The 72,089-nt window shown below is 36.8% G+C and overlaps 2 protein-coding genes across 2 annotated transcripts; both read right to left on the bottom strand.

The window, feature by feature from the left end:
- Nucleotides 1–48,443: 48,443 nt before the first annotated feature.
- LOC147481901 (uncharacterized) lies at nt 48,444–48,932 on the bottom strand. Its single transcript, XM_086579115.1, has one exon. The coding sequence runs from the start codon at nt 48,930–48,932 to the stop codon at nt 48,444–48,446; it is 489 nt and encodes a 162-aa protein (XP_086435241.1).
- Nucleotides 48,933–51,636: 2,704 nt separating this feature from the next.
- On the bottom strand, nt 51,637–52,609 carry LOC147481900 (histone H2A-like). The gene is made up of 2 exons (XM_086577011.1): nt 52,190–52,609; nt 51,637–52,110 (listed from the first exon to the last, which is right to left on the bottom strand). The coding sequence occupies exons 1-2, from the start codon at nt 52,397–52,399 to the stop codon at nt 51,856–51,858; spliced, it is 465 nt and encodes a 154-aa protein (XP_086433137.1). The 5' UTR covers nt 52,400–52,609; the 3' UTR covers nt 51,637–51,855.
- Between the last annotated feature and the right edge of the window lie 19,480 nt (nt 52,610–72,089).

The raw sequence follows: 72,089 nt of genomic DNA, 5'->3' as shown, positions 1-72,089 counted from the left end.
GAGCATCTTCAATGGAGTGTGTAAATCTACACCTCCACATAGGCTCCATGTAGGCGCCACTTGGATTTTACACCCTTATTTCTAGAGTAATAAAAATACACCTCATGGCTCTTCTAATGGCGGTGTGGAAATAAAGAGTAAAACGACAAACGTTAACCGTGGCAAGTTTGCAAAAGAAAATTTTAAGTGGAGAACGCACTTCAATTTAACTCTCGTCCGTATTCTAAAAATATGGAAACAAGAGTAGCGACGGTCATGGGCTGTCGCAAATGAAATATTTTAAGTCCCACGTCTGTTGAAGTGACGTCCAAACTTTAAAAACCCACCAACGACATTTAAAGCTACGTCTGTGTTTCTTATTAACTAATAACCTGGGAGGGGAATTTCCACCAAATTTTAACAACTAATAGCTATTGTATACGGTTTACACCCTCCATTGGAAAGGGTTTTTTCAAAGTGGGGGTGTAAATTTCACACATTATACGCTTTACACCCTCCACTGGAGATGCCCTAAGAGGATGTCCCCGGTGTGGTTCAGCATGTTTCTTCAGTATCTGTCTTAAACCAGTGGTACCGGGTTACCCCATGTAAAACTATATCGGTAGTGAAATATTGACTAAAAGTGATCAGCCTTTATATCGACCATGTGATATTTTTTGTCTTCAAGTGATGAGTTAAACTTTATTCTGAAACTGATGCCCACTTATCTTTCTTATACCCATTTCTGAAATCTGACTTCTGAAATCGATGCCCCTCTCCATTGCCAATATTATCCATCCATCAGCCGAAATGCCGAAGTTTAAAACAAAATCTAAACAAAACTTTAAGAAACTAACATCTTTGAGTTCCTCTTCACCAATATCGGCTACTTTCAACTGTAATTTTTGGATTAGGATCATAGGTATTGAATGTCGCCCCAAAGTGATAAGTCTCATCTGAAGCTCTGTTTTCGAAACTATGGAATGTCGCCTCCAGGTGAGTGGTATTGGCTACCACCCATACTGATAGGGTTATATACTAAAATCATTAATTTTGTATTAACTTTAATTCTTTATATTTTGAATGAGAATCATATGGGCAAATGTTATGCATATTATATATGTTATTAGTTATATGCATGTGTCTAATACTTTATGTTGTAGATGATATGGTGTGAACACACAGAAGATCATATCATCAGTATCTTGTAATGTATAAGTAATCGTTCACAACCTAGATAGATTTGGACAAACCATTAGTACGGTTGTAGTATAATCTGGTATTAGTCTATCTTGACTATAGGATTACACTAGTACACTTTGTGTGTATTGAACAGGACCAAGTAAGGTTGTTTCTCCTTATACTGACTATATAAGAGAACAAACGCCTCTGTTATTATGGATGTTTGTCCTCCTAATCCGGATATAATAACGGGCACTTACATGCATTGTACATTGCTTTAAATCATCAATGAGTGAGATTCATTTGTGAATCAACAAACTCGATGGATTGGGTAATGAGATTGTATGTAAGGTGTCTTTGTTGATTATAGAAGGAATTCGCGGTAATCCGCAAGAAGTCGGGTTGATGATGTCCCTTGAGGAGCTCAAAAGATTGTCATGTAAACCCCGCGGTGGATTTATTCCGACATGACAATGAGGTTGAGTGGTACTACTCAAGAACATAAAAAGTTGATTAATGTAGTTGTCAGTAACTTGACTTAATCAACGGACATTCGATATCTTAAACATGGGGAGATCAACGAGCATATAATATGGAGCCCATAAACGCTGACATGTAATTAGGGATTAGGGCGGTAGTGCAACAATGACCTTTAGTAGAATAAGCCATTTGTTGACGGACTTGGGCCGTGTGTTCGGGGCGAACATGGGAAGCCCATGCCCGTCAGGAGTCCTAACCCTAATTTCTCCTCATGGTCCCTATTGTAGCCTATAAATAGAATACTCTTTCTCTCTGGCCAAAATTCACTATTCACTGGTTCTGAAAAAGAGGCAAGAAAAATAGATCTGAATTCGTTTCTGATCTTGAGAGAAAGAAGGGGATTGGTATATCGTTGTCCACACAACGTCCAATCTATTCTAAAGGAATACAACTGAAGATCAAGGGGTTGATTGTTGATTTCGGATTTGATAAAGCTTGGATTCTCAGAGTTATCTAAATCGGATTCAAAGGTATGTTTTCCAATCACAAATCGTGGACACCCATTAATTCCGCTACGCGTGGTGTTCACAATTTATAGAAATAGTCATTCTGAAATAATGGTTCCTACACATACCACGCTTTTTGAGATCGATATCCAGGCCACTTTTTTATTTCTTGGATTTTGATTAAGATGTTTGAATGGGTACCTTCAGGCTGTTGGCCTTTTATTTGTATCAAAATTTGGTTATTGGGGTTTGATTCGGTATCGAAATTGAATTATTAGTATCGAAGCTGAAGTTGGGTATGTGTATCAGAATTAAAGTGTAGTGTTGGGTATCGATTTTTCTGTTTGAAGTATTGAGATGATTAGTTATGAATGTCGACCCAAGTGTTTGGCTCTGTCATCTGTATTTAATCTATATCGGCTCATCCTATAAGCTTCTTCCTGAATTGAAATGGCAATTTTTTCACTTATCTTTCTTAACCGATGCTCCACTTCTGAAATCGATGCTAATCTGATGAATTCTTCTGAAACACCGAGGCCCACTTCTAAAGTTGATGCTAAACTTCTGAAACCGATGCCCATATACCGGTATCGAAACTGGATTGATATTTGACTCGGTATTGGTATCGAACTTAGGTTGGTAAAACGCATGACGCCCCCAAGTGCTGACTTGATATCGGGTGGTATCGATATAGATTTTTCTTCTTCATTCACCAACACAGTACGTACTAAAAAACCAAATACTCAATCTGAATGGCGCATGACTAAGTAAAGCAAATCCAATTTCAGTCGCAACTAATGGCAGATCTTCATGACCAAATAAACCATTATCAAATTTATAATCAAAACCACAAAATCCAAAACGAAAAATAATTCTCATAATTTCTTCATAACCCATCTTCTAATGATTTTTAAACCTAAGAATAGAAATCACAACTAAATTTAATGTAAGAGTGATCAATTTATATAATGGAATTGAAAAGTATACAAATCAATTTGAGGTTGTTTTAAAGAAACAAAATATAAAGAGTTCAAGAAACTTATCTCGACAGTTTTGTTGTTTTGAAAGTCGAACACATCTTCATCACTTCTTCTACTATTTTTTTCTCTTTGAACTTCATGTTTGAAGCTTTTTCATGAAGCTTTAATGGCGGAGAATAAGAATATCTCAATTGACAAATCAGTCTCCTCTTCATCAGTTTCGCTCAACCAAGAAAATTTGAATGTGTTTCTCGAAGAACGGACGGCGCCAATGTAAGATACAAGAAAAGATTGTCCTCTTCAACTAATCTTTTCATTCTTGTGTTTTACAAATATGCTCTCATTCCTCTCTGGTTTACATGTGAGAAAAAATAGAAAATGAAGTGTGGAAAATGAATCTCGTCCCTTCTCTTTTGCATCCAATCCTTTTATAGTTGTTCCACATGGCAATCCTTTTATAGTTGCTCCACATGGCTTCATCTAGTAGCTTTGTGACATGTGTCCATTCCTTAATACCTGCACTTTATAATGAATATATCGGCTCTCATGTCGATATTATATAATGTCGAATATCGGTATGTACGATATTTGGCCACCACAAATACTGCTTGAGAATTATACATGTAGCAAGCTTATCCAAAATAAGTGCATCTTCCAATCTTCCTACATATGAATTGTGATTTAGTGAACCTACTGATTTCTGTGGTTCTTGGTCACTCAACTGTAAGTCTGTTGTAATCCGGTGAAACTAAAGCAAATTTCTATCTACATGTATATGTTCTTGGTTGCCATGAAATTGGTGTGATCTGTGTGCTTTGTATTTGATATTATTAACATATCGTGGGTGGTAGACTGATATTTGTGGAATTCGCAAGACTACAACTCCAAAAGTCTGATGTTGTCTCCTGAACTGTGGGCTCTTTACTGATTTTGTTTTCTTCACCTCTCTGTCTCCTTGAGGTTGGCTTCTTTGACCACACTATAACAGGGTTACTAATCCTTACCTTTGCACTATCAACTTAGGTTGAGTTCTAAAATGCGGTCACAAGGATGCAAATCATGTCTTGTATGTCTACTTAAAACGCGGAAAGAACTGCTCAGTCTTGTAAAATGTTAAGTTATTTGGATTTTGAGATTGTCAATAGACGCATTTGCTTTGGTAAACAAAAATCAGAATATCAGATGATTTATTTTTTGGATATTTATATCTCCAAGATTTCCCCATGTATCACGATATTTTCTACCATGTTCACAAAACAAGCAATTTCAATTCTCCTCACTTACTAGCAGGGATGTGTAAAAAATATGACTTTTCCCTATGAGATTGACCTATTTCTTCATGTGGAAGTAGACAATTTAACACCTTCTCAACCTTGTAAATATGACTTTTTTTTTTTTTCGATAATCAAAGACAATGAATACTGAGTAGTTGAGAATATAATGCTCCCAGGAAGCCACCTCAGCCCCTTTTTTTCTCTGAGATGGACACCTCAGCTTTTATAATAATTCGGCACCAAAAAAACCAAACTCACGCCCAGTTTTAAGAACTATTCACGTAAGAACATAAGAAAAAAGAGGATAAAAAAACCTTTCCTCAAAACTCAAAACCCCACCCGCCTAGCCCGACCTTTACCAAAACCAATTCCAAAAAAAAAAGTAAAACAGACAAAACCCAAACTTCTTCTTCTCACCAAACCTTATAACCAAAAAAAAAAAAAAAAAAAAAAAATAAAAACTCTTCCGTCAAAACCCCAGTAAGGCATCCAACGAGATGTTTTGACGCATCACCATGTTCCCCTTGCCCATTCCTTTCACTAGCTTAGTCTGCTGTTGAGGTCGTGGATTGTTTGTATTTGTTGTGGATGGTGCCTCCCAGGATGTTGTTGTTGTTGCTGATGTTGCCGCTGCTTCAAGATTTGATTTGGCAAGTTACCACTGACGGCTTGGGGGTTTCGAACAAGCCTATGAGCTGCCTTCTGAAGTTGTTTCTGTTGGGATTGCGAAGATACTGGATTCATTGGAGAAGAAGAAGATGTTAACGGGTGGTGAACATTTGGAGGGAGCACCAATACTGGCTGAGATGATGCCTGCTAGATTTGGGAACTATTTTGCAACGAAGAGGATACAAGATGCTGTGGGTGTGGTTGCACATGTGTCATTGTAGTATTGGAAGAAGCAAACAGAGAAATTGAGCTATACAGAGAAATCTCAATATGTGATGAATTCTTCCTGACCATTTATTCTTGAGAGGGCATGGGTAAGTTACTTTGGTAGCCTATCACAAAGCTTGATGCATAGGTACCATGAGCATGGCATTCCAACTAAAGCAAAGATGTTGTTAGTAGTATTAATTACCTTTTAATTGGTAGCTTGGAGGCCTAGCGCAAAAGAATTCAGACTTGGTATTTTATGAAATCAAACAATCTTAAGCAAAAGCAAAGAGGATCTGGGTAGCCTACATGATATTGTTGCTTGACAAGTACAAGTCGAATGGGCATTGGCATTTATTGTGAATTTCCTTTCAAGTTTGTTTTCTTTGCACTATCTATACATGGTTTAAAAATTTGGACACTTACATTTGTACACTGTCTTTAAATGTAAAATCTAAATGCAATTTTCTTCTTATGCTTTTCAGGATCTCTAATCAAGTTGGTCTATTTCTCGAGACATGAGGATCGAGCCACTGATGATAGGAAGAAGAGTTGTTTCAAAGAAAGAGTGGAAGTTTTTAATGGTGGTAGGAGTTATCCAATTCTTGGTGGGAGGCTCCACTTTGTGAAGTTTGAGACTATGGAAATTAATGAATGCTTAGATTATATTTACTCTAAGCAACTGCACCGTGGTGGGTTCGATCCACTAGGCTGGAGCTCTGAAGGGCAAGTGAATGAAAATGCAATTGTTAAGGCCACAGGAGGTGGAGCACATAAGTTCGCAGAATTGTTTAAGGAGAGGCTCGGTGTTAGTATTGAAAAAAGAAGATGAAATGAATTGCTTAGTTTCTGGGGTAAATTTTTTGCTCAAGACGATCAGCCATGAAGTTTTCACACATGTGAAGGGTCAGAAAAGATTTGTTCAGATTGATCAGAATGATTTGTTCCCTTAAAGTCGTTCGGGAGGGAAGGACTCACGAATTTACCACATCGACAAATCCCATTGTTAGACAATTTACTTCTAGAAGCCTAGATGGACCTATTAGATATTAATGCTTAATAATGGGTGTGGGAACTTGGAGTAAGATTATCGCTGGCTATAGTAGAGCACTAAGGTTTGAAGTTAGTCACACCCTCAAATGAGCATAACTGTGAAATTTGGAACATAAAAGATAATTTACCTGGCGTGTTAACGACGGAAGCATGGTGGAACTAGACGTATGTCTGCATCAATTGCTGCATTTCTTCTCTCATGGACGTGATGGAGAGTGCATGTCCAGTTTCAAAATGTGATACGTGCAAGCAGTAAAGACTACCGTTTAAACGTTTACCAAAACTATATGCTTCTCTATTATAATATTATTTAATTTTTCAATTTTGGTTGACATTTCTGTTGAATTAATTCCTATGTCATTTTGGGGCGAAAAAATGTTCAAGTATCAATTGCAGAGACATCAAACAGAATTGAACCTTAGCGTTGGTTCTGATGGATGAATTAAATAAACTTTTAAAATACATAATGCAATGACAGTGCAAAATTGTTGCCTAAAATGGCAATGCAAAAAATCAGAGCTGTAAAAAACAAGATTGTTTACTTGATCCTTGCTTGCAGACCTAAGTGCATCAAGAAATGTTTAGTATAACTCTATCTAAATACTCTTCGTTGGTTAGTCTGTTTCAATTTAGAAATGTTTAGTGTAACTCTATCTAAACACAAATTCTTCAGTGAGAGCTCCTGATGCTTGATACACACAAAAGTTTATTTTCATGAAGATTCCTCCTAGGATACACACTACTGATAGTAGTACAAAAATTAGGGAATAATATGATTGAACTAAGATTAGAGAATGTTTATCCTCCTTTGTACATTTCCCTTATTAATCAATCTTTAATAGTTTAATCTATTTGTTGTGCCTCACTCTGTACTTACCATTCTCCATTTCTATCCTTGCAAAACTTTCCACCAAACCTTTGTGCATAAGCGGTGATAGTGGAAGTGCCATATGTGTATGGAGTATTAGCATAGTTCTTGGACAAGAGCCACTAAAGAAGTGGTATGAGCAAAAATATTGGCGCTATAGTAGGATTCATGCATTGGCTGTCTCTGGAATTGAACATCTCTATACAGGGAGTGGTGATAAGTCAATTAAGGCATGGTCACTGAGGGTAATGGTAATTGATTGAGTGTCAATTCACACTGTTTCAATACCTATGATTTATAATTTTCACAGAGCACTGATTTATTACTTTAGTCTATGACAGTATCCTAAAACATAGCCAAAAGACTTAATAACTGGAGCTATTATAGAATAACATAAACAAATAGTGCTTATCAGCATGTCATTTGGACTTTCTACAAACAGGAAACTGAAAATAGCTATATATAAAGAAATAACCATTAACCATGGATACAGACTCTGACAGGTCTAATAGAGTTTAAATGCATAATTTACTCAGAAATCTAGTGCCAAATGACACAGTCTTTATCATAATGTACGCAAAGAGATAAAACTAACAGTAAACATTACAATGTGATCAACATAAGCTAGAAAATAATTTATCTGACTGAAACACACAAACTTGCAAAGTATCAAGACATATTACAATTCAAAACAAAAAAGACGACCATCCAAACACCAAAAAACTAACACCAACTTTCTAAAACTAACAAAACATCAGTTGGTCTTTCTTAAAAATATTCACAGTTAGCCCTTCAGCCTTGGACTTTCCTATCCATTTCTGTGTTCACAATAGCGACACATTTGTCTTCCCAATCCATACTCTAACATTTTACTCCTAATGCAGGTTAACTACTTAACCTGTCAAATCAAACATAAAATATTCAATTCAGCCAAAACACAAATTAGGAGAAAAACAAAAAAAACGGCAAGTAGGTGATATAAAGGGAATAACCTAAGAACATAGTATGATAAAAAAAAAATTACCTATCAATAGCTTTTACTGCTAAATTCTTCTTTGTGTTTCTTTAGCATCCACATTCCGACCACTTGAACTTCCTTCATCATAAACTTCTTGAATGTTTTTCATTTTAAGAGGAGGACAAACAACCTCTTCATCAGATTCATCCAAATTACTATACTTCGTAAGAACTTCAACCAAAAATTTCATACAGTTCAAGAAACTTAATCCTTCAAAGTTTTCCCTAAAATACTCGCATAAATTATCCACCTCATTATTTACCCAGAATATCTTTATAGCATACGAACGAACACCAACACTTCATAAAACAGAAAAAAAAAATAAAATAATAATAATAATAATAATAATAATAATAATAATAATAATAAATCAAATTAATAACATTATAAGTAATTAAATTCCAAATAAATAAATAAATAAATAAATAAATAAAACTTACTCATCTAATATGTTCCCCATCCTTAGAATCGACTGTTGAGTTTCACTATTCGAATAAACATTAGATTCACCACGGTGTATACAACACCTCTTTTGCTTGATTTTTTTAATGAGATATTCAAAAAAACCAAAAACAGTAATGCACTCATAATTATATTGAGCATATGTTTCTGCTGACCATTTGTCTTTTGGAGAACAAAAAAAATTACTAATTTTACAAGAACAATCTATACAAAACATAAAAAATAAAAAATTTAAAAATTTAAAAAAAAAATTTAAAAATTAAAAAAAAAAAAAAAAAGACAAAAAAGACAAAGAAATTAGTAATCATAACAAAAATAAACATTTAAACATAAAACAAAAATAACTCAACTTACACTTCCATTTTGATAAAATTGCAAGATAATCTGGAAAAAAAAATAGTACATTCAATATATCATGTAGCAACATACACACATACAATTAGTTTATGATTCGTGAAAATGTTTTATGATGTTCATACATAAATATTCTGACACAGACACAACATACCTTCAAATATACAAGTATTGGCATGTAGTAACAACTTACATATTGTTTTTTGAGAAATAAAACAAAAAAATAAAAAAATTACCTTTACCAATAAAATAAAAGAAAAACCTAGCTCCATTCTCTATTTTCAATTGTTCGGCTACAAAGAAGAACAGTACCTGAAAGAGATCGAGATAGTGACTAACTAAACCTTCTTTGTTCAAGGATATCTACTGACGAGAAAAGAGAGACTCCCAACAATGATATTTGCATCAAACGACTCAAGCCATAATAAAGTCTTCAAAGAGTCAACCTATTAAAACAGTTTGAAAACATTATTACTCACTATAGTTAGTGTTATTTTCTTTGTAAGTGTTTGACCACCATTTAGTTGTATTTCAAGATACTCATTGATCTTTGTAAACCTCAATTGTGTTCATATTTGACTTTCTGTATCTTGATTTGGATTCGTCCAATTTCAAGGGAATGGTTGTAGTGGAAACTTAGTTACCACATTGTAGGTGTACCAAGGTCATATGACCATTTATGTGTAATGCATCGATCACTGTGTTAGTAGGATTAGAAAATAATTGGGGTCTTAATTGTCAAAATCCTTTGAACAATAAAATATAAATCACTATTTAACGGATAGAACTCAAAGGTTTAGCATTGAAACTTGCCTCTCCCATAGTTAAAGAGCAAGTATCAATTTCTTCTCTCTCCCATAGAAGACAAAGTTTAGTCACACATATTTTTTGCAATTCATCTCAATCCATGCATCACTGGAAGGTATGTACTCACAAATAAGTAATCTCCTCTTATGTATTTTGTTTTCACTTGAAAGTCCAAACACAATCAAATGTATACTGATTGAGCTATTCTTCATCGAACTCATGATTAAAAATCTTTTGTTGTAAGAATTCTTGAATAAAGTGAAAAGGTCTAGGTATAAAATGTCAAATGCTTTATTACAAATATAATTCGTGCTCTCACCTCTTTTTTGCTGGAAAACAAATAGTTCATTGTGTGAAGGTGTTCAAAAGGGCCTAGAATCACCGGCATACTGCACTGGCAGGTATGCTCCCACTGTTGAGAAAATAATGCTTCATTGCATGTTGTTTGAGTTAAATACTAATTTGTGTAGTCATTTGATGTTTCATTAAGTACATATTGTATGCAAATCACACGTATTATTATAGGGTATATGATTAATTCGTTGTAGAAACACCTAATTTTCGTAATTTTAGCGTAACCCCCCATACCAAAAGTCTACAAAGCTTTTGATACTTGGTTAAAGAATACTTGGTTAAGTTAAGGATTTTGGATACTCGAAACTTTTATAGACTTGAGTTATATTTAATTGTTATTGGGGTTGAATTCTTCACACTAACTTTAATTTCTTTAACTTAAATGTTTAAGTACTTTGCTCTTCGCTTGAAAGTTACCTTTCTAAATATTTTTCTGTGATAATTTTCCTTCACCATTTTCATCTGCTATTTCGATCATTTACATTTATTTTGGTTCAAATTTGAAATTACATACATGTAGATGGCTATGATTTTGATCTTATGACCTTAAGTATATAGGCTTCTTCAGATTGACAAGGATTCATGAAATTCATGCTTTCACTTGGAAAACTATAAGCAAGGGAAGCAGGCACTAATGGTTGTTTGAAGGTGATTTGCACTAATGTGGAGGTTAGTTCAGAATCAATATAAATATGCTTTGTAGGATGGTAAGTATACTAACCTTTTTGTATGGATGGATTACCATATAAAGATTTTTGGACAAGGTAAATCTATTTTATTTGTTGAATAACTTTGATAAAAGGACGCCTCACAATGTATAGAGGAACTAACGGTCATGATGTAAATTATACAATGTTTTTAGTACATTTTAGACGCGCTAGAGAAACTAATGCCTTCTTAGGGAAGGAACTAAATTGTCTCGAGGCGTAAGGGTTATTTAACTATTCTGGCATTCGTCGAGACGGTTAAGTAACTGGATTAAACAATGAGATATCTATATTGTTATGATTTTCAGATTATGACAGGATTTAAGTTTATGAAATGTTGAGAATACAGAGGAGACTCTACCAAAAATTTTGTAAGATTATTCTGCCTTTGTTTAGTTTGGGTTTTGCTTAGTTGGTCCGATCACGTCCTGAGTTTCATAATGACTGTAGATGCCATGTGTCTTTGGTAATCAGTCATTATAAAATTTGGGGCGTGACATATTTGATGGCAGATGACATGCACCTTGGTATTGTCTTAATATGGTAAAATATATAAGTAGGAAGCTAGCAGTTACATGATTCATCATGGGTTAGGGGGTAACGAATCAAGTAGTAACTAGACTTGCTAGCAATGTTTTTGAGTGTGGCTAATGATGCTATTTTGAACTTTGCCCCTCCACTGAATGTATAGTGGAAAAAACTCTCTGGGGTATTTATGATACAAGTCATTAAATGCAGCTGACAAGGTATTCCTCTCTACCTATATTTTGGCACATTTAACGTCCAAAGTTCCTATCTGTTTTGGTGATGAGGGTATGCTAGCTAAACTTTTTGAGTGATTATATTGCAAATTGGTTCACGGTGGATTCTATAAATTGCTTATTCCATTTCTACTCTTTTTTTTATTGTTAAACTTCTATTTACTCACTTTACCGAGTGACTTTATATATATAATGAAGAACTTTTAGGGATTGACACCTTTTCTGCGAAGGTCTATCTGAATACGTTTCTTTGTTTCGATGGTCATGTGTCCTCAGGTCTATCTGAATACATTTATTTGTTTCGATGGTCCTGTGTCCTCAGGTCTGTTCAAAATAGCTCAATGCATGTTCTTTTTTCCCTAATAACGCAAGCGACACCGTACAATGGAAAAGAACATGCATGGTTCTCACCAAAAGATATCTCATGGGAAGTGCTTCAGCGGTCACACAAGAATATGCTTTTGTTTTAACCATCACAACTCCATTATGCAAAAGAACGTCATCACATTAAGAATTTCAGATACTATCTTGAAAAACAACACATTAAAATCAAACAAGAGGATAAAGAACCAAATGCCAAGAAATAATGTCTAAGATTTCAGGTAATTTACTCATTCAATAATAGTCATAAATAAAATATTGAAATAATAAATAACTGAAGCTTAAAATTATTCTTATTGCAGGACAGATTGCGATTGACTCATTAATGGACTCCTGACATATACAACGAAGTGTGCCAAAATATTTACGTTGCAGACATACAAAAAAATGCTCAAGTTATATGTTGAAAGTTACTTTTATTAGATATTTTTGTTATTCCAAAGGATAATATACCTACATTAAACTCACTCTTCGGTCATTGTCTTTCATTTAAACTATTTGTGATGAAGCTTACTGCAACAAACATACTTGTCAATTGTCTTTCCAATATGCAACATATGTTGGTAGTCAATTTCACTAGAGTTTTTTAGTCGGATGTTCAACAAACATATCATATTCTATGTTGGCTATATTTCCATAGTGGTTATAGAAATATTCTTACAGTGGTGTTGTTTTACCTATATTCTTTGAATTGATTGTGTTCAGCTCATTGTCTCATATTATGCTACAGGCTTTCTTTCAGTATGATTTATTGATTACTGAGTAGCTTGCTTTACTTGGTTGTTGAAGCTCAACCTTTTATCCAATGTTGCACATTGTTTGATGGTCATTTGATTTTGAGCTTAATGCTTTAAAACTTGGTGAATCTGTAGACTTGGTAAATGTATCTATCGTTGAATCCTCTGGAATAGGCTCTGGCCAGAATATCATGTTGCTAGAACCAACAATATTTGAACAATAATTGATGGGATCAGTGCAACTCCCAATCTTTAGGTCTAGAGAAAACCCGCGATGCAAGCATTCGCCAGAAGATGCCACTAGGTCCCATACTCTTTCATCGGAAACCTGACAACTTATTGTAACATGAATAATAATAACCCAAAACTAGAAATAAAACCCCTTAAAAAAATTAGAAAAATATAAACCCTTCAAACAAAGTATACATATATTATAAGCAATGAATCATTAGCTATCAATATACATATATTATTTATTCAAGTAGACTTTAGGCTTTTGAGTCATTAGCTATCTATGTAGCAAGTCCAACCATAGGCCGAGCCAAATGGCTAGTACTGTAAATATGACTAGAGTACTATAGAATAATTCCCATCTATTTTCGATAATACTGTAAATATTCTCAACCTTTTAATCCGTATAATTCCCATCTATATTCTTATCTTTCACCAGACTCCGGATTTTTCCCTATTTTACAGTAGTTAGGTAAATAGGTAATGCATTTTTTTAGGCAATTGTCCTTTAACAGCGATTGTCCTTTTTCAGGCAAACTACCTATATGGTTAGAGATTGTGCTTGGTAATAACAGCAATTTTAGCCAAACTACGGTTATGCTACTTTACCCTGTCAATCTATATCTTAATATTAAAGCTCCCACAAAGGGTATTTTTCGAGTTCTATTAAAATTTCACGTCATCTCTTATTAAAACATGAATTTCTCTCCTATTTGAAAAACGAGAATCTTTTTTTACAATAGGAATTCATCTCCTATTATAACGGGAATTCTTCTCCTATTAAAACAAATTCTAGCACTTCTAATTAAAACGGGAATCCTTCTCCTATTAAAATGGGAATTCCTCCCTATTGAAAATTAAAGAAAAATCTAGCATATCTAATTAAAACGGGAATCATTCTCCTATTAAAATAGAATCTCTCTCTCCCAATTGAAAAAATGGATTTTTAAAACTTAATTTAAAACAATTTGTTAGAAAATTAAAATAGGTTAGCGACTAAAACGGTAGTCCCAATTTTCAAAAAAAAATCTAAATGTTTTCAAAATAGCTAGTGCGTATGCACGGGCCTACAAGCTAGTATTGTAATATATTTCATCCCTTCAAAAATAAAATTCGCATTAGGCTGAGTCCAATGGTCTGCCACTCTCTATCTCTATCCCTCAAAATAATAGTGTTATACGGATAAAAAGTAGGTTTGGCTGAACCAATGGTTTGGGCAATCTTACGCCACTTGAACTGGCGCGGTTTGAAACCCACTTTTTTTTACGCCACTTCGACCAGCACAGAATGAAAACCAAAAAAAAAAAAAACCATTCGACGCCTCTTCAAATTGCGTAGAATATAAACCCAAATTTTACAAAAGATGAAACTGCCCATGCGCCCTCTTAAACATAACCACTTTCTTCCTCAATTAATTTCGCCAATTTCGCTCCAAAAATCTTTTAGCGCCATTTCCCCTCCACTCAACAATTGGTGAACACCACCACCGAATGAGGAGTACCCCGGCCCAACACTTCCAATACAAACGACCAACAATTCTTCGGTGGTTTTGCTAGATTTCGATTCTTATGCTTTGATTGGAGCCCAACACTCTCTTATGCTTGGTAAGAATTATTATGCTTAGTCTATTTCTATTTCATTGATAATTATTATGTGGATTGAAGGGTGTTGAAATTTGTGTGTTGCTGGGAGTTGGTATCCATTTCCTCAATAGTAAAATGTTTCTGCACGTCTTCCAATTCATTCAAAGTGGAACTAGGGCGTTTATTATCTTTATTACCTGTTTATATGAAGCAGAAAGTGTGTGACTCGAACAACTATTTGAAGCAGAAAGCAAACTTAATATGTTTTATTTTCTTGAAAATTTTTAGTGTTAGACACAAGAGTGTTAAAAGGCATGGAATTAGATTGTGTTTTTTTTTTGCCACTCTTACGTGTCCAACAGAGCTGGGTTCTAGAAACCTCATTTGTTTTTTCTTATAGATATCTTGCATGGAACCTATTAGTATTAGTAATTTTTATCATCCCCTTGTTTCTGTCCATTATTTTCTCGACAACAGGCATATAAATTTTTTCTAAGTACTCAGAATCTAGATTTTCCCTATTGATTTTGATTTGCTTATGGTTATAATAGCATTTTGTTTTAACTATTTATTTATTATTTCCCATTTTACCAAAGGAGTGCGTGAATAAGATATATTTGCTTATGTATGCTTGTATTCTGCTAGCTTTCTGGTTTTCCTTATACACATACACGGAAGCTATAGTTTAAGGAGTCCACTGTTTTCACAGATTTGTTACCAATTTATCAAGGTTAATTCGAGTTGATCTCCAGTAAAATGTCTGGATTTGGGCGTGTACTTTGGAGTTCAAAAAGTAGAAAAAAGGCCATGAAACAAATATCTTCTCGTTCAGAGGATACAAATATTACTATTACATCTATGATCCCACCTCGTATGAACGTGTTGTGATAAGTATAAAATGAATAGTCTACCTACGAAATGAGTGATGAATTCACAACGTAAGTAAACTAGAACTAACTTTTACGAGTATCAATTATCAAAGCTTCTACTCTCTGTTGTGAATTGCACTAAATGGAGTACGAAGTTTGTTCCACTCCTAGTTCCCTAGCATGGATTGTTTTCTAAGTCTAACTAGTCGCTTTTAAGTCAATGAGAGCTTTTACTTAAATATTATACTCACGATACTTAATTAAGATGATTACTAGAAATTAACTACAAATGCTATGGAAATACTATTGTTTGACTCTAGATAAAGGAATTAGAGGGGAATTGAATCCACCTCGAATCCAACTTAATGACCTAGTACAGATTGTGGTATCTCGATTCTTACGTTTTCCACGGCAAGAATTCGAGTCTAATCCCCTAGTGTTCATGGCATTTCTACCAAGTACTAACTAGCATGTGAGGTAAGCCCACCCATTCTCATGGCTTAAACACGACCTTCTAGAGTGAAATAGATGCTAAAACGCGTTTCTATACTAAACAACTAAGTTTTCATCAAGGCTTCATCAACCCTCTAATGGAGGTTTAGCCTTGAATCATCAATCTAACATTTCCCATTGAATCTAAACTAAACATAATGTAAGAAATTTATATTTACTTAATTTGAACAATAATGAATCTAACTTAATGGCTGGAATGTAATAGGAACAAGAATTGAAATTAGATCTAGACTGGAAATGACAAAATTCAAACTTGATAAAAATACTACTTTATTTATCTAATCAATCAAGAACAATGATTCAGAGATTTAGTTTAAAACAAGAATTTAAATGGAACTAAAACTTAATTTAATTAATAAAACTAGATCTAGAATTCTATATCTTAATTTAGGTCTAACTAGCTACCATTAACAAAGAGCTAAGCTTTTGTTTTTATACATCCAGATCCAAAATTCGTGCATGGGCTTGGAGCCATGGTTTGGGCCAGAGAATCAGGCCCAAAACCCAATTCTTTCAGTCCAAAAAGGCCTCTTCAGCTGCAGTTGGCTTCCACAGATTTTTCGTCCACTTCTTCTCCTCTGATTGGGTCAAGGCTTGGACCATTGCAAAGCTCTTTCCGAGCCGGTCGATTTGACATAAGGTAGGCCCAATTCCGAGGTCTGAGTCCAAAGATATGGCATTCGGAAGTTTCTGGCTTTTTCCTTTTATCTCGCTAAAGTGGCACATTTCTGCACATAATGGACTTTGAAGCCTGAAATGCATAAAAACACGTAATCAGTATTAACTCTTACTTATTATTCACATAATTGGTCTAACAGTATGATTATTAAGGGGTTAAAACTACAGTTTTGGGCTCTTATCAAACCACCCCCAAACAGCATTTTGCTTGTCCTCAAGCAAAGATGAGAAATTAGAATAAGTGACCAAAAATGGAGTTCTAACTACTCGTTTTATTGAGTGCGATTGCATTGACCATATGCAACAAGGCCTTAAACCACTAGGAATTCCCTAGTGGACGAGTTATAGCCTCGTGAGAGTTTTCCAGTGAAGGTACTCACAAACTTCATCTATACTACAACGACTAAGAAATAAAACTATTGTTTTCTCATTCATGTCTCAACTATCTATCGTCTCACTAGCAAATACATAAGAATACCCCAGTCGAGAACCCTAAGCTAATATATGCATAATAATCAATCATCTAAAATAAACATATAACAATGAGTAATACTATGAAATGTAATAGCAGTCCGTTTAAAACTTCGGAATAAGCGTCCTTAAGTAGGTCCTCACATAAATGTCAAGACAAAAACCACTCTGATTTTTCCACTCAAGTTTCGCTACTCCAGTGTGCAGTGGGCACACTCCTTACAATCTCAATGACAACAAGGAAGCCGGGGTCGATCAAACACATCTGCCACTTACTATCCCACTAACCTATTCCTAATTGAGCTAGAGGTCTTTATTAGGTGTTGCGGGGATTAGGAGATGGTTTAAGAAGGAAGGAAATGGATATTCAACAAGGACAAGTCTGAGATAATAGAGTCTTCATATTATGTAACTAGAGAAAACCTTGTTATTTACTTTTGCTTCTACACTTTGTTTCCATCCTTAGCCATATTTTTTTTTTTTTTTCTTTTTCTTTGGCTTTTGACTCCTTTTATTCTATTTTTTTTTTTTTTTTTTTTTTTTTTTTTTTATTTTTTTTTTCTTTGGATGGAAACTTCTTTTCTTTATTTTCTGAAGCAATTAACTAACTTTTGTTTACACAGGTTTTCTCTTCTTCTTTTTCTTCACTCATTCTATTCTCGGACTTATTCTAGATTGGGTAGGTTGATTTTTTTTTTTTTATTTTGTTTTGTTTTTGTAAATGAGGGTAAAGGAATTGTGGTTTATGGAAGGCTAAAGAAAGGCTCAGAGGGGCGACTAGCGGACAATAATTCATAGGTTTGAATTTCTGGCTATATCGATCCAAAGAGGGCCTAAATTCTCGCTTAGGATATGGTTTAGTGATCAAGCAAGTGGACGTGTGATTTCTCTATCCGGATTTTACTTCTCCCTTTGTGTCATTTCTCAAATGTTTCACTCATATAAGGCTTTAGGCTATATTCTCACAGGATTTGTAGAATAAGTACTCTAGCCTAGATTTGAAACTTTCTTGCCAAACAATCATAGATACTCATGTAATATATTTATAGATAGATGCAAAGATTATTACCTACATATTAACCTAAGTTCCTAACTATTAATCGATGCAAAAGCTACGTGAGACTTCTAGATTGTTAAGAGCATAGAGAAAGAAAACAATACCAATATTCCTAAGTGTATAGCATACTTTTTATTTTTATTTTTGAGTTTTTGAAATTTTAACTAGAAAACAAGTGCATATTATACCTATCTATATCCTAACAGATGTCTTAATTACACGTGTTTCTATGCCCCCCAAACAAGAAGCATGCTTTGTCCTCAAAGCATTTAAATAAAGAGGGTAGGAAAAATACCATTGAAACGCGTGAAATTCAGGAACATCTGCAAAACAAAGTTAAAACATACAAATATAGTAATAAAAATACTGACGCAACTCTATAAGAGTTCCACCCATTATGGGGTTAACAGAATTAAATTGCTTGGGACATAAGCAGACACTAACTTAACTAAAACTTACCTGCACCCCAGCATCTACTCGTCATCCTCCTCTTCTATATGAGGTTCTTTCGCGATCCCTGCCATGCCATAACAACTTGCCACGCCTTACGGGTGTATCATCAACTAGTGCTAACCTCTCTAGTGTTATTTGGTCGATGGGGTGTAAGGGGCAACCAAATGTGGTTGCACCTGCCATCCCGCCAAGTCATGGCTCGGAATGATCGACCACCACGATTGGTGGGTCTCATGATTTCGACCCTTTCCCAATCTGTGTAATCGCGGTAATGCGAGAATACGGGTAGGCAAAGCGCATAATCGCGCAAACCAAGGCAGGCATAAGAAGGTACTTATGCCTCAAGGTATGGGCTCGCCCAGAGTAGCAACTAAAACTTCGGGGAATGTCATATCTACGACGTCCCTCGGCTAAAGCAAGGAAAACGTCACCGGCGGTATTATTGGCGTATAAACTGCCGTTTCCTAGAATGTTCATCATGATGAACAACATGGTTGTGCCTACATTCAGTGATAGGCTACTTTCGAGGCGATGTTATATTGGTCTTGGTCCATGATACGAAATACCCCTCCCCATAATACTCATGGAAATAGGCATATTCATATAGGTATGAGTTATCGTCATATATCCCCGCGTGCATAGGGTCGTAATGGCAATCCCGAAACCAAAGCTATCAAGTGCTTATTGAATTCCATAGTCATTACCATCAATAGTAAGGGAAAATTTTTGTTCTCCTTCTTGGGTACAAAAAAGTAATATTATTATAGAAGAATTCGGTTAGCTTAGGTGAAAAGAATCGTCATCACTCACCGAGGAAGATGCCGCCATCCTAATTGCACGATCCGCTCGCGGAACGATGCTCCATAGGTATAGGTTCCCATCAAGTCTTCAAAAAAGACTGTTCGGGGAATCACTATAGGTGGTGTCATCTCAACACTACTTGTAGAATAGCTGCGAAAACACGGAAGAACCTCGAAAATTGAAAATTTCGTGATTCTTGGAGAGAGCTGGCTGGCGCTTCGTATAAGCGAGTCGCGCTTTTAGGTTTTGAAATTACAGTGTTTTAAGCTGGTCGCGCTCTACTTGAAGCGTAGGGCTTCGGTGATTTTTTCGATTTCCGGTGTTTTGAGGGGTCGCTTACTTGAAGCTGTATTTTCGATTTTTTCGATTTCCGGTGTTTGGCTGGTCTCTACTTTAAGCGCTTGCTGGCTTCGCCGGTGATTTTTCGATTTCTGATGTAATAGGGCGAAGTCTCTGCTTGAAGCGAAGCGCTGGCCTTCGTAGGGTGCAGAAAGTGAGTTTCTAAGAAAAACACGAAAAAAGGTTGGAGTGAAAAGTGAAAGATGATTGTGGTGTGTAGTGTGGGTTGTGAGTGTAGTATGATGGAAGTTTAAATAGGTTCTGGGTTTCCAAAACGAATCGGCAAATTGCCAATTTGTTTTAAGGCAATTTCGAGGAAATAGAAAACTGCCAAAACCAAAACGAAACTAACCATAGTTTTGATTTCCTAACAACCCTGGTATCTAAACTCTCCTACATATCATGCTACCACTATTTTCAACTTTTACTCCAAGACAACCTTCCGAAAGATGATCAAAATAAATTATATTAAAATAATATGAAATCCAAGCAATCTAAAACAAACAACTTAATATTTAAATCTAACTACTGAAATAAAATTCCACTAACAAAACAATAAAAACGATGAAATAACAGGACACAACTGATTGTGAACACCTAGGCGTGTGAAGAAAATGGTCCCTGAGATGGAGACTGGCTCTGTGGTGACGAATGGCTTGAGCCATCTGGCCTGCGGCGACGACGCTCATGCCTCTCGGACTTCGGTGAGACAGACTCATCCACGAAAGTGGCATGCGTCGTAGCATCTCTATCTGAACAAGACGTGCTTCCATCGGTGTTGAGTCACGGCATCTTCGGGCTTGGTGATTCTTGTGGATAACCTCCAAGTCGGACAAGATATCTTCGACCCCTTTCGAGCATTTCAACTCGTCTCGAAGGTTCGTTTGCTTATTTGAAGTACAATTTGTCTATGTCTAATATCTTCACAGATACGATAACCGCGATCGCAAACCGGTTTTTGGCATTATCATTCGTTCTAAATTAGAAGTATGACTATCAAAATTATCCTCAACCAACCATGTCATATCTTCCCTACATTATCCGACTCAACTTCCTTCTCTGCGGACAACGGCCAAGTCTTTTGGATGCATTCCTTATAAATACTTGCATTAGAATGCAATTTGATCTTAATAGGAGCAGATCTAGCGGCGGCTCTAAATGAGAGCATAATCTTAGTGATCAATCACGGGAAGAGGCCGGGCTCTTTCCCACTCCTCTAATCACATTCAAAATTAAATCAAGGATGCAGAAATTATACTCCTTCGTTTGCAAAATCCGAGAACGCGCGGATTAATCGAAGTCCGATGTCGCTGACTTTGTCTTTCCCGAGGGCGTTCTTACCAATCCACCGAGCTCTGACCCGGTTGATTGGTTCTCGTGGTCGTCCGCTTAACGAATGAGATATCGTATTGTATTCAGCCTCTATGACCGTATCTTTCATCAAACAGGAACTGCAGTATATGGGGTTCCTGAATGGTAAATATCTAGGTTGGTTCAGGCGTGATTCCTAATAGCTCAGCCAACAACCGCCTCGTAACTTCCCTCCGCGTTCTGCTATCCTAATGAAAATCCTATTTCCCTCCACTTCGTTTCTTATAAAACTGTTCTACCAAATCATAGTGATAGAAATCCTCTGTCGAATACCACAGTCCGTTCAATTTCTCTTAAACATCTCCGTGTCATAAAATGGGCTGAATCGTCGGGCGCAAAACGCGTTTTCGGCGAATTTCTACGTCGTAAGCGCCATTGAAGTTTGAACCGATTTGGGGTTTGTAGATGGTGGTGGATTCGAGTTTGATGAAAACTAACTAAACCAACAGTGGTGGTGGTTATGGTAGGTTCGGGCGCAGGTTCGAAAACTTGAATTGGTGGGTGGTTTCTTGGTGGAAACGGTTGGATTGTGTGGAAGATTGGTGTTTCACAAATGGGGGTGGTCTTCTTATTGTGATGTATTCTATTTTTTTATATATATATATATTTTTTTATTTTGGTTGATAGGGTTTTGATTTAAATTTGTGTCAAGCGGCTGGAGAAGATGAAGGTCGCGATTTGTTTTTGGAAAGGTGGTGTTTTATTTGTGGTGAGTTGGCCCAAGCCCAATTCGTATTTTTCGACTTTAAATGCGATTTTTTTAAGCATAATTTCAAACTAGATTTCCCGCTTCGTTATCGGTCCGATTCTTTCGAATGAGATATGGAAATGATCAGGAGAGAATTTCCAATCCAATGCTCCATAAACTACTCTATTCCGACCGGGGGTGACTAATAAGATAGTGGAAAACGCCTCGTAGTGCGTGCATGACGTAAGTTATGCAAACTAATGAACACTAAATTAGATGACGTCAACCCCAATGAACTATACTAATGGACCTAAACAACACAACTAGAAAGTTCGAGCAATCCGGATGGAAAGACTGATTTCCCACCCCCAAACAAATTTTTAAACACAAAATTTGTTTACAACGTGGGTCGTTTAAAGTCAGATTCCCAAGACTTGTTGGATTGCTATGTCTATGATTTTTAAGAATTTTAATTTATTTTATTTGTGTATTATGAGAAACACGAAAAACAATAAATACATAATTCACTCCATAGAGGAACATGACTCAAAAATCGAGAAAACATGCGAAAGTGGAAAACGTGAATTATGTGAACTGTGAACTTAGGATCCGGACTTCTGACCCGGTCGACCCACACTCCATAGGGAGGGCCCGGTTACCTGAATGGTGCACTTACCATTAAATGGAAGTGAAAGGAAGTACACCAATGACAAGGGTCATTCCTCATATATAGGGTCCTGTAAAAGGACTTCCTCTATATCAGGGGACAGAAGTTCGTGAAAATGTTTTAACCGTTGACCGTTAACTTGAAAGGTACTTGTTGTCCTGGGATTTACCAAGGTAATTGCCCGTAAGGGGTGACTTCAAGATAACGAGAAAAGGACCGGACCAACGGGTTTTAGTTTCCCGGGAAAATATGTAGGCGGGAGTTGTAAAGCAAAACCTTTTGTCCGACCACAAACTCTTTTCGCAAGATATGCTTATCATGAACATGTTTCATGTTGGCTTTATAATCCTTGGCGAGATCGTAAGAATCGCCACGGATTTCTTCAAGCTCATTTAATTGTAACTGCGTTTGACACCGCCTCATCAATATTGTAGTTAAGGCTTTTATAGCCCACGAGCACGGTGCTCTAATTCAACCTAACAAATGACATGGTTTCCCAAATACAAGTCTAAAGGGAGACATACCTATAGGAGTTTTGAAAGCAGTTCTATATGCCCATAAGGCATCCGATAGGACGCTTCGACCGATCTTTCCTATCGGGGTTTTCTTGTTGTTTCTAAAATCTTTTTGATTTCCCTATTAGAAACTTCTACTTGTCCGCTAGTTTGTGGATGATAAGGAGTTGCTATTTTGTGTGTAAACTCCGTACTTTTTAACTAGGGATGCAACAACTCTGTTGCAAAAATGTGTTCCACCATCACTAATGATGGCTTTAGGAATGCCAAACCGACAGAAAATATATTCTTTAATAAAAAATACAACGGTCTTATGGTCATTGCTACGGCAAGCTAGGGCCTCTATCCATTTAGACACATAGTCCACGGCAACTAGAATATAAATATAACCGTGGGAAACAGGGAAAGGGCCCATGAAATCAATACCCCAAACATCAAAAATTTCTACTATTAAGATTGGATTTAATGGCATCATATTACGCTTCGTGATTCGCCCAAGTTGTTGGCAACGAATACACGTCTTGCAATGCACTTGGGCATCCTTAAAAAGGGTAGGCCAATAAAATCCACATTGAAGAACTTTAGCGGCTGTTTTCATTCCACTAAAGTGGCCACCACACTCTTTGTCATGGCAGAACGATAGAACTTCATTATATTCCCACTGGGGAATGCAACGACGAATAATCTGATCCGCACAATACTTAAAAAGGTAGGGCTCATCCCAAAGAGTATAACTTGACTCACGGCCAAGAACTTCTTACGTTCATTTCTTGACCAATTATAAGGCATAACATCAGCCGCTAAATAATTTCACGATGTCCGTGATACCATGGTGATGAAAAATAGCATACGATGCTCATCGGGAAAAGAGTCCCGGTATGGACTCGGAATCACTACTATCGTCATTTGTAAGTCTAGATAAGTGGTCGGCAACTTCGTTTTCGACCCTCTTTTTGTCCTTTATTTCTAATGTGAATTCTTGCGGGAGAAGAATCCATCGGATTAATCTCTGCTTAGCATCCTTCTTTGCAAGAAGGTACCTATGGCTGCATGGTCCGTGTAAACTAAAGTTTTAGAACCAACCAAATAAGGACGAAACTTATCTAAAGCATATAAATGACACTAAGAATTCTTTTCAAGTAGTTGTATAATTCCGTTGGCGTCGTTTAATGTTTTACTAGCATAATAAATAACCGTGGACTTATTATCTATTTTTCGTCCCAAGACAAAGCACCAACCTGCATAGTCACTAGCATCACACATGAGTTCAAAAGGTTTAGACCAATCGGGGAGGTGTATAATAGGTGCGATGGTTAGGGCTTTTTAAGGTTTCAAAAGCCTGTTTACAGTTAAAATTAAAATCAAAGATTGCATCCTTCAAAAGCAAGTTAGTTAAAGGCCTAGCTATTTTGAAAAATCTTTAATGAACCGCCTATAAAACCTGCATGGCCTAGAAAGGGCTCTAATCTCACCCGGACAGTCCGTGGTTTAGGTGGTCGCTATCTTATCTAGTTTGGCTTTATCTACTTCGATGCCATCACTAGATACAATATGACCTAGTACTATGCCCTTTTGACCATGAAATGACACTTTTCCCAATTTAAAAGCGAGGCTCTTTTCTTCACACCGTGTCAAAACCTTAGACGGGTTAGACAAAGCGATCGTGAAGGAGTCTCCATAGATAGAAAAATCATCCATGAAAACTTCCATAAAGCTCTACCATGTCACTAAATATATGAAGCATACATTTGGAAGGTACGGGGAGCATTACAAAGGCCAAAAGGCATTCGTTTATAGGCATATGTTAGAAGGGACATGTGAAGGTTGTCTTTTCTTGGTCATCAATATCAATAATAATCTGAAAATAGCGGAGTAGCCATCCAGGAAACAATAAAAGGCATGACCAGCTAGGCGTTCTAGCATCCGATCTATAAATGGTAAGGGAAAGTGATCCTTTTCGTGTCATAGCATTTAAACGTCGTAATCAATACTGATTCTCCATTTCATAGGACCTTGAGTGACAACATAGTCACCCTTCCCGTTACGATACCATGGTAATTCCGATTTCTTAGGAACTACATGAATGGGACTTACCCATTCGCTATCGGAGATTGGGTATATAATACCGCGAAAGTAATCATAAAGACTTCTTCCCTAACCACCTCTTTCATGGCGGGGTTCGGCCCGAGGTTCGCGAGAAGTCTTGGCGTTATCCTCCAAATGGATACGATGAGTGCAGATATTAGGGTCAATGCCCTTAATGTCACTAAGGACCAACCAATCGCGAGACCGATGTTCCCTAATCACCCTTATTAAAGATGTCTCTTCATCTTTAGTTAACAGAGAAGATATAATTATCGGGTGACTACCATCCGGATCAAGTTGAATATATTTTAACTCGGGGAAGAAGTTTAATCGGTGTGGATGAGAATGTCCGTTGATGTTTCATAAGTGTCCTTATCTTGCGTAATGAAAACTTGCTTAGGTAGCAAGTCTTCATACTCGATTATATGGAGCAACCGACGGGTCTACAATTGGTGTGGATTCGGGATGGTGTTGACCTCCTCTAAGTAGGAGTCATTCACAAAATCGAAGTTCCAAAAGAAAGGAATTTGTACATATTGTTTTCGGAAGCGTGTTGTTAAAATAATCTTGAGCTAAACTCGATCATGCTAACCTCCCCATCTATAGGCGAATCGGTAACTGTTTCATCATTTTAAAACATTTACCTCGACGAAAAGATGGCCAAAAGATAAGGACATCTTTCCATCGCGACAATTTATAAAAGCGCATTGGCGGTTGCCAAGAAGGGCGCCCTAAGATGATCGGTACAGAGTCATTAGCGACTTCGTATCGAGGATAACAAAATCAGCGGGGATAGTAGAAATCCACGAACCTTAACAAACGCGTTTTCCACTACACCTTTAGGATACTTAATTGACCGTCCGCTAATTGCAACAGCGTTATTTTTGTAGGTTGCATTTTCTGTAGACCTATTTGTTTATACAAGTAATACGGGGAGTAAATTAACACTTTCGCCCCGTGTCTAATAAAGCGGTGCCGTCGTGTAGGAATCTCCTAAGGTGCATTTGTGATGGGGCGACCGGGGGTCCTTGTACTTAACAATTCCATTATTTTCGGATAAAGTTGGGAACTGTTCAGTTAAAAAGGCATCTTTGGGTATGTTCGTCTTACGCCTAGTAGTGCACAACTCTTTAAGAAACTTAGCGTGGTTAGGAAGCTTTTTAATAGCTTCGAGAAAGGGAGGTTTATCGTTAGATTCTTGAAAACGCGTTCCTAATTTCCTCAAAGTTTGTATCCCTAGTTAGCATGGCTAATTTTTGAGGAACGGTGGTTTCGCTCTATATTTCGCGATATGGCTTTACTTATTTGTGTAACCTTGGCTTTCGGTTTTCTTTGGTTGTGATTTAACTGGTACCTCTACCGTGGTAGGCTCCTCAGTTTCTATTGCGGTATCTAGTTCGATATCTGGTGTAGGGAGTACTGATGGGGTAACTATAGGCGTAGTTACTTTGTTATCAACCACTCTTCCAGAACGGAGAGTGGTGATGGCATTTAGGTCACCTACGATTGTAGTTTCCGTACTAGAATTACCGTTTACCTCAAAGGCTGTGTTTGATGTTTTAGGGTTTGGTATCGCTTGACCTGGAAACACGCCTTTTGGTTGGGCTTTCTCTTGGGCTAACTGTTGTATGCCCTGATTTATGGATTGTAAGATCTGTTGGTTTGATTGAGTCATTGTTTGGAAAAGTTGTTGGGTAACCTGTATAAAGGCGTCGATACGATCCGGTTGTGTAGGTGTAGTAGTCACGGGTGGTGCGACTGGAACTATCTCTCGTTGATTATTTATGGGTGGGTTGTGATAGTTAGTATTATTAACCGGAACGATACCTCTATTGGTATTATAATTATTATAATTATTCTGACCTTGTGCTTGACCTTGCCTAGGTTGCGCTTGGTTGTTATAATTATTATAATTCCCTTGACTTTGTCCTTGTCCTTGCCTAAGTGGAGCTTGGTTATAATTGTTTGCTTGCCTAACGTTTTGATTATTGTACCCTGGAGGTGTTACTTGTTGATTATTTCTCCAACTGAAGTTGGGATGTTGTCTCCACGGGGCGTTAGGAATAGGATAGTTATTAATAGAGTAAACATTATCTTGCTCTGGTGGTTTGTTGTTCATAAGCTAGAGGACAATAATTGTCGGGGTGCTCGGACTCAAACAGAAATTACATGGGTTGGAGTTTACATTCATGACGGGGATAGGCTTTTGTTGAACAGAAATAGCCTCTACTTTTTTAGTTAGAGATTCGAGTAAATTTTTAAGTTCTGGATCGGTTTTATTCTCAAACATACCGGCGGCCTTGACTGTTGAAGAAGAACTAGCGGAGCGGGGGATATCATCACTTCCCCCCCAATTATTATTCCGTTTAGTTTGGTCTTCTAAAAATTTGTAAGCCTCCGAGGCTCCTTTACTTAGGAAACTACCCCCATTCATTATGTCAAGGACTTCTTTATGGTGATGTTGAAGTCCTTTGAAAAAGGCACGAACTAACGTGTCTTTTGCTAGGTTATGGTGTGGACACTCTATAAGGAGATCGGTGAAACGATTCCATGCCTCAGAAAATGATTCATGAGGGTTACGGCCGGAAAAATGAATCTTGGAAAGCATTTCATCCGTCTTTAGGGGTGGGTAAAAATGTTCCATAAACAATTTGAACAAGTTTAGCCCACGAGTCCACGTAATTAAGCGCTTTGGGCAGTTAACCAAGACGCGCCTTATCGGCTAATGTGAAAGGGAATACCCTTAATTTAATCTGTTTACCCAACCGTAGGATGGTGGAATGTTGTAAGGACTTGTTCAATCCTACGCATGTGCTGATAAGGTTTTTCATGGTCTAACCCATGAAAAACGGGTAACAAATTAAATATGTTTGGGGGGATTCGAAAATCCCCCACTGGGTCTGCTATAACGATGCAAGATTTAAGGCTATCGCTCAAAGCTTTGTAGAAGTCAGAGAGAGGAGTCTCTCTTTCTTCAGCCATTATGTCAGGTATGGTGTGTGTGATAGTAGCTAGAGGTGTCGTGGGTGGTGTACTAGATAGACTTGTTTGTTGCCGTGTAATTACGTTTGTTGTTTTTGTTCGACCAGACCTTAATCTCATGCAAGACTAAGTTAAGCTTAACTAAACATGCAACACTCCAAACAATTCTGATATACTAGTAGAAAACCTCTAACTAGAAATGCGAGGTATGGAAGAAAGGAATACGATAAAGCGTCCTTGCTTCGACGAATAGCGTCTTGTGTACGCGTGTTCAGTGTATATAAGAGATTAGAACACTGAAAAACTTGACAACTCGAAGTTCGAATCAAACTGTGGAAATCCGGAAATTTCAGCTAAGGGCGCGGGCGCGCTCTGTCTTGGGCGCGGGCGCGCTCAGTGCAAAGTCGAGATTCCAGTAACTTAGCGCGGGTCGCGCTCTCTTTGGGCGCGGGCGCGCTCAGTGTATTGATCAAATTCCAGTAACTTAGCGCGGGTCGCGCTCTCTTCCTTTTGCTGGCGGCTCTTTGAAGCGATTAATGTATTGATCAAATTCCAAGAACTTAGCGGGTCGCGCTCTCTTTGAAGCTGGGCTGGCGATTGTATTTCCTCGCGGAATTTTTCCAAAACTGAAACGGCAACCACAATTATAAATAAAACAGGGGTGGGTGGGTAAATTGGAACTTAAAATGACTAATTCTATTATGAAAACAATGCTAAAGTGCAACTAAGATGGCAGCGGCGCCATTTGATAAATGTAAAATGAATAGTCTACCTACGAAATGAGTGATGAATTCACAACGTAAGTAAACTAGAACTAAACTTTTACGAGTCTCAATTATCAAAGCTTCTACTCTCAATGCGAATTGCACTAAATGGAGTACGAAGTTCGTTCCACTCCTAGTTCCCTAGCATGGATTGTTTTCTAAGTCTAACTAGTCTCTTTAAGTCAATGAGAGCTTTACTGAAATATTATACTCACGATACTTAATTAAGATGATTACTAGAAATTAACTACAAATGCTATGGAAATACTATTGTTTGACTCTAGATAAAGGAATTAGAGGGGAATTGAATCCACCTCGAATCCAACTTAATGACCTAGTACAGATTGTGGTATCTCGATTCTTACGTTTTCACGGCAAGAATTCCGAGTCTAATCCCTAGTGTTCATGGCATTTCTACCAAGTACTAACTAGCATGTGAGGGCCCACCCATTCTCATGGCTTAAACACGACCTTCTAGAGTGGAATAGATGCTAAAACGTTTCTATACTAAACAACTAAGTTTTCATCAAGGCTTCATCAACCCCTCTAATGGAGGTTTAGCCTTGAATCATCAATCTAACATTTCCCATTGAATCTAAACTAAACATAATGTAAGAAATTTATATTTACTTAATTTGAACAATAATGAATCTAACTTAATGGCTGGAATGTAATAGGAACAAGAATTGAAATTAGATCTAGACTGGAAATGACAAAATTCAAACTTGATAAAAATACTACTTTATTTATCTAATCAATCAAGAACAATGATTCAGAGATTTAGTCTAAAACAAGAATTTAAATGGAACTAAAACTTAATTTAATTAATAAAACTAGATCTAGAATTCTATATCTTAATTTAGGTCTAACTAGCTACCATTAACAAAGAGCTAAGCTTTTGTTTTTATACATCCAGATCCAAAATTCGTGCATGGGCTTGGAGCCATGGTTTGGGCCAGAGAATCAGGCCCAAAACCCAATTCTTTCAGTCCAAAAAGGCCTCTTCAGCTGCAGTTGGCTTCCACAGACTTTTCGTCCACTTCTGCTCCTCTGATTGGGTCAAGGCTTAGACCATTGCAAAGCTCTTTCCGAGCCGGTCGATTTGACATAAGGTAGGCCCAATTCTGAGGTCTGAGTCCAAAGATATGGCATTCGGAAGTTCTGCTGGCTTTTGCTCCTTTATCTCGCTAAAGTGGCACATTTCTGCACATAATGGACTTTGAAGCCTGAAATGCATAAAAACACGTAATCAGTATTAACTCTTACTTATTATTCACATAATTGGTCTAACAGTATGATTATTAAGGGGTTAAAACTACAGTTTTGGGCTCTTATCATGTTGTTCCAAATGAAGAGACACATGTATCTTACAGTCTTCGAAATGGGGGACAATTGCAAAAATTGGTCTCAAAGGGACTTGGACTCCTGTGTTGAAGTTGATCAAATTAATAGACACCGTCGAATTTAGGCAATTCATTAATGACATTGGGTTCGACATTTTTGCACGAATAGATGATAAGCAGGCCAACCATGCTTTGATAGAGGCCACTGTAGAGAGATGGTAGGATTCTACCGATACGTTTCACTTACCGTGTGGGGAGCTAGGAATCACGCCACTTGATTTCGCTATGCTGACTCGTTTGCGTATTGGAGTTGGGAAGTGAGAACCGTCAAAATAATAGAATCCTAAATATTAATGTTAACAACACTAATACGTAATCCTACCGTTCTTACGTTTAAATCAATTCTTCTTACTCTCAAAACATAATCATGCAATATAATGAGTAAGGATTCGTTCCACTCTTAACTGTCTAGACTTAAATTGAATTCAACTAATCAAACCCAAAAGGAACAATGGTGAGAGTAATGATTTGATGTGAAATTTCTATACTACCATTCCCAACACAAGAACAATGATAACAATAAGACATAATTAAATTAAACTGAAATTAAAACTAATTTAGAACTAAGATTGTGAATAACTAATTATGAATTTAAGACAACTAAATCTAAATAAGAATTTAAGCAATAATCTAAATTGAAATGAAGAACTAATACTTTATTCTAAAAACTAAAATATGATTCTAAACTAACTAATTGAATGAATGTAAAAAAAACTAGATCTAGATCTAAAAACTAATCTAGATCTATCTTTTTCTAACCCTAAACTCCATTAACATTAGCTTCCTAACCTAACTACCATTAACAAAGAGTCAAGCTTTTGTTTTTATACTTTCAGATCCAAAAATGGTGCATGGGCTTGGAGCCATGTTTTGGGCCGGAAAATTGGGCCCAAAACCCAATTTCTTTAGTCTAAAATGAGCTCTTCAGCTGTAGTTGGCTTCGACAGATGTTTCGTCCACTTTTCTTCCTCTGATTGGGCCAAAGCTTGGACCATTGGAAAGCTCTTTTTGAGCCGGTCGTTTTAACATAAGGTAGGCCCAATTCCGAGGTCTGAGTCCAAAGATATGGTCTTCGGAAGTTCTGCTGACTTTGTGCTTAATTTACTGCCCGAGTGGACTTTGACTTTTCACTTTTTGGACGGGCTTTACAAAGGCTTTGTCTTCTTGAAAATTGGCCTTTAATCACAGAACTCCTTAGCAACCGACCTTTGCTCTTTTATCTCGCTAAAGTGGCACATTTCTGCACATAATGGACTTTGAAGCCTGAAATGCATAAAAACACGTAATCAATATTAACTCTTACTTATTATTCACATAATTGGTCTAAAAGTACGATTGTTAAAGGGTTACAACTACAGTTTTTGGCTCTTATCAAACCACCCCCAAACAGCATTTTGCTTGTCCTCAAGCAAAGATGAGAAATTAGAATAAGTGACCAAAAATGGAGTTCTATCTACTTTCGTTTCGCTGAGTGCGATTGCATTGACCATATGCAACAAGGCCTTAAACCACTAGGAATTCCCTAGTGGACGAGTTATAGCCTCGTGAGAGTTTTCCAGTGAAGGTACTCACAAACTTCATCTATACTACAACGACTAAGAAATAAAACTATTGTTTCCTTATTTATGTCTCAATTATCTATACATCTCACTAGCAATGAATACAAAATAATCATGTCGAAACCTAAGCTAATATATGCATAATAATTAATCATCTACGAATAAACATATATACAATGAGTAATGCTATGAAATGCAGTAACAGGTCCGTTTCTGAAACTTTAGAATAGCGTCCTTAAGTAGGTTCTCACACAAAAGTCAAGACAAAAATCACTCTGATTTTTCCACTCAAGTTTTGCTACTCTAGTGTGCAGTGGGCATACTTTACCTTACAATCTCAATGACACACAAGGAAGCCGAAGTTGATCAAACACATCTGCCACTTACTATCCCACTAACATATTCCTAATTGAGCTAGAGGTCTTTATTAAGTGTTGCGGGGATTAGGAGATGGTTTAAGAAGGAAGGAAATGGATATTCAAAAGGGACAAGTCTGAGATAATAGAGTCTTCATATTATGTAACTAGAGAAAACCTTGTTATTTACTTTTGCTTCTACACTTTGTTTCCATCCTTAGCCATTTTTTTTTCTTTTTCTTTGGCTTTTGACTCCTTTTATTCTATTTTTTTGGATTTTTTATTTTATTTCTATTTCTATTTTTATTTTCTTTGGATGGAAACTTCTTTTCTTTATTTTCTGAAGCAATTAACTAACTTTTGTTTTACAGGTTTTCTCTTCTTCTTTCTTCCTTATTCTATTCTCGGACTTATCTAAATTGGGTAGGTTGAATTTTTTTATTTTGTTTTGTTTTGTAACAGGGGTAAAGGATTTGTGGTTTATGAAAGGGCTAATGAAAGGCTCGAAGGGGCTGACTAGCGGAAAATATACTTAGGTCGAAATTTCTAGCTATATCGATCCAAAAAGGGCCTAAATTCTCTCTTAGGACATGGTATAGTGGTCAAGCAAGTGGGCGTGTGATTTCTCTATTCGAATATACTTCTCCCTTGTGTCATTTCTCAAATGTTTCACTCATATAAGGCTTTAGGCTATATTCTCACAGGATTTGTAGAATAAGTACTCTAGCCTAGATTTCATAAACTTCTTGCCAAACAATCATAGATACTCATGTAATATATTTATAGATAGATGCAAAGATTATTACCTACATATTAACCTAAGTTTCTAAAAACTATTCTAATGCAAAAGCTACATTGAGACTTCTAGATTATTAAGAACATAGAGAAAGAAACAATACCAATATTCCTAAGTGTATAGCATAAACTTTTTTATTTTTATTTTTATTTTTATTTTTATTATTTTTAAGACAAATGTCGTGATATACAACCTAATATGTGCTTAACATTTACATCGTGTTTCTATACCACCCCAAACAATTTGGGAGAAGGGGTTCATAAAACAATTCAATAGCACAATTAAATTATGTAACTAACTAATTTTTATAATTTTTAACATTTTATAAATAAAAGTGCGTAATTTACATCCTAAAAGTGTCTAATTTTTGCAAATATTTCTATCCCACCCCCAAACAATCGAACGCTTTGTCCTCAAAGTGTAAAGAGATAAGGAAAGAATTTACCATAGAAACGTGGCAAAAATTGGCAAGCACTATGAATGAAATATCGTAAAGATGATATGATAATATGAAGCACAATTAAACTGGTACGTACTAACTAACACAAACTCTACTGAAGTAAACATGACAGGCTTAGGGTGGCAACATGATTTGAAATGAATACCAAAATACGCCACCCCCAAACAAAATTGGAAAACTCTTTTTAAGTTTGAAAATTTTGTTTGGCCTATACTCCAGAAAGTTGGTATTGTACGAAAACTTGGGTCTTTTAAAGTCAGATTCCCTAGACTTACTAATATATGTTTATGTTTTTATTTTATTTAGTTTTTATATGTTTGATTTTTAGAAAAACAAAACAAAATTACGATAAAGAAATAAAAATGAAACTCACTCCATAGATAAGCACTACTCAATCCACGAGAAAAAGTGCAAGAGATAAATGCGTGAGTCACATGAAACATAGACTAAGAATCCGACACTTACAACCACTCACTCCAAAAGGAGGGTTCGGTTGCCTTAATGGTGCACTCCCATAACATAAGATTGGAATGGAGTACACCGAAGAATAAAATGAGTCTCTTATAGTCGATACTTTCGAGACTTTATCTAATATATATGTATTAAAATGCAGTTTACCATATATTAACAATCGAAAAAAAGTTGTGGGTCTTTCCACAAATAATTAACATGGAATGCACCATCAAACAGAATTAAGCACCAAGATTTCCTATGGACGTAGCTTAGTGGAATGAGAGCAAAGCCTTATAGATCTAAAACCTAATCGAAGCATACAGTTTCTTCTTTGTCCTCCTACGAAGGGGATGCCAAGTAAATGAAGCGTGAAAATTGATGGTTGTGGAAGATCGTAGGATGTGGATAATTTTGAGAAGGAAAAAATAGAAAAAATGAAAAAGTGTCGTGGCTTGTCCTTGGGTGTTACTTCTTCACCAGTTCGTTTTTAGATAATTATGAAGCATAGGAGAAACGCCAAGGTCAAGTACAAACTCAATGGTTCTTTGAAAAGGTAGAGGCGAGGAACATTCGTGATGGAAGGTGAATGAGTGACATGAGGATGTGAGGTGGGTGAATGGTGTTCAACTAGTGTTCTTAGGTCTATATCATCGAGACCTTGAGATATGCAAGACATTCCTCAATAGGTGGGTAAGAAGAATCATGGGATAGAGGCGAAAAATTCTTCTTCCGTCATGGCGTCAAGAGATGAATGGATATCAATAGAGAGAGAACTTCGAGGTGACAAAGAAGGATTGCAAAAGAGTCGAAGGAAATCCTCCTTGATGTTATCTACGTCTAGGGAGTAGAAATTGTGATCCTTGTCTTCTTCCATAATAGGGGTATCTACTAGTGTGGGGACTAAAGTGTCAGCCGCACTAATGTGAGGTACAAAACTCTCAATGGACTTCACTTCCCCTTCTACAGGCAAACCTAGTTGTCCCTGTTTTTGTCTAAACATGTTAACTTCTACAGAAAGATTTCCAAAAAAAAGAGTCATTGAGCCATCCCGACAATTGATTTGGGCATTGGCGGTTGCCAAGAAAGGACGCCCTAAGATGATGGGAATGGAATCATGAGCAACTTCTGTGTCAAGAATAACAAAGTCGGCTGGATAGTAAAAATCCTGAACTTTAACGAGAATATTTTCAACTACACCCTTGGGATACTTAATAGAACGATCGGCTAACTGCAAAGTCATTTTGGTTGGTTGAAGTTTTGTTAGACCTAGTTGTTTATATAAATAAAAAGGGAGTAAGTTAACACTAAGCCCCCCGTGTCTAATAAAGCAGGTTGTTATGAAGGTATCACCTAAGGTGCATTATCTGAGGGGGCGACCGGTCCTTGTACTTAACAATTCCGTTATGTTGGATAAAGAGGGATATTATTGGGTTAAGAATGCTTCGTGGGGTATGTTGGTTTTCCTCTTCTTGGTGCACAACTCTTTAAGAAACTTAAGCGTGTCCAGGTAGACTTTTATAGCTTCTAGAAAAGGTAGGTTTATAGTCAAATTTTTAAACACTTCCCTAATCTCATCAAAATTCTCGATCCTTTTTAAACACAACTAGTCTTTGGGGATCGGTGCTTTATCGCTATTTTTTAGCGAGAAGGGATAAAAGTATTACTAGTCTTTGCTTTATCTCTAGCCGTTTTCCATCTAGGTGTCCATATTGGAACCTCTACAGGTGTAGGGTCTTCACTTTCTATTATTGGGTCTTGTAATGTTTGCCCTTTTGGTTGTGGTTTAACTGGTACTTCTACAGTTGTAGGGTCTTCAGTTTCTATTATAGTATTTGGTATGGTATCATTTTTAGTTTGCGGATAATCTTTAGGCATAGTCACTTGGTTATCAGTTACTCGCTCTGAACGAAGGGTAGTGACTGTCTGTAGGTCCCCTTGGTTTATATTACCATTACACTGAATACTTTTTATTTCGAAGGCGGTGTTTGTTGACTTAGGATTAGGCACTACTTGACTTGGAAACACGCCGGTTTGGTTATTATTTTGGTTAGAAGACATGTCAATAACCTTTTGGCACAAAGACTGCATCATTTGCATCGTTTGTTTCATCATATTAGAGTTTTGATCATTCTGATCTTTCATCAAGTTGGAGTTTTGTTGCATAATTTGATTTTGTTTTTCCAACAAGGTCACTACTACTTTGTAATGCGTAGATGGTTGTATTGGAATTAAAAGCTTGTTGGCGTTCATGTCTTGATGTTGATAGTTACGGGTTATGGGTACTAAACCTCTATTCTGGTCACCTAAGTTCCCTTGTCCTTGATGTTGAGTTAACTGGTTGAAGTGTGGTGGTTGTGCATAGACAAGAGGACAATAGAAGTCGGAATGCTCAAGACTACAACATACATTACAACGAGTAGAGTTAATATTCATGACTGGAGTGGGTTGTTGTTGGACAGAGATGGCATCTACCTTTTTAGTGAGGGCATCGATAAGAGTTTTAAGCTCGGGATCATGTTTAACCTCAAGAGAAGAAGGGGATGAGCGGGAGGAATCGTTACCTCCCCAATTATTGTTCTTCTTAGATTGATCTTCTAATAATTTATAAGCCTCCAAGGCTCCTTTACTAAGAAAACTACCCCCAGTCATGATATCTAGAACCTCCTTATGACGATGTAAAAGCCCCTTGAAGAAGGCACGAACAAGCGTGTCTTTCGCAAGATTATGATGTGGGCATTCAATGAGAAGATCAGTGAAATGATTCCAGGCCTCTGAAAAGGATTCATGAGGATTCTGGCGGAAGAAATGAATCTTTTGAAGCATTTCATCTGTCTTTAGTGGTGGGTAAAATTGTTCCATGAACAATTGAACAAGTTGAGCCCATGAGTCCACAAAGTTTGGCGTTTGGGCAGTTAACCAAGACGCCGCCTTGTCGGCTAGGGTGAAAGGAAACACCCTAAGTTTAACTTGATCTGGACTTACGCTAGGATGATGGAATGTAGTGAGAACTTGGTCTATCCTAACGCGTATCTTTGGTAAGGCTTCTCGTGGTCTAAACCATGAAAAACCGGTAACAAGTTAAATATATTAGGGGGGATTCGAAAATCCCCCACTAGGTGTGCAAGAACGATGCACGACTTAGTGTGTGAAATTCTAGATAGGTGTGTTGTATTTATTTCTACGAAAAACAAGCCTGATTATACTAGAATTAAAACTCCTCACGTAAGAAAGAGGAGTGGAAGAAGGAGTACCTGAATGCCTCCTTGCTACGCGTTTGAATAGCATCTTGTATACGCAATCTCAGTGTATTTAACAAGTTAGAAACACTGAATAACTTGAAGAAATAGAAATTTGAACTAACCTTTGTGAAAATTGGGTTGTTCCATTTGAATTTTCCTTCGGTGGCTGGGTGCTCTCCTTGAAGCGCAGTGCGCCTCAGGGTTTTGTGAATGTCCAGTGTTTGAGCTCGGGTCGCGCTCAACTTCCAGTGTTTTGAGCGCAGATGCGCTTCCTTAGGGCGCGGGTCGCGCTCAAGGTTTTCGAATGTCCAGTGTTTTGGGCGCGGTCGCGCTCAGTTTGGGCGCGGGTCGCGCTTCAGGGTTTTCAAGTTTTAGGCCTTTTATCGTACTCCAAAAAATTTGAACTTTTAACAGTAATTTGCTAAGACATATTTCAAGTAGCCTGTAAAATTTCAGATCAATCGGAGCTATGAAAGTCCCTCTACTGCCCTGCAAAGTTTGTAAAACAGTTTTCGGACACAATACAAACAACCGAATGGTTAACCTATCAAAACAAAGGAAAAAATTGTAAAGATTTTACTGGAGACTCTCGACAGATTCTACCTGTTCCTGTAAAAATTTTAGAGCAATTGGAGTTCTACAACCTCTCCTTATCGGCTGGTATTCCAGATATTAAGTGTTTGCAACACTGCAGAAACACACTGGAAACACTCTACTATTTAGGTGGTCAAAACAAATCAAAAACTCGTCAAATTTTTACTACAAACTCCTGACTTAGGATAGATACTCCTGTAAAAATTATAGAATTTTTAGAACTCCCTAAGTAACCTTACTCGTCTGTTTTTCAAGAACATACGGTGTGAAAACTGAAATGCAGGACTGTAAATATCATATTTTTTTCACAAGGTAAACCAACTTTGAAAAATCTGAAAATATTTCAGTAAATCAAGAACACATTAAATATTATGTCTAAAAATTTTCAGAATTTTCAAAAATTTAGAAATACCTTCACCGCAGTGTTTTTCTCTGTGAATCCGCAGCCCCTATGCCTAAAACAATGAACAGTTCCGAAAATTCAAGAAATAAAAATTAAAAATTAAAAGGGTGGGTGGGTAGAGAATGGGAGATTGCCCCTTGGATTCAAGCAATTGAATTCTTGTCTAGAACGAGATTAAGATGGCAGCGGCGCCATTTGATAACCGTAAAAACAATAGAATCCTAAATATTAATGTTAACAACACTAATACGTAATCCTACCGTTCTTACGTTTAAATCAATTCTTCTTACTCTCAAAACATAATCATGCAATATAATGAGTAAGGATTCGTTCCACTCTTAACTGTCTAGACTTAAATTGAATTCAACTAATCAAACCCAAAAGGAACAATGGTGAGAGTAATGATTTGATGTGAAATTTCTATACTACCATTCCCAACATAAGAACAATGATAACAATAAGACATAATTAAATTAAACTGAAATTAAAACTAATTTAGAACTAAGATTGTGAATAGCTAATTATAAATTTAAGACAACTAAATCTAAATAAGAATTTAAACAATAATCTAAATTGAAATGAAGAACTAATACTTTATTCTAAAAACTAAAATATGATTCTAAACTAACTAATTGAATGAATGTAAAAAAAACTAGATCTAGATCTAAAAACTAATCTAGATCTATCTTTTTCTAACCCTAAACTCCATTAACATTAGCTTCCTAACCTAACTACCATTAACAAAGAGTCAAGCTTTTGTTTTTATACTTTCAGATCCAAAAATCGTGCATGGGCTTGGAGCCATGTTTTGGGCCGGAAAATCGGGCCCAAAACCCAATTTCTTTAGTCCAAAATGGGCTCTTCAGCTGTAGTTGGCTTTGACAGCTGTTTTGTACACTTTCTACTCCTTTGATTGGGCTAAGGCTTGGACCATTGGAAAGCTCTTTTCGAGCCGGTCGTTTTGACATAAGGTAGGCCCAATTCCGAGGTCTGAGTCCAAAGATATGGTCTTCGGAAGTTCTGCTGACTTTGTGCACTGTTTTTGCCCGAGTGGACTTTGACTTTTCAGCTTTTGACCGGGCTTTACAAAGGCTTTGTCTTCTTGAAAATTGGCCTTTAATCACAGAACTCCTTAGCAACCGACCTTTGCTCCTTTATCTCGCTAAAGTGGCACATTTATGCACATAATGGACTTTGAAGCCTGAAATGCATAAAAACACGTAATCAATATTAACTCTTACTTATTATTCACATAATTGGTCTAAAAGTACGATTGTTAAGGGGTTAAAACTACAGTTTTGGGCTCTTATCAGGAAGCCGCTGGCTTATGTTAAGAGATTTAAGTCATTTGAGTTGGCTAAAGAATATCTCACATTGTTGAATGAAAATGACATTTAGTATGGTAGCATCAAGTTGGTTCATTTAGAGCAATATACATGCTATGCATATTCCGATGAAAAGGTGGAAAGGGATATGTTTTTATGAGCTTTTATGTTGTATGCTATTGGTCATATTTTGTGTCCAAAAAGCAATAGCACGGTGCGTTTGGGGTATTTAGCGAGTCTTACTACTATAGACGATATTTGTGGTTATGACTGGGGAGGAGCTGTGTATGCATACCTAATTCAATTTTTGGGCAAAGTATGTGGCTATGGCAGTGAACCTGGGACTAAAACTATGTCGGCGATATGGCAAGTGCTTGAGGTAATGAAAATTAATTACATGTTATTTATTAAATTAAGTACTTAGTTATTTTAATTTGTAAGTTAATCTAAATTAATTGTGTTCAGTAATGGTATTACTCTTATTGCCAAAATGGTATGCACATTCGCAAAGTACCTGAGCCTAACCAGCTTCCAACTATAAATAATTCCAAGTTTTCGTCAGCATATATGCCTCGGGTGAAGGTCGTCATATTTTAGACCTAGCTCAACAGCAGTTATAGTTTCGTAGTCAGGCTTCTATTATATGGCAGCCATGGAAGGGTTACATAGAACATCATTACGTTCAGAGGGCTAAAGAGTTGACTGACCTACGATGCATTATGTTTGGAGCTCATGTACATACATGGTATTTGGGAGAGCGTTGTCGGCGCCAAGTGACGGGTGAAACTTCAATTCCTTGTGCTCCACCTTCCCCTGCGGATCTTAGTCAGACTTCTCCTGCGACAGTACAGTGGTGGTCAGAAAATGTTGGTGTTCCTGCTGCTAGTTTGGTCCAACTTGTTAGTGAGGACCAGTACAAAGCTTATTGGGGTCACGTGTCAGTAGGTATGCTTCTTCCCACCTTGTGTAGAGATGTAAATGTGGACTACATTGGTCCATCTAGTCTCCAGGATGATGTGCATATCTCACAACTGGTGGATGCGACCTTGTCTTACACACCTTACCGGCAAAGAGAGTGTGAGGTCGATGCACCCGACAATGCAAGCAACTGGACTGTCCCTATCACTTTACAAAATAGGCAAATCATTCATCACCATATTGAACCAATGGGTCGAGAATCAATGCCCCAACTTCCTATTTCTGATCAAATGTCTCGTGTAAGTAACTTAATTTGTTTGATTGTGTTTATGTGTATTTATTACCATACTTGTTAGTGTTGGTTATGACTTGTTAGTGTTGTTATCTTTGAATATATGCAGGCTAAGATGAAGGCAATGTTAGAGGATGTTCTACATGCAAATGCTTCAATGGGTAATGTTATATCTCATATCTCAAATGGGATGTATAGTACTTCAGGTGATGTCATTCGAGCTTTTAATGACACTATTGGTCATAGTAATCCAGAGGATCAACATACTCATCCCCAAGTATTTAAGACTCATATGACCCCATCGGGAGGTGTATATTATCCTCAGTTTGAGCCTCCACATACATCTAGGCGCCACTCCAGCTTTCATGGTGACTCTGGCTTTGATGGCGTTAGAAGTACTTTTCAGGGGGATAGTAGTGGCAATGGAGGGTGGTGGTATCACGGTACTTTAATAGCTCCCTTGGTGGCTTGATGGTATAACATCCTCCAATTTTTAACCTTAGATTATTTTAGCTATTTTTATAAATATATTTTCGTGATGCTTGTACCGTACTATTTATTTTATTTATTTTATTTAGATGATTAATCAGTGTTAGTGTTTTGACATTTGGGCTTAGACTAACTTCTACCCATGTTAAGTAATAGGCTTATGTACGGTGGCCCAATAGCTTTAGTATTAGTCCTCACACACATATACCACCCAACCTACTATTTTTCTTTTCCCCCAAAATCAGAGAGAGCTAGGGATTAAGAGAGAAAGAGAGACTTGGTGGAATATTGGAGAACTCAAAGTTGGTGATTAGAGTATAAGCTTGGTGCTTGCTTGTAAATGTTGCTTTGGGCAGATAGTTTATAATATGTAACTTCGAACACATAACATTTGAAATACAAAACTTAAAAGTTACATACAACACAACATACAACATTGAAACATCAGACTGGAACTTGGAAATAATAAGACAACAAACAACTTTATTTATTGGTTTGAACTTGGAAATAATAAGACACCAAACAACTTTATTTATTGGTTTGCACGCCATTCCCACAAGTGATTAATTAAGTGTTGTTCTAATTCTCTATGCTTAGCTCGATTGTGCATGTGAGCTAAACATTGTAGAACTCTTATAAATTCAACATTACTAGTGTCTCGTTCAACAACAATATGTGGGGCAGCAGCCTCTTCATAATTATAGTTCCTAGTAGGTGGTAAATCTCCAAACTCTTCTGCATGCACATATGTATGTCTTTCTTCTTCCACAATCATGTTATGCATAATTATGTATGCTGACATAACATCATGCAACACATTTTTCTCCCATAGGCGAGCTTGACCCCTAACAATGGCAAATCTTTTTTGAAGAACTCCAAATGCTCGTTCAACATCTTTCCTATAACACTCTTGTATCTGTGTAAAAAATTGTTTTCTTTCACCTCTAGGTTTTTTTATCGCTTTCACTAGTGTAGACCATTTAGGATATATACCATCCGTCAGATAGTATTTAATGGTGTAGTTTCTACCCATGAGTGTAGTTTGCAGGAGGGGTAAGACCAAACATGAGATTATTGAAAAGAGTAGAGCGCCACAAAACATTAACGTCATTATTAGTACCTAGTAGGCCGACGTAAGCGTGCCATATCCACATGTCGTAAGAAGCAACTGCCTCGAGTACGATGGTTGCAGCTCCATGTCTTCCAGTGTACTGTCCTGCCTACTCTGTTGGACATGCTTCCCAAGTCCAGTGCATACAATCAAGACTACTGTGTGATGATTTTTCCTAATCTAGAAACACAAATATTTTGTTGATGATCAAAGAACAATGAGAAGTATTGGATCAAGAAGAAGAGAAGTAGAAGATGATGAGTTGAACCACGTTCTTTAATGGCTGCCTACATATCCTGTGAAATAGGAATCAAACTCAAAGCGTAGTTCAACTATTCTATTTATAAGAATAGATGAGGTTTCCCAATTAGTGTTTAACTAGGAAACTGTCTCTTGTTAAGTATCACCTTGATGAATAGATAAGGTTTCCCAATTAGTGTTTAACTAGGAGACCGTCTCTTGTTAAGTCTCATCTTGACTCTTCTAGAAGCCCCATGTTTCCCAAGTCAAATAGGTCTCCTTTATTGACTTAAACAACAGAAAAACATGTTTAGGTTCGGAGTCGTAGTTAGAGCTCCGAGCCTAGTAGTTGAGCTCCGAATTTGGAGTTCATAGTTAGGAGTTGGTTATACGAACCTACAACTCCAACTAGTTCCAAAGCCCACAAACCTGTTCCGAACCTAGTAGTTGAGTTCCGGATTTAGAGTTCATAGTTAGGAGTTGGTTATACGAACCTACAACTCTAACTAGTTCCAAAGTCCACGAACCTCTTCTTCTTGTCTCACTTCCGAACCTAGGAAGTAAGAGGATTTGGACTTGAAGTGTGTTCTGGTACTTTCTACCCACACCAAGACCATATCCGAGCCTTACGAAGATGCTACCACATGTTACATATCTATTTGCTAAAATATGCACACACAGATGCCCCCCTTTTTTATTCATGGGTTGTGAATCAAACCCTTAAGGAAAAAGGCCGGGTAAAAATGTACGCGACATCTTATGCCTCGATTTTCTTTGTGGAATATATCGGCAAAATTTCGCATTACTTTAGTGCAAGGAATTGTAAATTCGGACCTGCCATGACCATGCCCCGAACCTTGTATATTACGTCGAACCTAGTATATTTGGAGCTAGCACAAGAATTCGAAATTTGTCAAGTCTGGATATCCCAAGTATTACAATGATCCGGACTTGGACATTAAGAACTTGGTGAAACCCAGCCGGACCTGCCATGCTTTGTGATTACCCAGACCTGCCATGCCTTCCGGACTTGGACAAGACAACAGCACATACATCACAAGGACCCGGACTTGATTACTTTCCAGAACTGGCTACACCTTATAGTGACCCGGAGTTAGCCATGTGCTGGAGAGAGAGAAAGTAAAGATACCAATCTTATTTTTGCATTCGCTTAGCTTGCGTAAGCATTCTTTCTCTTACTTGAGTTTTGTCCCACTCAAATTCTCTTGCTGCCCCCTCAAATAATTCGGATATATCAAAAAGCTACAAAATTGATGTACTTGATACTTCCCTTATACCCTTCGGCATCTTTGTTAGGTCCGCTAGCCATTCATCCGGAATTGAATATATTTCCTCAGGAGATAGGAATTCAAGCCACTCAGCCCATCCGGAACTGGCTATGTGAGGAGAGAGGACTCTTGAGAGAGAGAGAGAGTAAATTACTCTTTTTCTTGGTTTTAGTTGCTGTTATATAGCATACCGTGAAGCTTGTTTCAATTCCTTGAAAGTGAAGGCGTGAAGCAGCCATTACCACATACGACCCTCTTGATGCCTTACTATCACCCAAATCTTTATGACCATAAACCATGGGTTTGCTCATGCTGATTTTTTAATCAAAACTTGAATTTTAATCTTGTACAAGCTGGATTTTTGCACCCCAAAAGTTCATCGTAGAAGAAAAACTTCAAGCTCGCCATTAATGGTCATTTCACCATCTTCCGAATTTGAACACGCATGTTCGACGTTGGCAACTGAGTCGTCACTTTATGGCCAGTCACAAGGTTTACCAGTTCCGGCTTTACCAATTGACTGCACACTTCTAATTTCGATGTCTCACCAATCAGTTTTGACTTCTTCGATCAATTGTCAAGGCAGTTCCGGATACGTCAAGTTACAATACAGTTCCGAATTCTTCAGTAATTGACAATGTAGTTCTGAATTTTTCAATCCACAAAACAGTTTGGGGTTTGTTACGTGACAAGGTAGTACCAAACTTGGACTTCCCATAGAAGAAGTGGAGTTCATGACTAGCTAAGAAGTGGAATTTAGAACTTGGACAAGTTCCGAACATGGAGTTCCAGACTAACAAGGAAGTGAAGTTCCGAACTTCGACAAGTTCCGAACGTGGAGTTCCTGACTAGCTAGGAAGTGGAGTTACGAACTTGGACAAGTTCTGAACGTGGAGTTCCGAACTTCGACAAGTTTCGAACGTGGAGTTCCAAACTAGCTAGGAATTGGTGTTCCGAACTTAGATAAATTCTGAACGTGGAGTTCCTGACTAGCTAGGAAGTGGAGTTACGAACTTGGAAAAGTTTCGAACGTGGAGTTCCGTACTTCGACAAATTTTGAATGTGGAGTTCCGAACTTCGACAAGTTTTGAACATGGTTCTGAACTTGGACAAGTTCCGAACGTGGAGTTCTAGACTTTCTAGGAAGTAGAGTTTCGAACGTGGAGTTCCTAACTAGTTAAGAAGTGGAGTTTCGAACTTGGACAAGTTCCAAACGTGAAGTTTCAGACTAGCTAGGAAGTGGTGTTCTTTTCTCCTTATTTGCATAAATATGTATACACAGATGCCCCACTTTTCTCTCAGGCGACGGTTGCACATTCGATCGTTGAGGAAAAATGACAAAAGTGTGAATTATATTTTATACAAATTTGTATTTCGAATCTTAGAAAAACAAGGTTTTGTAGGAAAATAGGGTTTGCCCCTGTGTCAATTCCTGTAAATACCTTTAGTTTTGTTAAGAAATAAGACTTTGTAGGAACGTAGGGTGTGCCCCTGTATTATTTCCTGTAAAGTCCTTAAATGATCTGGTATGTGGTATCTAATGCATAAACCGACACTTATAAGCATAAGACATTAGAACTGCTCTTAGGAGGATAAAATCCAACCTAAGTCTAACGTTCTCCATCACACGGGGAACAACACATGAGATCATTCACTCATCATCCCGAGAAAGCTTTCTAAAGGTTCTGATACAACTTTGGCCAACATATGGGATCTCTCACCCAATATCCAAAAAGTATCCCAGCATTAAATTATAAAAGAAGCAATGCTTTGAAAAGAGAAATATAACTTATATTGAGAATTGATTGGCATAGATCATGCCCCCAGTATAGTGGAAGCAGATCCAAATTTGTGAAAATTTTGTCTTTTAGAAACTAAGAGTAGTGTAACATTACTTGGAAATAGTACATGTAAGCATCGAGATTCACCGCTGGAGGATCTTTCATGAACATCTTGTTCCTAGTTAACTTCAAAGATGTCCTCATAAGGATGAGTTAAAGTGGTAAAGTCCCTATCCTGTGGGGGTAATATATTACTTCCGAACGTGTCACCAGTCTTCTGTCTCTTGGACTTGTCTCGATAGGAATTCCTGTCGACTAACTTGTGCTCCGACTGTGGTTCCTTGGACTTCCTATCATCATATTGACTAGTAGAGCTCCTACCAACAGGAGCAGAGGTGACACTGGTTATCACTCTTTTAGGAGAAGATTCCCTATCCAATTGGTCTTCTTCGGTTCAAGATACTTATCGATCACGAGCACCGCAACTCTGTCATGTTAAGTGAGGCTTCTTTTCTTCAAAGACATGTATAGACAGAAGTGGGATCTAATCCCTTTCTAAAGGCCACAATGGCGAGGGTCTCATCGACGTTGTCAACATGCAATTGAACCTCGTTAAATCTTTTGGTGAAATCCCTGATACGCTCGTCCTTTTGGATTTTCATGTCAAACAGTGTATCAACGGTTTTAATGTAGGGTCGGTTGTAACTGAATTTCGCGAATGAAATTGATGGATAGCACCTTAAACTTCGTGAATCTTTGCCCTGGGTAGCCTTCGGTACCGAGATGAGTGCCGAAGTCCGTCAAACTTGAAGCAAAATACCGGCACAAATAATGATCTTTCGTGAGAAAGACCCACCATTGCTTGACGATAACCGAAAGCACATGAGAGACCGGATCTCCTTTGCCATTAAATTTAGAGAACTTCGGTGGTTTATAATCATGGGGATGTATCCACTCATAACATGTCGTGAAAAAGGAGTTCCAATGTCACCCTCGATTCTTGACCCGAACAACCGACTCATCCATCTTGGTTGGTTTGAACCTCGTAGTTCCTCCCAAGATTTGTGCCTTGAAATGCGTGCAAGAGTAGTTGGTTCATTAATTGGAGTTCTCTTGTTGTTGTACCTCGGACTGGACTCTCATAGTTCTCATCTTGATGATAACGTGGTTCGGTTCCCGATCGAGTGGAGGAGTTTGCAAACTGGATCGGGAACGGAGGGATTTCGAGGCAATGAGGGTTCCCTTGAAACCGAAAGTCTTCTTCGATCTTTGAGGTTGACCTCAATAGTTGTGGATTTCGGCAAACACATTCGGACGCCCATCCCTCGTATCTTGAGAACTTGAATACCAAGAGAAGCCGGTTCGTGTGAGCTCGAAAGTGTTGGGTTGGATCCAATTCGGATTATAATCCGAATCTGGTTGGTCGCTATGATACCCAAAGAAAGTAAGATATATAAGGTGTAGGGACGTAACCTCACACTGTGGTCGAGACTTGGTGGCCGAAACTGCCCCTCGTGTTTCCATCAAGAGGGAACGTGTCTTGGAGGTGAACGACCCTCCTGCGTGCTGTAGTAGTCTTGTAAAAACGCAAACGAGCCTCCGTCGACCACGTTCGCCATCACGGCATCCATGATAGCTTGGTTGGTTATGGCAGATTGGGGAGTATCGTTGTTAGGCTCATTTTCTTCATTTAATTGCTCAAAACGACGATCTCCCCACGTTCAGATTGTCTTTGAGAAGTAACATGTGGGTTATTGATCTCGTTATTCCCCTCGTTACTTTGATTCACATTGGCTCTTGTAGTAACCATGATTTTGGATCAAAGTGAAGAAAATATTTATATATTTTTTAAAGAACAACCAACCCAAAAAAAATAAAATTGATGGGTAGGAAAACCTAGAACTAAAAAAATTTCGACCAAGAAATCAAATCAATTCTGTATAGTTTCCCACAGACGGCGCCAATTGTGTGATGATTTTTCCTAATCTAGAAACACAAATATTTTGTTGATGATCAAAGAACAATGAGAAGTATTGGATCAAGAAGAAGAGAAGTAGAAGATGATGAGTTGAACCACGTTCTTTAATGGTGCCCACGATCCCTGTGAAATAGGAATCAAACTCAAAAGCGTAGTTCAACTATTCTATTTATAAGAATAGATGAGGTTTCCCAATTAGTGTTTAACTAGAAACCTGTCTCTTGTTAAGTATCACCTTGATGAATAGATAAGGTTTCCCAATTAGTGTTTAACTAGAGAGACCGTCTCTTGTTAAGTCTCATCTTGACTCTTCTAGAAGCCCCATGTTTCCCAAGTCAAATAGGTCTCCTTTATTGACTTAAACAATGAGAAAAACATGTTTAGGTTGAGTCGTAGTTAGAGCTCGAGCCTAGTAGTTGAGCTCGAATTTGGAGTTCATAGTTAGGAGTTGGTTATCTGAACCTACAACTCCAACTAGTTCCAAAGCCCACGAACCTGTTCCGAACCTAGTAGTTGAGTTCCGGATTTAGAGTTCATAGTTAGGAGTTGGTTATACGAACCTACAACTCTAACTAGTTCCAAAGTCCACAAACCTCTTCTTCTTGTCTCACTTCCGAACCTAGGAAGTAAGAGGATTTGGACTTGAAGTGTGTTCTGGTACTTTCTACCCACACCAAGACCATATCCGAGCCTTACGAAGATGCTACCACATGTTACATATCTATTTGCTAAAATATGCACACACAACTACTAAGCATTCCTGGAAACCCCCTTAGCTCGGCAACATTAAGCAACCTTGCAATGTCCTCCTAGTTTGGTTCACTTAAATATTCGGGACCAAATGCCTCCACTATATGTTAGTAGAACAATTTTACATAGGAGAGTATGGTTGATTTAGCAATGTGGAAATACTAGTCCAGAAAATCAACTGGGGTTCCGTAAGCTACCATTTGCAACGCACACAACATTTTTCCCTGAGATGACAATCTGACTTTACCAGCTGCGTCATATTTCTTCTTCCAAACATCACTATGCTGCTTTAGGCGACTCCTAATCCTCAAGAATAGCTGGCTACTCATTCGGTTGCGACTGTTGAAAATGCCTTCATCATATGTGGGATTCGGACCAAAGTAATCAGCCTTTAGACGAGCATTGCCCATGGCTCTATTACGGTTTCGATACTTGCGTCCTGCAATAGACCCTAGACGGGGCCTTTCAGATTGAATGACATTATTATAGATAGCGAGATTTGCTTGGATGCCATTAGCTGCGGTATCAAAAAAATCTTGATCTTGTTGGTAGAATTGAAGAAAATGATTTCTTCGATTAATAGCATCATTGTCTTCATTATCAGAAGAGCTGGAAGAATGATGATGAGAAAGACCAGCTCCAGAGGCCATTTTTCTTAAGGTTATACAAGAAAGAGAAAATAATGAATGAAGTAAGAATGTACATTGGAATAGTATATGTTTAAGTTTGTTTATATAGACAACTGAAATCTAAAATTGAGGTCCACATTTTTTGAGGATAAGATTTTCACAAATCATGAGATTTTTTGAGGATAAGATAGTTGATATTATTATGTTGTGAATATGATATTTTTTTACTATTAGAAAGTTACCATTACAAATTTACCTTTAGAAAGTTACTATTAAAAATTTACATTTGGAAAATAATTTTACCAATTTTATTGTAACAGTTTTACCATTGGATTGTAACAGTTATAATTTTTCATAAATTAGTATATTTGAAATTTACCATTGGAAAGTTATCGTTTCAAATTTACCTCAGGAAATTTACTGTACCAATTTTAATAATGGAAAGTTACAGTTTGAACTTTAATAATGGATATTAGAGATTGGATAATAATTGATCATGGAGATTGGAGATTGGAGATTGGAGCGAGTGGCACATTTATTTCCTGACTTGGAGCGAGTGCCACATTTATGATTTTTTAGTTATAAATACGTATCCATTCTCATCATACAATTCACACATTTCTCATTCTATTTTGAACCAACAAAAAACAAAATCTCATTCTCTCAATTTTATTCTCATTTAGTACTAAACTTGTTTTATGGCAATGTCTTCTAGGAAATCGTCATTTAATCCAATGGAAGACAATTTTGATTGAAGTATGGTTACAGTTCTCTATTGATTCAATTATCGGGATCAACCAGTCCTATAACATGTTATGGGATAATATTGTGAATCACTACGAGACAGAGAGATTGAAATTATGTTATATTCATTGAACGAAGAAAAGCTTGGAAGGTCATTGGGGAATTATCAACAAAGCTATAATTTTGTTTCGTGGTTATGTCCATCAAACTGAATCTTTTAACATTTCTAGAGCAAACAATGCACATATTGTAAGTATTAATTGTAAATTCACTAGTATTGTTAAATTTAATTTGTATTTCATTTTGTGTTACAGTTTGTATAATTTTTCTTACCATATGGCACAAGCAAAATAGATGTATGTCGAAAGGTCAACGGGTCACAAGAATTTCATCATGGATCACGCATGGGAACTATTAAAAGACAACCAGATATGGGCTTCACATTAAGTCCCACGACACCTGACATCTCCATTAACAATATGAATTTCACATCACCCGCGTCGGTAAACATTGGTGTCGAGACTGAGGCAACACCTGATTCCGATATGCCAGGAAATTCTTCGTCGACAAGGGTACAAGGGTACGTGGCCGAGACAAAGCAAAACAAGTGAAAAAAGTTGAATGACAAAATGCACCCAGTCTGAAGAATATTGAAAAAATATTCTCGACGAGCGATGGATGCTATTGAAAAATCGCGTGACTGCAGAAAAAAAAAAAACCTATGAAGTTTACGGATTCAATGAAAAAAATTATTCATGTGGTAAAAATAAAAAAGAGCCAACCCTCGCAAGATTGGAGTGTGAGTCAAAAATCATAAGCACAAATATTTTAGATATGACACCAGAAGGACAAATGTATTATAAAGGGATGAAACGTCAAATTAATCTGGACATGCAATCACGTATGTCTGGTGTATCAAGGAATCTAGACTTCACCGAATGCGACGAAAATTCCGATTGAAATTGAATATCTTTTAGAAGTGTTGTGTTTATTTCATGCTATTTTAATTTATGTGTTGTAATAATGGAATGTTTTATTTTATGTTATGCAATTTGTTTTATTTTATGATTGTCAATTAATTTGGAAAACTTTGTTTTAATTACGCAAAAACACGGCAAAATTCAATTAAATTGAATAATAAGATACATCTATAATAAAATAGAAATAATAGGGATAGTATAGTAATTCATTATTCTCATAATTACAATGTGATTTGGTGAGAACACTTCGCAAACCACTCCACTTTAAATGACACGGTATGAAATTGTATTTTGCATTCCATGCCACTTCAAATGACGCTAGGTTTTTACAAACCACACCATTTCAACTCGTATGAAATGCACTCTATTCTTTAATAATACTCTATAGAGTTATATACAAATAGGACGAAAAAACCACCACCACTCCCTCCACTATTGAGAGAATAGACTTAAAGAAAATTGTTAAACGGGGTAGAAATTCAATCAAAACTTTGCAGTCAACTTCATCTACCTGATCAGCTACAAGTCCTAGAATAGTTGAACCGTTCAAATTCAAACTACGAGAACCTAACAAATTTGCAAAACTCAAATTATAAGTCTGATTCAATGCGTTATCAACCTCTTGAACTATTGACACTACAAAATTTACAAAAAAAGCCAACACAAAACTAAGAGTAATTAGAACTTCACTACAGGTACATAAGAGTATAAGACTACAACCCTGAACCAGAGTTCAATTTAGGAATCAGGGACTATGCCCTGAACACAATTTGAAATTGACAATTGACATCCCTAACATAACTAGAACAACTCAACCCCAAAGGAAATCAAGTATTAATATCACTATTAATCAGTCAGTCAAAGTTGCCATTTCCAAACTATCAAAAACAACACCTCATTGCTACTAGTGCTAGGCTAGAGTCCCTTATCTTTAAAAGGCTCATAATCCAAACAATGCACTAACTCTTGAATCAATTGCTATCAATTCACACAATCAGATCTGAAAAAGAAGTGGATTAAACTTTCATTAAAAGAAGCGATTAGACTAATTCAACAACACATCACATATGATTAAAACATTCATTCCCAAAATCCACAACAAACAAGCAGCTTCCCATTCATTTCTAAGCATTAAACAAGCTGTTGAAATATCCCCAAAATTAGATACAAAATAGAGACATCACCTAAAAAGAAGCGGACCTAAAACCTACAGCCTAACTCTAAGCTGCTGCAGTACCCTTCTTGGGAGACTTGGTTGCCTTGGTTGGAGACTTGGGTTCCTTAGTTGCCTTTTCAGCAGTCTTCTTAGGCAAAAGAACTGGGTTAATATTAGGCAGAACACCACCATGAGCAATAGTCACATGAGCTAACAACTTCCCCAACTCCTCATCATTCCTAATTGCTAATAAAATATGCCTTGGATTAATTGTCCTCTTCTTATTATCCCTTGCTGCATTTCCAGCCAACTCCAAAACCTAAATTCAAGAAACCCCCAATATTAGATCTAAGAAATTAAAAAATGTGTACAAACTTTATGACATAATTATTATTTACCTCAGCAGCAAGATATTCAAGAACGGCAGCGAGATAAACAGGAGCACCAGTACCGACACGTTTAGCATAACGGCCGACTTTCAAGAACCTAGCGAGTCGTCCAACAGGGAACTGAAGACCGGCTTTGACGGAACGGGAAACACTTTTCTTCTTGGGCCCACCAGCTTTCCTTCCTGCAGCTCCTTTCTTAAACTTTCCAACAACTTCCATTTCTTTCTTATGGGTTTTTTAGACAACGGAAAAATAAATGGAGAGGTTTTCGGGTGAGTTTGATGAGTTGTTGGTGCTGTCTTATCGGTATGGTGACGGTGCGTTTATATAGTGTGTTTTCTAGCTAGCGCATTGCTTTCGGGATTGAGAAATGAAAGATTATGGTCGTTGGATGGTATTTGTATCGATGGTGACGGTAGCTTTGGTTGTGATCCTCGTAGTCAGAAATGGACCAATAGGGAGGCATGCTTTTGTTAGTTTGAATTAGTCAATTGTTTACTGAGAAGGACTGGTGGAACACACTTTTTTGCGACCTGGGGGCTGATTGTTTGATTACGAAAAACTGATTTAAGAAATTCAGTTTTTAGCTACTAAGGTATGCCCGTGCATACGACCCGTGAGACCTCAATGCGCCTACTGTGCTACCGACGACTCGTTTGCTTTTCGCAAAGGCGCATGACGTCAAAAACGCGTGTCTTCAAGATTTAAACAACACGCCGCGCCGGCCTAAGGCCGGTAGCGCAAAGACGAAACAACTTCGTCGCTTTCTACAAGAAAGTGTATGTGCGCTCTTCTTCGCACTTAAACAACTCGTCGCGGCGCAAGGCCAGCCCAATTGCCCATTATCCATAAGCCCAATAACATCAATTGGGTCAGCCAATTGTGTAGTACCATGTCAAATTTGGAGGCCCAATAGTTTATAAACCCAGCCTTTTGGCTGATTTTTGGATGCCTACCCCCACTATTACAATTTTTTTTTTTAATTAAGCCCATGCTCATGGTTCCAAGGCCATAAAAGATTCAACCCATAAAAATTTTGTCCAGTGTTAACCTTTTTGTGTGGGGGTGGGTGAGGTGAAAAAAACTGTTTAACTCACCCCATAAAAGCTTTTTAATTCACCCTCCATGAGTTTTGAGTGGCTATGGTTAGGGGGTGTGTCGACCACGTCTCACCTTATGACGTGGAATCTGTCCTCCCACTCCTCCCTGTTTTGTTAGATAGATAGTTTCACTTGACGAGTCATCAAGTGGAACCAATATAGAATTGAGTTTTGTGATTACGAGAGAGTATGAACGATGTAGATAACTAGATATAATAGAATTGAGTTTTGTGATTACAAGATAGTATGAACGATGTAGATAACTAGATATAGTTCAATTTTAGCAATTTAGCCAATGGATTTTGGAAAGAAAAACACTAAAAATACATATAAGTAGAGTAAGTATCCACACTAAAAATACATAAAAGTAGAGTAAGTATCCGACTACACGTACTACTAACAAAAAAAAAATTAAAACATCAACTTAATTTAAGGATTACAAGAAATTGGTTTCAAGGCCTAATTTCAATTCAAAACAATTCTAGAGGACAGAGTTTTTTTATAATCACTCACAAGGACAAATTTTGGGTGAAAATAACCCTCAAGGACAAATGGCTTGGATTTGAAATAAATATTTTCCAATTTTACCCTTTCTGTCATTTTACTATGAACAATGAGTGTTCATACCTTCTGATGATGTATGAACAATGAACAATGATTGTTCATACCCAAATATGTATGAACAATAATTGTTCATATGAACATTGATTGTTCATATATACCCTAATATATGTATGAACAATGACTGTTCATAGCTCATGTTGATGTATGAACAATGATTGTTCATACCATAAATAAGTATGAACAATTATTATTCATACTCCAATAAGTGTTCTTATTGATCATACATTATGTTTAGGTATGAACATTGATTGTTCATATATCCCAAATAGGTATGAACAATGAACAATCATTGTTCATACCCACACTCCAATAAGTGTTCTTATTGATCATACATTATGTTGAAGTATGAACATTGACTGTTCATACCTCATATTAATGTATGAACAATCATTGTTCATACCTCCAATAAATATTCTTATTGATCATACATTATGTTGAGGTATGAATATTGATTGTTTATACCCCAAATAGGTTTAAACAATGATTGTTCATAGCTCATGTTGAGGTATAAACAATGATTGTTCATCCAATAGGCGTTTTTACTGATCATACATTATGTTGAAGTATGAACAGTGATTGTTCATACCCCAAATAGGTATGAACAATCAACAATGATTGTTTATATGAACAATGAGTGTTCATAGCTCATGTTAATATATGAACAGTGATTGTTCATACCCCAAATAGGTATGAACAATCGTTGTTCATACTGTTCATACTATATACACTGGGTCGTTTTGGTTGGGCCAAACCGTTTATTATTTAATACTAGGGGTATACTTGACATTTCATCTACCCGAGCCGTTTTTAATTTCACGTCAAGAGTATACTTGACATTTCATCTACCCGGTCCTTGTGAGTAATTAAAAAAAAAAGGTGTCCTCTCGAGTTATTTTTACCCCCGATTTGTCCTCTAGAGTTACTCTGTTAAGGATTATCCCATTATGAATTTCAAGGACAATCTGATCTTTTGGCACGAATAAAGTGTAATACTGGGAGCCATCTCAAACACTTTTCACGTAATACACTTGGACTTAGGGTTGGGCTAGCCCGACCCGAATATGTGCAGCCCATAATGATTTGGGACGAGCTCTAGCCCAATTGCCAACTCTAGCTCATAGTTAGTAATTTGTAGTGCAGCAAAAATTCGATACGGAAAGTATTCGAATAAAATTCGAGCATCGACAAGAATTCGTTAATTCAATTCGGATTAAAAAAAATAGAAACAACAAAAATTCAATTCGTGTGTAATTCGAGAATACATACCAAGCTAAAAGTAACGGATATGAGGATATAAATGTGAAGTGACCCAATCCCCCTCCCAATTTTCCCACGCACCATTAGTTTATGACAATTTTCTTTTGGATAAAGTCCCTCTTTTAATAAACATCTTTTTTACTTTCCTTTTTTAATTATCTTTTACCTTATGTTTTTTGTTCCTTTTAAAACTGACTTCCATTTTTTTTTTTGAATTTTAAATAGTACATGATAGGTAATTAGACAACCTAAATTAATAAGCTTATTTAACCCTATTATAATAACCGCAAGCGCACATCTATCGTTGAAAATAGATGGCAAACGGGTCGATCCCACAGGGATTGCTTCTTAGAACAATTGAGTACTAGAATATCTCCTAACCTAATCCGAACAAGGTTTGTTTTATAAAGATTTGAATTAACTATTACTAAACCTAATCAATTTAATTAACTATGAAAGCAATAAACTAAAGAATTGAGTATTATCAATTTGAGATAATTCTAGGACTATGGACTCCATCTTAAACCATTGTTTGCAATTTTAGAATCAAATTCAAAATTTCAGTTTTTATACGATTAGCATTATTGATGAGTATCAACTGCTTTCTCGATGTTGTGAACGTGATAATTCCTTTTTTTTTTTTTTAAATAAGCGTGGTTTATGGCATATCCTAACCTGTATTATTTAAGATAACCTTGAGTACATTTTTCCATTTTTGTCCTCTTCTATAATCTTGGACAGACAGTCATCAAAGGGTGGAAAAAAATACATGTATCTTTTTTAACAAATATGTATCTTCTAGCAGTTCCACACTATGGTCAAGTTCAAATAATTATTTGTCTTCTTACAGCACGAGTATTAAACAAACTTGACTCAAACAGTTAAAACATGCTTAATTAATAACGGCAGATATCAAACTATATCGCATGCATCACATACAATATGAAAAATTGAATCTTAGCTATGAACTTACGAATAGTGAAAAGTTTATTGAACATGAAGCCTACTGAATATCATAGAAAGCAATCTCAAAATACTAACATAATTTAAGACTCCGTCTGTCCTAGGCTGAATTTAGTTACACATAACAAATAAGAGAACAAAAGTTAAAGGTGAAGAAACCATCACTAAACGGATGTTGCTATGTTGGTTCTTCTTCTTCTCCACTTCGTCTGCTCTACAGCTACTCTGCACAAGAATAGCTCATACTCCAACTTCAAAAGATGTGATCATCTTTACTCTTGGTCTCCCTTTGTTTATATAGAGTTTGGTTTAGGGTATCCAATAGAGTTTGATTGGAATTGGAACTTCTTATTCGGTCGAGTCTGCGAGAGATTAGGAAAGAGCTGCCGGGTTTCTAATTACTGTTTCTATGTGTACCGATAAAAGGAAAAACGATAGTTTTACCTACGATTAAGTAATTAAACTCAAATGTAAGTAAAACTAAATGAATTTCTTATTGCTAATGTATCAAAGTTCTACTCTCGTTATCGTTCAATATGTGGAGTAGAGAATTCGTTCCACTCCTAGCTCATTTAGATGTGAACACTTCATAGTTTATGTAATTCTAACAAAAATCAGTGAGAATAATGGATTTGAATTTAACTACGATGGTGAATTAACTAATCAAAAGGTTATAAATCAAACGATGGCAATTCAATACTAGAATGACAATATGAGAAGGAATTAGGGGAATTTGATTTCACCTTGAGTCGACTTAATAAACTAACATAGAATTGTTGTAATCCAAATTGCAATGTTTTCACATAACAATTAGGTATTGTTCATGGCAATCTCTACCAACTAACAATCAGCATGTGAAGCAATCAAACTCATTCTCATGGTGAACTAATTACTTTCTAGAATGGAATAGATTATTAAAACCATTTCTACACTAACATAGTCAAGTTTTCCTCAAGACTTCCTCAAACCCCTCTAATGTAGGTTTTAGCCTTGATTCATTAAACTATCATTTCTAGAATAAGAACAATAAGAACAAGACATTATTTAATGAATAACAATTACTTTATTAATCTAATGAACAATAGGAACAAGACAGTATTGAAAGAATAATAATTACTTTATTAATCTAATTGAAAGAGTCTAAGAATTAAACTAAATTTATGAATGAAATTAAGACAAAACTAAAACTAACTAAATAGTGAATTATAAAGTAAGTTTATCAATTATCTAACTAAGTAACTTCATAGCTAAGCCTTAGTCCTCTTTATATAGAAGAGGCTAGATCCATAATTTCATGCATGGGATTAGGAGCCATGTTTTGGGCTGGAAAATCGAACCCAAAACCTCATTACTTCAGTCCACAAAGGGGTTTTTAGCTGGAATGACTTCAACAATAGCTTTTTCATCCACTTGTGCTCCTCTGATTGGGTTAAGACTTAGATCATTAGAAATCTATTTCCGAGCCGGTCGTTTTGACATATAGTAAGTCCAATTCCGAGGTCTGAGTCTAAAGATACGGCCTGCGGAAGTTCTTTTGACTTTTTTGCGCTATTTCTGCCCGCGTTGACTTTGACTTTTCAGTTTTGACCGGGCTTTAAAAAGGCTCTTTCTCCTTGAATCTAGGGCTTTAATCATAGAACTTCATAGCAACCAACTTTTGCTCCTTTATCTCGCAAAAAGGACGCATTTCTTCATATATTCGACTCCAATGCCTGGAATGCACAAGAGCACGATAACAATACTAACTCCTACTTATTAATCACATAATTGGTCTAAAAGCAATATTGTTAAGGGGTTAAAACTACACTTTTAGGCTCTTATCAAACCACCCTCAAACAGAATTTTGCTTGTCCTCAAGCAAATATGAGAAATTAAAATAAGTGACCAAAAATGGAGTTCTAAGTAATCTCGTTTCGCCGAGTGCGATTGTATTGACCATATGCAACAAGGCCTTAAACCACTAGGAATTCCCTAGTGGACGAGTTATAGCCTCGTGAGAGTTTTCCAGTGAAGGTACTCACAAACTTCATTTATACTACAACGACTAAGAAATATAATTACTGTTTCCTTATTTATTCTCAAATATCTATACATCTCATTAGCAATGAATACAGAATAATCAAGTCGAAACCTAAACTAATATGTGCATAATAATCAATTATCTACGGATATACATATATATAATGAACTATGCTATGTAATGCAGTAACAAGTCCGTTTCTAAAACTTTGGAATAACGTTCTTAAGTAGGTCCTCACATAAATGTCAAGACAAAAACCACTCTGATTTTTTCGCTCAAGTTTCGCTACTCCAGTATGCAGTGGGCACACTTTACCATATCATCTCAATGACACACAAGGAAGCCGGAGTCGATCAAACACATCTGCCACTTACTATCACACTAACCTATTCCTAATTTAGCTAGAGGTCTTTATTAGGTGTTGCGGGGATTAGGAGATGGTTTAAGAAGAAAAGAAATGGATATTCAAAAAGAACCAGTCTGAGATAATAGAATCTTCATATTACGTAACCAGAGAAAACCTTGTTCTTACTTTGCTTCTACACTTTGTTTCCATCTTTAGTCATTTTTTTTTTCTTTTGGCTTTTGGCTTTTGACTCTTTTGATTCTGTTTTTGGAGTTCTAATTTTTATTTTATTTTTTTCTTTTCTTTAGATGAAAACTTTCTTTTCTTATTTAAAGCAACTAACAAATTCTTGATTTCAAAGGTCTTTTTCTTATCTATTCTTCATCTCTATTCTCAGACTTATTCAAAGATGGGTATGTTGATTTTTATTTTTATTTTGTTTTGTATAAAAGGGTAAAGGATTTGCGGTTTATGAAAGGCTAAAGAAAGGCTCAGAGGGGTGACTAGCGGAAATAATTTTATATAGGTTTGAATTTCTGGCTATATCGATCCAAAGAGGGCCTAAATTCTCGCTTAGGATATGACATAGTGATCAAGCAAGTGGACGTGTGATTTCTCTATTCGGAATTTACTTCTCTCTTGTGTCATTTCTCAAATATTTCATTCATATAAGGCTTTAGGCTATATTCTCACAGGATTTGTAGAATAAGTACTCTAGCCTAGATTTCAGAAACTTACATGTCAATACAAACATAGATACTCATGCAATATATTTATAGAAAGATACAAAGATTATTACCTACATATTAATCTAAGTTTCTAAAAATTATTCTAATGCAACAGCTACCGTGAAACTTCTAGATTATTAAGAGCATAGAAAGAAAGCAATACCAATATTCCTAAGTGTATAATATAAACTTTTTATTTATATTTTTGATTTTTTTACTAGAAAACAAGTGCATATTGTACATATCTCTATCCTAACAGGTGCCTTAAATTACTGGTGTTTCTATGCCACCCCCAAACAAAAGCATGCTTTGTCCTCAAAGTATTGAAATAAAAAGGGTAGAAAAATACCATGGAAACACGTGAAATTTTGGAACATCTACAAAACAAAGTTAAAACATACTAATATAGATAAATAAAAACAGACGCAACTCTATATGAGTTCCATCCGTTATGGGGTTACAAAAAGTAAATTGCTTGGGACATAAACAGACACGAGCAAAAATAAAAATTACCTATTATCCAGCATTTAGGCGTCGTCATCCTCATCTACATAGAAGCGAGGTCTTTTTGCGTCTTGCCACGCCATGATAACTTGCCAAGCCTCTCTCCATGTATCATCAACCCGTTCTAGCCTGTTAAGTGTTACTCGATCTGATCAGGTGGAAGGAGCAACCCATTGAGGTTGTAATTTCCATCCCAGCCAAGTCATAACACGAAACGAACGAACAACGCAATTGGTGGGTCTCATCATTTCAACCCCAACCCAATCCGTGTAGTGGGTACAAAAATCAGGGAAAAAATAGCACATGATACGACAAACCAAAACAGGCATAAGAAAGTACTTATGCCTCATACTATGGCCTCTAGCTAGACTAGCCACTAAAACCTTGGGAATGTCATATAGGAAACATCCCTCAGTTAAAGCAAGGAAAACGTTACCAGCGATATTATGGACAGAAGTAAACTGCCAATCCCCTAAAATATTCATTATAATGAAAAACATGGTAAGGCCTACGTTCAGGGACAGACTACCAAGGGCTATGTTATACTGCCCTCGGTCCATTACACGAAAAACTCCTCCCCCATAGGTCTCGTGAAAGTACTTATAGTTATAAAGGTATGCATTATTAGTTAGATATCCCCATGAGTTTGTAGGAACAAGCATAGGCAGTTCCACAACAAAAGCAACCAAAAACTTACTGAATTCCATTGTCGTATCATTAACTAAGATAGAAAACCTTTGTTCTCCATCTGGGTGACAAAAGAACTTTGAATTATTATAGATATATTCAGTAAGTTAAGGTGAATACGAGTTATTAGGACTTACCAATAGATGTTGCCATTTTGACTGCACAATTCAATCATGGAACCATCTTCCATAGGTGTCACTTCAGAACAAATCTTCAAAAGACTGCTCAGGTATGATATGAGGGGATGTCATCACAACAATTACACTCTAGGATTGCTGAAAACAAGCTCGGAAAACTCCACAAAAAATCAGAAGTGAAACTGACTGCAAAGGCCAAGGAGCGGGGTGCGCTCTTGCCTTGCTCGACTTCCAGGCACTTCAGCTTGTGGCGCACTCAAAATTTGCCTAAGATGGGCACGGGACGCGCTCTTGCCTTGCTTGACTTCCAGGCATTTTAGCACGGGGCGTGCTCTAGGTTAAGCAGACCAAGGGGCGTGGCGCGCTCCGTGTACCTTGAGTGCTCTAAAGTGAAAAACAAAGGAGAAAAAATTGAGAGGTTCAAGGTGAGAGATGCGAAGTGAGAGGTGTGGTTTGTAAGTGTAGAGTGAATCAATAATTTATAGAGGCTTAATTTCTAAAACAAATTCTACAAGTTTCCCAAATTGTTAAGGCAATTGATGAAAACAAAATATTTCTAAAAACCAAAATAGAAACAGACTAGGTGCATGTTCCAAATTTAAAACAATAGCTTTTTGGTTAAAAATTAAAATAGCAGCTTCCTAATTCTATTCATTGAAATTCCATCACTACAACACTATACAATCTTATCCACACCAAATTTGGCAACATTCCCGCACAGCTCATATTTTCACAATTTGCAAAATTAACTTCTAAAACAGTGGATAAGGATAAAAGCAATACTAAAAATAATAATACCACCCCCAAACAATTCAGAAAGGTGGGATTCATGGAAAAATCATCGCATGCTTGGACAAAAACCAAATTAAATTAAAATTTTAACTAACAATCAAATATTCAAAACAATTACATAATCCAAATCTAACTAATAAACTAAACAACTCGAAATAAAATTCTACTGAAAATAGGGAAATTTCCTAAACACATCACAAATAGACTACGAGCCACGAGACGAAGATGGTTCCGAGTCATCAGTCCTGCGTCGAATACGCTCATGCCTATCAGACTCGTTAGAAGTAGAACTTTGATAGGGTGGCAAGCATCGTAGAACTTCCACTTGGAACTTCCGCTGACTCTCTAGATATGTGTTCATGGATTCCTCGTGCTCCTTATCTCGTTGGACTAAGGTGTCCACGGTAGTCCTGAGCTCCTCATAATTCTGATGGAGGCTAACTTGCCTAGTCCGGATGTCTTCACAAATGGTGTTAATAGAATGCTGACCACGATGAATCAATGCCATGCATTCTATATCAGAGGTAGCCTTTTCCAAGGCATCGGCTTCAAAACATGTCGTGTCTTCCTCTTCATTATCCGAATCGACAACCCTATTCTCAGGCAACCTCCATGTCTTCTGGATACAATCCGAATAAATTTTTGCATTTGAATGCAATTTCAACATAATCCGCTCAGATTTCGGTTTAGCACCAAATAACAGCATGAGCTTAGTAATCAATGCAGGGTAGGGTGCGAAATGGATTCCAACACCTCTAATAATATTTAACACAAAGTCGAGGATGCAAAAATCATACCTCTTCTTCTGCAATACCCACAGAACATGCAGACAGTTCAAACTGATATCGTTGACCTTCGAGGTGCCAATGATGTTCTTACTAACCCACTGAGCTACTGCCAGCTGGCTGGTTCTCAGAGACGACTGTCGAGCACAATGTAACCTCGCATTGTACTCTCCTTCCAAAACTGTCTCTCCCATCAATGCCTCTATCCCACCCTAATACGATTCTTGTATTGTGATTACGAGGTTATGTCTATAACTAACGTCCATAATCCTAGACAACATACCCGTACAAACTTCTCTCCTCGTCGCATTCACCTTCACAAAAATCCTCCTACCCTCAATTTCCCTCTTCTTGTAAAAATCCAAAACCAAATCCGGATGGTAAAAATCAGTCTCCTTATACCAAAACCCTTGCCACCTCTTTCTTTGCATCTCATCATTGTAAAATGGTGCAAACTGTTCCGTTTTGAAAACTTGTTCAGGAAGGATTTTGCGTTTTTGGGCCATTGATGTTTGAAATCGAAAATTGGTGGTAGTTGAAGGTAGGGGAAAGTAAATTGATCAAAGAACGAATTGTGGTTTGAGTGGAGTGGGCTGATTGATTGGAATTCGAAAATATATATATATATATATATATATATATATATATATATATATATATATATATATATATATATATATTTTTTTTTTGTGGTTCATTCGAACCGATGGAGGATGGGAAGATGAACGGGGGGGTTGTTTAAGCCTTTGTGTTTTTGGAGTGGGGGAATCGGTGTAGCTTTTGTTTATTTATTTATTTTCTTGTTCTTGGTTCGTTAATGGAGGCTGATAGAGGCGGAGTGGAGAAGAAGAACGCGATGCATTTTTGGGTAATTCTGTAGACTCACGTGCGACGCACGTGACTACAAGAGTTTGGGCCCAAGCCCAAATAATTTTGGAAAATGCCCATTCTGTCCTAAAACTGAATTTATCGACTCGTTAAAGGTCCGATATTTGCGAATGAGCTATGAAAACGATTAGGAGAGAATTTTCAATCCAATGATCCATAAAACACTCTATTCGATCTAATTGAGGTTGACATATAAAAAGATGGGAAATGCCTTGAAGTGCGTGCATGACATAAGTTATGTGAACAAATGAAATCTAAAGTTATAGCTGGTGTCAACCCGAATCAAAATACTATTAAACGGCATAAACAACAAGAATAGGAAGTTGAGAGATCAAGAAAAGAAAAGACCAAACACCTCACCCCCAAACAAATTTTTAACAACGAAGTTTGAAAATTTGTTTTACAACGTGGGTCTTTTAAAGTCAGATTCTCGAGACTTTCTAGATTACTATTTTTATGGTTTTAATATTTTTTTACTTTTTATTAATATGGATTAATCTAAGGGAAAACAATAAAGCAATAAAGACATAATTCACACCATAGATAAACATGATTCAAAAACCGAGAAAACATGCAAGAGTGGAAAACGTGAATTATGTTAACCGTGGACTTAGGATCCGGTACTTACAGCCACACACTCTATAGTGAGGGCCTGGTTACCTGAATGGTGCACTTACCAATATATGGAAGTGAAAGGAAGTACACCAAGCAACAAAGGTCAGTCATCATAGACAGGGTCCTGTAAAAGGACATCCTCCACATCAGGAGACATTAACTCGTGAAAATATTTTAACCGTTGGCCATTGACTTGAAAGGTATTGTTGTCCTTGGGATTTACCGAGGTGATTGCCCCGTAAGGGGTAACTTCAGTAACCAAAAAAGGACCAGACCAATGAGTTTTTAATTTCCTTGGGAAAATATGCAAACGGGAGTTGTAAAGCAAGACCTTTTGACCAACCACAAACTCTTTGCTCAAAATTTGCTTATCATGAACACGTTTCATGTTATCTTTATAATCCTTTGCGAGATCATAAGAATCGCTACGGATTTCTTTAAGCTCATTTAATTGTAATTTGCGCTTGACACCCGCCTCATCAAAATTGAAGTTAAGGTTTTTTATAGCCCACATAGCATGGTGCTCCAATTCGACGGGCAAGTGACAAGGTTTTCCAAATACAAGTCTAGAGGGAGACATACCTATAGGAGTTTAAAAAGCAGTCCTATACGCCTATAAGGCATCAGTTAGACGCTTAGACCAATCTTTCCTATCAGGATTTACTGTTGTTTCTAATATTTTTTTGATTTCCCTATTAGAGACTTCTACCTGGCCACTAGTTTGTGGATGATAAGGAGTTGCCACCTTATGGGTAACTCCATACTTTTTTTACTAGAGAAGCAACAACTCTGTTGCAAAAATGTGTTCCGCTATCGCTAATGATGGCTTTAGGAATGCCAAACCGACGAAAAATGTATTCCTTAACAAAAAACACAACTGTCTTATGGTCATTGCTATGGCAAGCCATGACCTCTATCCATTTGGAAACGTAGTCCACGACAACAAGAATATAAATAAAACCGTGGGAAACAGGAAAATGACCCATGAAATAAATGCCCTAGACATCAAAAATTTCTACCACCATAATGAACACACGTTTTGCAATGCACTTAGGCATCTTTAAAAAGGGTAGGCCAATAAAACCCACATTGAAGAACTTTAGTAGCTGTTTTTATACCACTAAAATGGCCACCACACTCTTTGTCATGGCAGAACAATAGAACCTTATTATATTCCTAATGGGGAATACAACGACGAATAATTTGATCCGCACAATACTTAAAAAGGTAGGGCTGATCCCAGTAGTATAGCTTAACTCTGGTCAAGAACTTCTTACGTTCATTTCTTGACCAAACATCAGGAATAATATCAGAAGCTAAATAATTCACAATATCAGCATACCATGGTGCAGAAAAAATAACATACAGATGCTCATCAAGAAAAGAGTCCGGTATGGACTCAGAATCACTATCATCGTCATTTGTTAGTCTAGATAAGTGGTCGGCAACTATATTTTCGACCCCTCTTTTGTCCTTAATTTCTAAGGTGAACTCTTGCAGGAGAAGAATCCATCGGATCAATCTCTGTTTAGCATCCTTCTTCTCGAGAAGGTACCTAAGGGCTGCATGGTCCGTGTAAACTAAAGTCTTAGTACCAACCAAATAAGGATGAAACTTATCTAAAGCATAAACGACAGCTAAATTTTTTTTTCCGTAGTTGTATAATTTCTTTGAGCATCGTTTAAAGTTTTACTAGCATAATAAATAACAGTTGACTTATTATCTAGTTTCTGTCCCAAGACAGCACCAACAGCATAATCACTAGCATCACACATGAGTTCAAAAGGTTTAGACCAATCGGGAGGCTGTATAATCGGTGCAGATGTTAAAGCGGCTTTTAAAGTTTCAAAAGCCTGTTTACAATTATAATTGAAATAAAAAATGGCATCCTTTAAAAGCAGATTAGTTAATTAAATGCCTAGCTATTTTTGAAAAATCCTTGATAAAACGCCTATAAAAACCTACATGGCCTAGAAATGCTCTAATGTCACGGACAGTCTGTGGTATAAGTAGAGACGTTATCTTATTTAATTTGGCTTTATCTACTTTGATGCCATCACTAGATACAATATGCCCTAACACTATTCTTTTTTTTTTTTTTTTTTTACCATAAAATGACATTTTTCCCAATTTAAAACCAGACTCTTCTCTTCACACCGTGTCAAAACCTTAGATAGGTTAGATAGGCAGTCAGTGAAAGAGTCTCCATAGATAGAAAAATCATCCATGAAAATTTCCATGAAGTTCTCTACCATGTCACTAAAAATATAAAGCATACACCGCTGGAAGGTACCAGGAGTATTACAAAGGCCAAAAGGCATTCATTTATAGGCATATGTTCCAAAAGGACATGTGAATGTAGTCTTTTCCTGGTCATTAATATCGATAATAATCTGAAAATAGCCAGAGTAGCCATCTAAAAAATAATAATAAGCATGACCAGTTAGACGTTCGAGCATCTGATCTATAAAGGGTAAAGGAAAATGATCCTTTCGTGCATGTCATGGCATTTAAACGTCTGTAATCAATACAGATCCTCCATTTTATAGGGACTCGTGTGGAAACATATTCACCCTTAGCATTACGTACCATGGTAACATCCAATTTCTTAGGAACTACATGAATGGGATTTACCTATTCGCTATCGGAAATGGGATATATGATACCCACATCGAGTAACTGTAAGACTTCTTCCCTGACCACCTCTTTCATGGCAGGGTTCAAGCGATGCTGAGGTTCGTGAGAAGTCTTTGCATTATCCTTTAAATGGATATGATGTGTGCATACATTAGGGCCAATCCCCTTAATATCATCTAGGGACCAACCAATCGCAGAACGATGTTCCCTAATTACCCTAATCAAACATGCCTCTTCATCCGCAGACAACAGAGAAGATATAATTACCGGATGACTACCATCCGGATCAAATTGAATATACTTCAACTCAGAAGGAAGAGGTTTAAGCATAGGGGTGGAAGGAATGTCGATAAAGGCTTTTGGAGGTTCCTCATCGTGAATAGTGAAGACTTGTTTAGGTATCAAATCTTCATACTCGGTAGATGGAGCTATAGAAGGATCTAAGATAGGTGTAGCCTCGAAAAGGGCGTTGACTTCCTCTACGTAGGAGTCATCCTCAAAATCTGAACTTCCAAAAGAAAAGAATTTAGGCATCTGATTTTCTGGAAACGTGTTATTAAAATAATCTTGAGCTAAGCTCTCGATCATGCTAACCTCCCCATTTATAGACGAATCTGATAACTGTTTCATCATTTTTAAAAACATTTACCTCAACAGAAAGGTGGCCAAAAGACATGGACAACGAACCATCACGACAATTTATAAGCGCGCTAGTAGTTGCTAAGAATGATAGGAACAAAGTCGTTAGTGACTTATGTATTGAGGATAACAAAATCAACAGGATAGCAGAAATCCTGAACCTTACCAAGCACATTTTCAACCACACCCTTAGGATACTTAATAGACCGACCAGCTAATTGCAACATCATTTTAGTAGGTTGCATCTCCTGTAGACCTATTTGTTTATATAAATAATAAGGAAGTAAGTTAACACTCTCCCCCAGGTCTAATAACGCGGTCGTCGTGTGGGAATCTCCTAAGGTGCATTGTATAGTAGGACGACTAGGGTCCTTGTACTTAACGATTCCATTATGTTCGGATAAAGTTGGAAACTGTTCAGTTAAAAAGGTGTCTGTAGGAATATTTATCTTACGCCTAGTAGTGCATAACTCTTTAAGAAACTTAGCATGGTGATATAACTTTTTAATTGCTTCAAGAAAAGGTAAGTTTATCGTTAGATTTTTAAAAACTTTCCTAATCTCATCAAAATTCGTATCCTTGGTTAACATGGCTAATCTCTGGGGAAGCAGTGGTTTCTCTCTATATTTAGCATATGGATCAACAAGATGTTTAACCTTGGCTTTTTGTTTCTTTGGTTATGGTTTAACTGGTACCTTTACAGGGGTAGAATCTTCAGTTATTACTTTGGTATCTAGTAAAATATCAGGTGTAGGGACTACTGGTGGGGTTACTACAGGCATAGTTACAGCGTTATCAACCACTCTACCAGAACGGAGAGTGGTGATGGCATTTAGCTCACATACATTTCTATTTTCATTACTAGTATTACCGTTTACATCAAAGACTGGGTTTGGTGTTTTAGGATTAGGAATCGCTTGACCTAGAAACACACCTTTTGGTTGTACTTTTTCTTGTGTTAACTGTTGTAAGGAAAGTTGGATGGACTGTAAAATCTGTTGTTAGGTTTGCATAAAGGAGTCGAAACAATCCGGTTGTGGATGAGTGGTTATTACAGGTTATGTGACAAGAACTATGTCACGTTGATTATTAATGGGTGGGTTGTGATAGTTATTATTTACCAGAATGATACCTCTATTAGTATTATAATTATTATTGTTATAATTATTATAATTCCCTTGTCCTTTGTCCTTGTCGTGGTGGAGCTTGGTTGTAATTGTTTGCTGGCCTAACATTTTGATTATTATACCCTGGAGGTGTAACTTGTTGATTATTTCTCCAACTAAAGTTGGGATTTTGCCTCCAAGGGGCGTTAGGACTAGGATAGCTATTAATGGAGCAAACATTATCTGGTTGTGATGGTTGTTGTTCATAAGCGAGAGGACAATAGGAGTCGGGATGCTCAGGACTCAAACAGAAATTACATGGAATAGAATTTAGATTCATGATAGGGCTTTTGTTAAACAAAAATATCTTCTACCTTTTTAGTGAGAGATTTGATTAAAGTTTTAAGCTCAGGATCAGGTTTAATCTCAAACATATCGACAGCCTTAACTGTTGAAGATGAACTAGCGGAGTGGGGGATATCGTCACTACCCCCCTAGTTATTATTACGCTTTGTTTGATCTTCTAAAAACCTATAAGCGTCTGAGACTCCTTTACTGAGGAAACTGCCCCCATTCATTATATCAAGGACCTCTTTGTGATGGTGTAAAAGCCCCTTGAAAAAGGCACGAACTAACGTGTCTTTCACAAGGTTATGTTGTGTACACTCTATAAGAAGATTAGTGAAATGATTCCAGTCCTCTGAAAAGGATTCATGAGGATTCTGGAGAAAAAAAATGAATCTTGGAAAGCATTTCATTTGTCTTCAGTGGTGGGAAAAAATGTTCCATAAACAATTGAACAAGTTTGGCCCATGAGTCCACAGAATTAGGCGCTTGGGCAGTTAACCAAGATGCCACCTTATCGGCTAGGGTGAAAGGAAACACCCTCAGTTTAATTTGTTTCGCACCTACCATAGGATGATGGAATGTGGTAAGAACTTGTTCAATCCTACACATATGCTGATAAGGTTTTTCATGGTCTAACCCATGAAAAACTGGTAACAAATTAAATATATTTGGGGGGATTCGGAAATCCTCCACTAGGTTTGCAAGAACAATGCAAGATTTTTGGGATATCGTTCAGGGCTTTGTAAAAGTCAGAGAGAGGAGTCTCTCTTTCTTCAGCCATTATTTCAGGTGTAGTGCGTGGTATACTAGACAGGTGTGTGTGTTGACGTTCACGATAGATTATGTTAGTCGTTTTTTCTCTACCTAACATTAATCTCATACAAGGCTAAGTCCAATATTAAAGAAACACGACAACAGTCAAAACAACCCTGATATACTAGAATAAATCCTCTAACAGGAGAGGCGAGAAGTGGAAGAAGGAGTACCTGAATGTCTCCTTGCTACACATTTGAATAACATCTTCTATACGTGATTTCAGTGTATTCAAGCAGATAGCAACACTGAATAACTTTGAAAAAATGAAAGTTTGAACTAACTTGTAAAATCAGGCTTATCCAGAATAGGGCGTAGGGTACGCTCGGAATTTGCCTTACAAGGGCGCGGGTAGCGCTCTTGCCTGACTCGAAGTCCAGGCACTTTAGCGCGGGGCGCGCTCTTGCCTTCGACGATGTCCAAGAACTTTGGCGCACTCTTGCCTTGGACGATATCCAGGCACTTTGGCGCGTGGCGCGCTCGGAATTTGGCTAAGAAGGGCGCGAGGCATGCTCAGTGTATTCCTACGAAAAAAATTAGTTTCTGAGCCAGACACTACTAAAGGAAATGAAACTAAACACAGCTAAGATGGCAGCGGCGCCATTTGATGAAAGGAAAAACGATAGTTTTACCTACGAATATGTAATTAAACTCAAATGTAAGTAAAACTAAATGAATTTATTATTGCTATATCAAAGTTCTACTGTCGTTATCGTTCAATATGTGGAGTAGAGAATTCGTTCCACTCCTAGCTCGTTTAGATGTGAACACTTCCTAGTTTATGTAATTCTAACAAAAATCAGTGAGAGTAATGGATTTAAATTTAATTACGATGGTGAATTAACTAATCAAGTGGTTATAAATCAAGCGACGGCAATTCAATACTAGAATGACAATATGAGAAGGAATTAGGGGAATTTGATTCCACCTTGAGTCGACTTAATAAACTAACATAGAATTGTTGTAATCCAAATTGCAATGTTTTCACATAACAATTGGGTCTTTCTAATCCCTAATTGTTCATGGCAATCTCTACCAACTAACAATCAACATGTGAAGCAATCAAATCCATTCTCATGGTGAACTAATTACTTTCTAGAATGGAATAGATTATTAAAACCATTTCTACACTAACACAATTAAGTTTTCCTCAAGGCTTTCTCAAACCCCTCTAATGGAGGTTTTAGCCTTGATTCATTAAACTATCATTTCTAGAACAAGACCAATAAGAACAAGACATTATTTAATGAATAACAATTACTTTATTAATCTAATGAACAATAGGAACAAGATAGTATTGAAAGAATAATAATTACTTTATTAATATAATTGAAAGAGTCTAAGAATTAAATTGAATTAAAACTGAATTTATGAATGAAATTAAGACAAAACTAAAACTAACTAAGTATTGAATTATAAACTAAGTATTGAATTATAAACTAAGTTTATCAATTATCTAACTTAGTAATTTAAGACCTAAGCCTTAGTCCTCTTTATAAAGAAGAGGCTAGATCCACAATTTCGTGCATGGGCTTAGGAGCCATGTTTTGGGTCAGAAAATCTAGCCCAAAACCTCATTACTTCAGTCCACAAAGGGGTTTTTAGCTGGAAATGACTTCAACAGCCTTTTCATCAACTTTTGCTCTTCTGATTGGTTCAAGAAAAGAGAGTTCCAAAATCGGTTCTAACTTTGTGAGTGAGAGAGGCCAAGAGAGAAAGAAGGGGCTGGTAGATCGTTGCCCACACAATGTCCATTCTAAGGATAGGAATACAACAGAAGATCAAGAAGTTGCTAATTCGGATTCTGAGAGAAATCACAGCTGATCTAAAAGGTATGATTCTAACCAAAATCGTGAGAATCTTTATTCCGCTGCGCATGGTTTTCACGGTTTGTAAACTGCGACCATAACGGTTCCTACATCCTCTAGAATAATCACTACTACAAAAACAAAAATGGCTGTAGATAGCTTTTATTTAATTGCATTTGTTAAAAAAAAAACGATATGCTAAAAATAGGCAATGCACTTGCTAAAGCTAGCGCTATCCTTACCTAGTACTATGGTATGTTTTCCGCATTTGGTGTCCCTATATATATGATCTCTTTTATTATTTTATATCCCTATTGAGGTTAGTGTAGACCTATTGCCTATTCTATTATGTTTTTTAAAATTATAACATTCCATTGAATTAGAATAAGCATGGAATCTTTGAATCGTACAGGTCTTGCATGATGTATAAGTAGTTTTTATGGATTAACCATGCTTCTATCTATGTATTATGTGTACTATAGCGTGGAGATATAGTACTTAAGTACTTTCCTATCATTATAGGTGAACTATGTAAAATGGCAAATTAGGGGGTTGAAATATAATGGATCCATAAGCTCCAATGGAAGAGCGCTCAAATAATTAAGAGGTTGATGGTTCGAATCCACTTGGATCCAATTCCTTTTTTAGTCATTCATTTAATAATTTTAATATCCATTTGAATTTTTGATTTTATATTAACAAAAACAATAGCATTTTCCTAACACTATAGAAGGTTAATAGCATGTAAGAAATGCTATCGTTTTGAGGTAGAAGCGCTATGGAATCTATTGCATTTTTAACAAATGCTATAAAAAACCACTAGTAGAAAAAAGACTTTTTGTGACTATTTTAAATGTTATTTGTGACTGTTCTGTTTGAATTGGTCACAAATGGCAAAAAAAGATTTTTGTGATTGTTTTAAAAAGTTTTTGGTGACGTGCGTTTTCGAAACGGTCACAAATGGTTTTTTTATTTAAAGAAGGTGTATATGTGTGGAGAACTATTTGTGACTATTTTATTAAAATAGTTACATATTATCTGACCTTAAGTGACCGTTTGACCCAACTATTTTTGGTCCAGCGCGCCCACAACTCTACTAAAAAACAACTAAT

This window comes from Coptis chinensis, chromosome 8 (assembly GCF_015680905.1).
Source record: "Coptis chinensis isolate HL-2020 chromosome 8, ASM1568090v1, whole genome shotgun sequence".
NCBI classification, from domain to species: domain Eukaryota; kingdom Viridiplantae; phylum Streptophyta; class Magnoliopsida; order Ranunculales; family Ranunculaceae; genus Coptis; species Coptis chinensis.
This window is presented reverse-complemented; position numbering and strand designations above follow the sequence as displayed.

Coding starts and splice junctions, on each gene's coding strand:
- LOC147481900 (XM_086577011.1), bottom strand. CDS start 52,399: ATGGAAGTTGTTGGAAAGTTTAAGAAAGGAGCTGCAGGAAGGAAAGCT. Junction 52,111..52,189: donor TTGAATATCTTGCTGCTGAG/GTAAATAATAAT, acceptor TCTTGAATTTAG/GTTTTGGAGTTGGCTGGAAA.
- LOC147481901 (XM_086579115.1), bottom strand. CDS start 48,932: ATGGCCTCTGGAGCTGGTCTTTCTCATCATCATTCTTCCAGCTCTTCT.